This window comes from Hemiscyllium ocellatum, chromosome 26, assembly GCF_020745735.1.
Source record: "Hemiscyllium ocellatum isolate sHemOce1 chromosome 26, sHemOce1.pat.X.cur, whole genome shotgun sequence".
NCBI lineage: Eukaryota > Metazoa > Chordata > Chondrichthyes > Orectolobiformes > Hemiscylliidae > Hemiscyllium > Hemiscyllium ocellatum.
The window spans coordinates 19,601,432-19,673,520 of NC_083426.1; the positions used below are offsets into that span (position 1 = coordinate 19,601,432).

Sequence of the window (72,089 nt, forward strand, 5' to 3'; positions counted from 1 at the left end):
CTACAGGACTGCAAAAACAAAAGCTTTGCTAAGACCTTGTGAGTCTAGTAAAGGCAGAGCCCTGAGAATTTACAATTGGGAATAGTGAAATATGGAGAGACTAACTGATTACTTTGCATGGACTCTTACAGAGGTCTGAGCAATGTGGACTATGGACAGATTTGTAACAGAACTGTACAAGAAATCCAGCGCGTCTATCTCCATGTCAAGTGTATCTCGTGCCACCTTTTATACTTGTCAAAAACAATGTGCTAAGTTCCTCACTAGTCAGAAACCAGTTGCCAATTAAAGGGAAAGTATAACCTATTAAACACCCATTTTGATGACCCAATTTGCCTCATTAGTCCAGCTTTCTATCTTAACAAACTCACCAACAAGCTGGACATCCAGCAAATGTGAGATCGAAAGCAGAGTAGGTATTTGGCATCTTCAACTTGCCACTTGCTCTGAATAACTTCCAAATTGTGTTTAATCAAACTGAAATTCAGTGCACAATCCATGGGAATCAGCTACATGTACCTCTTGTACATAGACATTAACATCTAGTAGCTGTCAATCCATCACAACCATCATGTCACTTCTCTGATACAGTTGCAAACCTCTTAAGAAGCAAAGATTCAAATTACAGGGTGCATTGAAAGGCTGCAACAAAGGCACTTTGTGTCCACGGACAAGAACCTAACTCAAGTGTTGGACTGGGCTGTATGCCAGGGCTGAACCATCTCTCTTAGCATTCAATTATTTAGCACCTACCTGCATTCCCACATTATCCATGCCTTGCATTGGCTTGCCATGCCAGCCTGTTATAACATTGCATATCATTAAAGCAGAAGTTGATAGATTATCTCTTGATTGGAGAGGTCATTGCCTGGCACTTGTGAGGCATGAATGTTACTTGCCACTTTTCCGCCCAAACCTTACTTCATTTGGACAGATTGTTTCTGTATCTGAGGAGTTGCAAATGTGTTGAATTTGTGCAATCACCAGTGAACATCCTACTTCTAACCTTATGATGAATAGAAGTTCATTGCTGGAATGCCCAGTCAGAGGAACACCTTGGATTGAGCTGGTTGACCTCCAAGAACCATAATCATTTTGTGTTAAGTATGACTCAGTAGTGGAGAGTTTTCTCCAATTTCCACTGACTCCAGTTTTGCTATTTCAACAATATATTTGAACTGTCAAGTATTTCAAACCTTTACTATTGTGCATAGCTATAGGACCATAGAGTAATATTGCAATTATGTCATGGAGCTGCTCCTCAATGGGCATAAATAACAGTTTGAGCAGAGTTGTGGGATAAGCTTGAAGTCTAGCCATGTGGATGTATGAGACATGGAGAAGATCCAACTAGCTTATTTAGACAGTAGAAATCATTGAACAGTCTTTCAATAATGTAAGATTAGGCCCAACTAAATCACGGACTACCATATATTGCAGCTTTAGATTTATTTAATAGTTTACATGTACCTAAATACAGTGAAAAATGTCGTTTCGCATGTTATTTGTAAAGTTTTGCCATACACTAACACCATCTTGTATCACTGATTATATTGCATGTTGTGTAATAAAATGTTATAGTCAAAGACTGTCTTCAGGATTAGGCTTTTTTAAATAAGAAATAGGAACAGAAATAGGCCGTTCAGCACATCAAGCCCGCTCCAACATTGCTGATCAGACACTATTCATACCCAATTTGGATATCCTTGGATTCAAGATCGTGCCAACACAGGGAGCTCTCTACAACAGATCATATTCTCACATTTCTTTCAATTGTTTTATACTTTCTACTGTATCTTCGTATTTCTTACTCTGTTCTATCACCCTATGATCTGCCTGTATTGAGACTAAAACAAAGCTTTTCACTGGACCTAGGTACACGTGACAATAATAAACCAAATCCTTCAATTTCCTGTTTTCCCCATAAACCTTGTGCTCCCCCCCCCCCGATCAATTAGTGAACCCAAACTCATGGATGCGAGCTTAAATACACACAAAAATCTTAGAACAGAAAGTAATTTAAAACGAATTCTGCAAAGACACACAAGTACAGACACCACAAAACTTATTGACACATGCGCATGCGCGGGGCGATGTGGCTTGCGACAAATGACACGGATTTAGAAGCGCATGCGTGAAAACTGACGCACGCGCATTGAGGGGTATGGCTTCCGTGGCGGCGCGGGTTGGGCATTGGGAATATTTCCGTGCTCTCGGTAAAGTGGAACATTTAAAACATCCGGAGCGTTTCGCGTTTATTCTTTTATAAACTCGGAGAGACTGGGTAGGTGGAGTTTGTGGAAGGGTGGTTGGAGAGGTGATTGGGGTCCGGGGTGTGGGAGGGGAAGGGCAGGGGCCGGGCGTGACCGGTGATGATGGGGTCTGTCCCATAAACCCTTCCCCCGGAGCAACATGTCCAGACACAACAGTTCCGGTTTTCAACCCACTGGCTCTGAATTGTTGAGTGTGGTACAGGCCTGACTGGTGGGAGAGCAATGGCTGCCTTTGAATCATGGCGGCGTGGGAATTTAGCGAGGATAGGATTGGACCCTGCAGTTATGGATCTTGCTGCCACTCTGTTCTTAAAGGATCGGAGAACTTCAGTCGCATTAAATTGTTGTCTTCAAACAGGAAGCTTGAGGGATAGGTTTGTGACTTGGAATGCAGGAAAGAAAACCGACATGGGAAAGCAAAATTGAACTTACTTGCTCTCACCTGACCTAATTTTCAGAGAAGGATTTTGAAATGGCTTACCCCTTTCCCCGAACTAAAGATCATTGAATTGCTACAGTGTGAAAACAGACCCTTCAGTCCAACAATTCCACACCAACCCTCTGAAGAGTATCCTACCTAGACCCATTTTCCTACCTTATTGTTCTACAATACCCTGTCTAGTGCACCCAACCTACACATGCCTTGTCACTTTGGGTAATTTAGCATGGCCAGTTCCCCTAGCCTGCACACCTTTGGACTCTGGGGGAATCTAGAGCAACCAGAGAAAACCCATGCAGACACCGAAAGCATGTGAAAAATCCACAAAGACAGTTTCCCTAGGCTGAAAATGAAACTGGGACCCAGGTACTGTGAGGTGGCAGTGCTAATCACTGAGCCAGATTATGAAGGTGAGGAGATGTGCAGGTTAGGTGAATTGGCCATGCTAAATTCCCAAAGTGTTCAGGGATGTGCAGGTTAGGTACTTAGTCAGGGATAAATATAGGATAATAGGGTAGGGGAATGGGTCTGGGTGGGGTACTTTTTGGTTGGTGTGGACATGTTCAACTGAAGGCCCTGTTTCCACACTGAAGAGATTCTGTGAGATGATATTAGTGGTCTTTGTTGGCTCTCTATTCTCTCTTCAAAAAAGAAAGCGGACAGTACTAGAGTGTAAATGTACAGGATCTGGGTAATATTCAGACATTATTGGTATTATAAATGAAATTACTTGTCAGTCACAGCATGAAAGAGTGTTATTCTGGCAAAATATCAAATTTTTGCTTGTATGTTTTTCAGTTCCTGAAATTAGTTTTTTCACGATCTTCTTATCTGCAAATAGATTTTGTCTGATTTCTACCATAATGGAGACTATACTGAAAGAACAACTGATCTTTGCTGCACAGAAAACCTTAAGGATAAGACAAAAGAAGAATTTTTCTGCATCACGTTGCTTGGATCTCTTTGCTGAGATCCTAGCTGTAGATTCAGAATTGAAGCCTGCTTTCCTGTTTGATTACAGTCTAGCAAAATCTGAACAGGTCCAGAACTACGTCCAGGAGATACAGAAGATTGGGCTTTTTTCTCAGGATTTACATATCCTCAGCATGGAAGAAAACGTACTGATAATAAACTTAAACAAAACCATAAGACATTTGGAAAGAACATTGCAAGAAAATAGGGTTCCAATCATCGATGTTTCTGCACATAGGTCCAGCCCAAGCCTAGCTGAGACATGTGTTAGTAAACAAGTGAAGGCCCAGTTGGATCTACTTTTGAAGCATCTGAAATCCCAAGTAGTTCAAAAGGGAAGATGTGAATTAGGTGTTGTTAGTGCAAGTAAAATTTTCTCTTCAGAGTGGAATCTATGTACAATGTTTGGATTTCTCCTTGGGTTCCCAGCTGCATACTGGTTTGATTTTAGCACATCTTTTGAGAATTGTTTGAGCATGACTGAGCTTCGGGTTTTCTCTGTCTCTGCTTTCTGTCACAGAATCACTAAAAAGCTCAAGCATCAAATGTATTCGTTCAGTATTCCAGAAATCCTTTACTTGGAGTTACAGAGCATTATAGCATGTTGGAACAGAGATCTTCAGTCAGACTTTATCAAGCAGTCCAATTTCTCTGAGCTCAATATTTCCACAGAGATCACCTGCCAGCCTGCAATTACACTTTAAATATTGTGCAAATGGAATATTGTCATTTGCTAATTAATTCTAAGAAGCCAAATACTGAGAATGCTGGAAATAATGAAATAAGAACAGAAAATGCTCAAGACATTCAGCAAGATAGACAGTATCTATGAAATTGTGACAAAACAGCATAAGACCTCTCTGGGAATGCTGCCTGACTGTTTAGTATTTACGTGTAAAAAATGAGGTCTGCAGATGCTGGAGATCACAGCTGCAAATGTGTTGCTGGTCAAAGCACAGCAGGCCAGGCAGCATCTCAGGAATAGAGAATTCGACGTTTCGAGCATAAGCCCTTCATCAGGAATAAGAGAGAGAGAGCCAAGCAGGCTAAGATAAAAGGTAGGGAGGAGGGACTAGGGGGAGGGGCGATGGAGGTGGGATAGGTGGAAGGAGGTCAAGGTGAGGGTGATAGGCCGGAGTGGGGTGGGGGCGGAGGTCAGGAAGAGGATTGCAGGTTAGGAGGGCGGTGCTGAGTTGAGGGAACCGACTGAGACAAGGTGGGGGGAGGGGAAATGAGGAAGCTGGAGAAATCTGAATTCATACCTTGTGGCTGGAGGGTTCCCAGGCGGAAGATGAGGCGCTCCTCCTCCAGCCGTCGTGTAGTTGTGTTCTGCCGGTGGAGGAGTCCAAGGACCTGCATGTCCTCGGTGGAGTGGGAGGGAGAGTTAAAGTGTTGAGCCATGGGGTGATTGGGTTGGTTGGTTCGGGCGTCCCTGAGGTGTTCTCTGAAGCGTTCCGCAAGTAAGCGGCCTGTCTCACCAATATAGAGGAGGCCACGTCGGGTGCAGCGGATGCAATAGATGATGTGTGTGGAGGTACAGGTGAACTTGTGGCGGATATGGAAGGATCCCTTGGGGCCTTGGAGGGAAGTGAGTGTGGAGGTGTGGGCGCAAGTTTTACATTTCCTGCGGTTGCAGGGGAAGGTGCCGGGGGTGGAGGTTGGGTTGGTGGGGGGTGTGGATCTGACGAGGGAGTCACGAAGGGAGTGGTCTTTGCGGAACGCTGATAGGGGAGGGGAGGGAAATATATCCTTGGTGGTGGGGTCCGTTTGGAGGTGGCGGAAATGGCGGCGGATGATACGTTGTATGCGGAGGTTGGTGGGGTGGTAGGTGAGAACCAGTGGGGTTCTGTCTTGGTGGCGGTTGGAGGAGCGGGGCTCAAGGGCGGAGGAGCGGGAAGTGGAGGAGATGCGGTGGAGGGCATCGTCGATCACGTCTGGGGGGAATCTGCGGTCCTTGAAGAAGGAGGCCATCTGGGCTGTGCGGTGTTGGAATTGGTCCTCCTGGGAGCAGATGCGGCGGAGACGAAGGAATTGAGAATATGGGATGGCGTTTTTACAGGGGGCAGGGTGGGAGGAGGTGTAGTCCAGGTAGCTGTGGGAGTCAGTCGGTTTATAATAAATGTCTGTGTTGAGTCGGTCGCCCGAGATAGAAATGGAAAGGTCTAGGAAGGGGAGGGAGGAGTCTGAGACAGTCCAGGTGAATTTCAGGTCGGGATGGAAGGTGTTAGTAAAGTTGATGAACTGTTCAACCTCCTCGTGGGAGCACGAGGCAGCGCCGATACAGTCATCGATGTAGCGGAGGAAAAGGTGGGGGGTGGTGCCAGTGTAGTTGCGGAAGATGGACTGTTCCACATATCCTACGAAGAGGCAGGCATAGCTGGGGCCCATGCGGGTGCCCATGGCAACTCCTTTAGTTTGGAGGAAGTGGGAGGATTGAAAAGAGAAGTTATTCAGGGTGAGGACCAGTTCAGTCAGTCGAAGGAGGGTGTCAGTGGAAGGGTACTGGTTGGTGCGGCGGGAAAGGAAGAAGCGGAGGGCTTTGAGTCCTTTGTGATGGGGGATGGAGGTGTATAGGGACTGGATGTCCATAGTGAAAATAAGGCGTTGGGGACCGGGGAAGCGAAAATCCTGGAGGAGGTGGAGGGCGTGGGTGGTGTCCCGAACGTAGGCGGGGAGTTCTTGGACTAAAGGGGACAGGACCGTGTCGAGGTATTGGGAGATGAGTTCGGTGGGGCAGGAGCAGGCTGAGACAATGGGTCGGCCGGGGCAGGCAGGTCCATCGCCCCTCCCCCTAGTCCCTCCTCCCTACCTTTTATCTTAGCCTGCTTGGCTCTCTCTCTCTTATTCCTGATGAAGGGCTTATGCTCGAAACGTTGAATTCTCTATTCCTGAGATGCTGCCTGGCCTGCTGTGCTTTGACCAGCAACACATTTGCAGCTGTTTAGTATTTACCTCCACTTAATGGCAAATTAAGTGCAACATTGCTTTGTGCTGGTCACAAAGCCTGCATAAATGCAATGATAGCTCATGAAATCAAAGTCTATGAAACTTATCAATGTCCAAAGTCAATTAATATAATTACAAAATTCAGCAATAAATATTGCACCTTTTGATTTGCTTTTTCATTTCTACTCAACCTGTGCAACTAATAAAGCACATAGTCTACTTGATAACTAGTAAATGCAGCAAATATTCGTGTTTTCATATTTGGCAAGCACTAATACTGTTCAAATTATATTTATTGTTACTACATTCTTGATATGTTGATAGAAAATACATATGAAGCAAGGCATTTGTATTACATTTCTTAGATTGTCCATCCAGATGAGAAATGAACAGGTACCTTTCTTATGTCATGTTTTTGAGTCTTCATGATTCTAATATTTTTTGCCTCTGCTGAAGTGATTGAAGTGCATGCTAAATGCTGATCGTTTTGTGGATGAAACAATTCTTAACATAGTCCTCAAACAGCCTTGTTCCATTTTCAATCAATGTCCCATTATTCTGAGGTGGTTGTCTAGAGTTTGAGTTCCAGTTCCATCTATTGGCTCTTCCAAGGTGTCTTGAGAAGTTGGTGTACTTTCTTGAGCTCCTAAATCTTTGAAGAGGTTCTCTGGATTTATCTTTTTTTTTAACATCAGTATTAACCCATGTACTTCTATAGATATATTTCAGCTACTTTCTTTTAATATTTCTAGCAGTTCATGCATTGAAAAGTCAAGAAGAGGCCAGTTCAGAAATTCGTGGACTGTGCCATGTTACCAGATGTTTTCTTTACATGTTGTAACACAACAATTGCAATAGCATCCACTGTTGCTTCCAATTCCACTTACATTGTTATTGCAACTTGCCCATTGAAAAGCTATTGATGAATTGGTATTTCTCTGGTTCGCTGCCTGAAAACAGGTCCTTTTCAACTATTTCTTGAACTGTAGCAAAATGCTGTATTTTGTTTTATTGTATGGGTGAATGATAGGTCCAGAGTATACCTTAACCACAGCAAGATTCAAAATCCCATCAGTTGGTGTTAAGTTGCTCCACACATGAACTGAGCTATAGGAAACCAGTGATATACCAGTCAGTATCCCAATACAACTTGAATTATTCTGTGTCATGCCACCTCCAAAATCAGCTTTTGACTCAGTTACCAATGATGGCTTTTGTACTGTATCTTATACTGCAGTGGACAGGTAAATCAAAATAAAACACACGGATTTATATTTCTGGTTGTCTTTATACTTGACAAGTTAGATATCAAAATGGAAAAAGTGTGTGTGTGTGTGCATATATATGTGTGTGTGTGTATATATATATGTCTGTGTGTGTATATGTATATACACACACACACACACACACACACACACACAACACACACATATATAATATATATATATAATATATTAAACCTCACTGGTTGGTTGTATTTGTTTTGCTGTTGAGATATGGAATTATTCTGTTTCCAATCTGATGTAGAAGTAGGATTTCACAATCAATCACACCAGAGGTGAGCAGAGCCTTATTTAATACATGTTCAACTAATACTGGAAGTATTTTAGAACATAGCTCTGAGTTTGCTGCAAAATTTTTGAAATTTACTCCAAACATACAGTTATAAATAAGAACTGGAAAGAGACCATAAGACATAGGAGTGGAAGTGAGGCCATTTGGCCCATCGAGTTCACACTGCCATTCGATCATGGCTGGTGGGCATTTCAACTCCACTTACTCGCACTTTGCCTGTAGCCCTTGATCTTGCAAGGAATTATCAATTTCTGTGTTGAAGACATTGAACATCCCTATCTCTACTGTACTCCGTGGCAATGAATTCCACAGGCCCACCACTCTCTGGCTGAAGAAATGTCTCCTCATGTCCATTCTAACTTGACATCCTCTAATTCTAAGGTTGGGTCCTGGTCTTCCCGCTTAACGGAAATAAATTCCCAGTATCCACCCTTTCTAAGCTATGCATTATTTTAAAGTTTCTATTAGATCTCCCCTCAACCTTCTAAATCTAATGAGTACAATCCCAGGATCCTCAGCTGTTTATTGTATGTTGGGCTTACCATTCCAGGGATCATCCGTGAGAATCTCTGCTGGACACATTCCAGTGCCAGTATGTCCTTCCTGAATTGGACACAGTATTCCAAATGGTGCCTAACTAGAGCTTTATAAAGTTTCAGTGGCACATTGCTGCTTTTGCATTCTAACATTACATTTGCTTTCTTAACTATGGACTCAACCTGCAAGTCAACCTTTAGAGAATCCTGGACTAGCACTCCCAGATCCCTTTGTACTTTGGCTTTATGAATTTTCTCATCGTTTAGAAAATAATCCATGCCTGTATTCTTTTTTCCAAAGTGCAAGACCTCGCATTTGCTCACGTTGAATTTCATCAGCAATTTCCTGGACCTCGCTCCTAAATTGTCTAAATCTTTCTGCAGACTCTCCACCTCCTCAGAACTACCTCCCTGTCTGCCTAACTTTGTATCATTGGTGAACTTTGCCAGAATGCCCCAGTCCCTTAATCCAGATCATTTATATATAAAGTGGACAGCTGTGGTTCCAACACTGAACCCTGCGTTACACCACATGTCACCAGCTGCCATTCTGAAAAAGAACCTGTTATCCCAACTCTCTACCTTCTGTCAGACGGCCAATCCTCAATCCGTGCCAGTAGTTCACTACGAACATCATGTACCCTCACCTTACTCAGCAGCCTCTTGTGAGGCACCTTATCAAAGGCCTTTTGGAAGTCTAGGTAGATAACATCCACTGGGTTTCCCTGGTCGAATCAACTTGTTACATCTTCAAAGAACTCTAGCAGATTTGTCAGGCATGACTTCCTCTTACTAAACCCACGCTGACTTGTTCTAATCTGACCCTGCACTTCCAAAAATTTAGAAATCCCATCCTTAATGATGGATTCTGGAATTTTACCTACAAAAGCGGTTAGGCTAATTGGCCTATAATTTTCCATATTTTGTCTTGACCGTTTCTTGATTAAGGGGGTTGCAGCAGTGATTTTTCAATCATCTGGGACTTTCCCTGACTCCAGTGATTTTTGAAAGATCACAACCAATGCCTCTGCTATTTCTTCAGCCACCCCCCTCAGAACTCTAGGATGTAAACCATCAGGGCCAGGAGATTTATCAATTTTTAGACTTCTTAGCTTTTCTAGCACTTCGTCATTTGTAATGGCTACCATACTCAACTCTGCCCCCGACTCTCCTTAATTGTTGAGATATTACTCGTGTCTTCCACTGCGAAGATTGATGCAAAGTACTTACTGAGTTCTTCAGCTATTTCCTTATCTTCCAACACTAGCGTTCTTGCATCAATTTGTAACGGTGCAATTTCTACTTTTGCCTCTCATTTGTTTCTTATGTGGGTGGCACGGTGGCACAGTGGTTAGCACTGCTGCCTCACAGCACCAGAGACCTGGGTTCAATCGCGCCTCAGGGGACTCTCTTTGTGGAGTTTGCACATTCTCCCCGTGTCTGCGTGGGTTTCCTCCGGTGCTCCGGTTTCCTCCCATAGTCCAAAAATGTGCAGGTTAGGTGAATTGGCCAAGTTAAATTGCCTGTATTGTTAGGTGAAGGGGTAAGTATAGGGGAATGAGTCTGGGTGGGTTGCGCTTCAGCGGGTCGGTGTGGACTTGTTGGGCCAAAAGGCCTGTTTCCACACTAAGTAATCTAATCATATGTATTGAAAGCAACTTTTCCTATCATTTTTAATATTACTGGCTAGCTTACCTTCATATTTGATCTGCTCTTTCTTATTTCTCTCTTTTGTTATCCTCTGTTTGTTTTTGTAGCCTTCCTAATCTTCTGATTTCCCAGTGCTCGGCTATTTTATAGGCTCTCTCTTTTTGTTTAATACATTTCCTGACTACCTTTGTCAGCCATGGCTGTGTAGTTTCCACCCCCTCCCCACAAATAATCTTTCTTTTCTTTGGGATGAACATGTATCCTCAATTACACCCAGAAACTCCTGCCATTGTTGCTCTATTGTCTTCCCCATGAGGCTCTGCTTCAAGTCGATTTTCGTTAGTTCCTCTCTCATGCCCCTGTATTTAACTGTAACACTATTGCATCTGATTTTGCCTTCTTTCTCTCAAACTGCAGATTGAACTCTACCATATTATGATCGCTGCCTCTTAAGTGTTCCCTTACTTTAAGATCTGGCTCATTACATAGCACTAAGTCCAGATTAGCCTGCTCCTTTGTGGGCTCCATCACAAGCCGTTTCAAAAGGCCATCCTGTAAGCTTTCCTACTTTTTAAAGAGGTACGGTATGTGATTGGTAGGACAGATGAATTCTTCCGATGCTTTTCTGCTGTACATTTGAACAAGGATGGGTACCTTCTGTAGACATCTCAGATCCAACTACAGATGACGATCTTTTTTAAAGTCAGAATTGCTTCATTTTTTTTTCACAATAATGACTCCTCACTTGGTATTTCAGTTGATTTCTATCAACTTCCACCAGAGGGAGCTAAATTCCAAAACACAATAAAAACCAAAACAACTGCAAACGCAGAGGTTCTGAGGAAGGATTATTGGACCTGAAATGTAATGCTGCCAGACTTACTGACCTGGTCCAGCAATTTCTGTTTCTATTCCAGAATGACAATTTGGGTTTGCAGAGTTCATCTAGCTCTCCCAGCCCAAAGGAAGTAAGCCATTCAAGGTTATTCTTCCTGATTTGGAGATGCCGGTGTTGGACTGGGGTGTACAAAGTTAAAAGTCACACAACACCATGTTATAGTCCAACAGGTTTAATTGGAAGCACACTAGCTTTCGGAGCGGCGCTCCTTCATCAGGTGACAATCACCTGATGAAGGAGCGTTGCTCTGAAAGCTAGTGTGCTTGCAATTAAACCTGTTGGACTATAACATGGTGTTGTGTGATTTTTAACATTCTTCCTGACGGTTTGAAATATATTTTTTAACTAGGTTGTAATTCTCCAATATTGTAAAGTTCTAGGTGAAATTCCTCATAAAATATTCCCCCCCCACCAAAGAGAATGGGAAGAGGGTTCACTGAGTGCTTAATACTGAAGATTAGATGAGACAATTTAAATGTTAAGCAAACTGAAATGCTATGGTACAAAAAGGCATGCAGTTTTAGTGGTTTTTCAAAGCTAATAATATCCTCAATAGTTAATTGATTCTTTTTGCTGTAAGCAAATGCAAATTTTGACCTCTACTTAATGTAAGCACATGACTTAAAAGGAAAGGAATCACAATTATCTTGGTTCCTGTGAATGAGATCCATTAGGTTCATACTGATTGACATGGAGTTGACTCATACCAATGTGTCTCCCCTACTGAATCTAATCATTAGCTTTGAAATATTTATATATTTTTGGTGGCACATCATTAAAAGATGGTGTAAAAAAAGATGATGTAAAAAAAGATGAAAAGGATCATTCTGAAATGTTTTCCCATATTTGGTGATAGGGCTTTCCTATTGTGTTTAAGCTGCCCAGATGGTGATACGTGTACGGAATGAGCTGCCAGGGGAAGTGGTGGAAGCTAGTACAATTGCAACATTTAAAAGGCATCTGGATGCATATATGAATAGGAAGGGTTTGGACAGATATGGGCCAGGTGCTGGTGGGTGAGACTAGATTGCGTTGGATATCTGGTCAGCATGGATGTGTTGGACTGAAAAGTCTGTTTCTGTGCTGTATATCTCTTTGACTCTATTGACTCTAAATGTTTCTTTATCCTTGGAAAAACTAGGTTGGGCAAACAGTCATGTTGGTTCATCTGTTTGGACGTGATACTGCATCCAGTAAGATAATGAGACTTGGTCCCAGCATTCCTTTATCAGGTTGTAGTCCAACTAATTAGCATTACATGGTTATCATCAGAAGGATCCCGAGGATAGTGGCTTTTAAACTGTGTTTCATCCTTATGAGTAATTGTGCATTGTTGTGAAGGGAGTTGACAATTACATGCCTGGTTATTTTTGTCCTTAGCAGAATACAGCTTGCTTGAGGGATTTACTAAAAAGTACCTTACAATGTTGTGGTTCTGTTCGCCGAGCTGGAAGTTTTTGTTGCAAAAGTTTCGTCCCCTTTCTAGGTGACATCTTCAGTGCTTGGGAGCCTCCTGTGAAGTGCTTCTGTGCTGATTCCTCCGGCATTTATACTGGTTTGAATCTGCCGCTTCTGGTTGTCAGTTGCTGTCTGCTGCAGTGGCCGGTATATAGGGTCTATGTCGATGTGTCTGTTGATAGAATTTGTGGATGAGTGCCATGCCTCTAGGAATTCCCTGGCTGTTCTCTGTTTGGCCTGCCCTATAATAGTGGTGTTGTCCCAATCAAATTCGTTTTGTTTGTCATCTGAGTGTATGGCTACTAGGGATAGCTGGTCGTGTCGTTTCGTGGCTAGTTGGTGTTCATGGATGCGGGTTGTTAGCTGTCTTCCTGTTTGTCCTATGTAGTGTTTTGTGCAGTCCTTGCATGGAATTTTGTACACTATGTTGGTTTTGCTCATGCTGGGTATCGGGTCCTTTGTCCTGGTGAGTTGTTGTCTGAGGGTGGCTGTTGGTTTGTGTGCTGTTATGAGTCCTAGTGGTCGCAGCAGTCTGGCTGTCAGTTCAGAAATGCTCCTGATGTATGGGAGTGTGGCCAGTCCTTTGGGTTGTGGCATGTCCTCATTTTGTTGTCTTTCCCTAAGACATCTGTTGATGAAATAGCACGGGTATCCGTTCTTGGTGAATACCTTGTATAGGTGCTCTTCTTCCTCTTTTTGTAGTTCAGGTGTGCTGCAGTGTGTTGTGGTCCTTTTGAATAATGTCCTGATGCAACTTCGTTTGTGTGTGTTGGGGTGGTTGCTTTCATAGTTCAGGATCCTTAGTTCAGGAGCCACACACTCAGATGACAAACAACACGAATTCGATTGGGACAACACCACTATTATAGGGCAGGCCAAACAGAGAACAGCCAGGGAATTCCTAGAGGCATAGCACTCATCCACAAATTCTATCAACAGACACATCGACATAGACCCTATATACCGGCCACTGCAGCGGACAGCAACTGACAACCGGAAGCGGCAGATTCAAACCAGTATAAATGCCGGAGGAATCAGCACAGAAGCACTTCACAGGAGGCTCCCAAGCACTGAGGATGTCACCTAGAAAGGGGACGAAACGTTTGCAACAAAAACTCCCAGCTCGGCGAATAGAACCACAACAACGAGCACCCGAGCTACAAATCTTCTCACAAACTTTGAGTACCTTACAATTTCATCTATCGCATATATTTTAACCCTGATTATTTCACAACATTGTCTTCCCATCATTTTCTTCATTGCTGTTCACAATTAATTTTGAGCACCGATCAATAGTAATACACCAAGAATACTGTGTTTGATTTTGCAACCCATGCTCAGCAGTTTTGAAACTCCACTCTGGGATTATTGTCATTTTTCTTCCTTTGCAAAAATCCATAGAAAAGTCATAATTGTTCTATGCTGCTCTGAGGAATTTATTTTTAACAGCTGTACAATGACGTACAACAGCATTGACTCGAATATTGTATGTATACCTTCAACTAAAATACAAATATTTTAAAGATGAATAGTTAAACTATAGGACATGAGATAGCTTTAGTAAATAGGGTTAAGAAGAATCGAAAGGCCTTTTACAAATACAGTAAGGACAAAAGGGTAACTAGGGAGAGAATAGGACCTGCCAAAGATCAGCAAGGCGGCCTTTGTGTGGAGCTGAGGATTAGATTATTATATTAGATTAGATTAGATTAGACTTACAGTGTGGAAACGGGCCCTTCGGCCCAACAAGTCCACACCGACCCGCCGAAGCGCAACCCACCCATACCCCTACATTTACCCCTTACCTAACACTATGGGCAATTTAGCTTGACCAATTCACCTGACCCGCACATCTTTGTGACTGTGGGAGGAAACCGGAGCACCCGGAGGAAACCCACGCAGACACGGGGAGAACGTGCAAACTCCACACAGTCAGTCGCCTGAGTCGGGAATTGAACCCGGGTCTACAGGTGCTGTGAGGCAGCAGTGCTAACCACTGTGCCACCGTGCCGCCCACAACCACTGTGCCACCGTGCTGCCCACAACCACTGTGCCACCGTGCCGCCCACGATGGGGGAAATACTAAACAAGTCTTTTGCATCAGTGTTTACTGTGAAAAAGGACATGAAAGATATAGAATGTAGGGAAATAGACATCTTGAAAAATGTCCATATTATAGAGGAGGAAGTGCTGGATTGCTTGAAATGGTTAAAGGTGGATAAATCCCCAGGACCTGATCAGATGTACCCTAGAACTCTTTGGGAAGCTAGGAAAGTGATTGCTGAGCCTCTTGCTGAGATATTTGTATCATCGATAGTCATGGGTGAGGTGCTGGAAGACTGGAGGTTGGCAAACGTGGTGCCACTGTTTAAGAAAGGTGGTAAGGACAAGCCAGGGAAGTATAGACCGGTGAGCCTAATGTTGGTGGTGGGCAAGTTGTTGGAGGGAATCCTGAGGGACAGGATGTATATGTATTTGGAAAGATAAGGACTGATTAGGGATAGTCAGCATGGCTTTGTGCGTGGGAAATAATATCTCACAAACTTGATTGAGTTATTTGAAGAAATAAAAAGGATTGGTGAGGGCGGAGTGTTAAGACATGATCTACATGGACTTCAGTAAGGCGTTCGACAAGGTTCCCTATGGAAGACTGGTTAGTAAGGTTAGATCTCACAGAATACAGGGAGAACTAGCCATTTGGATACAGAACTGGTTGAAGACAGAGGGTGGTGGTGGAGGGTTGTTTTACAGACTGGAGGCCTGTGACCAGTGGAGTGCCACAAGGATAGGTGCAGTGTCCACTGCTTTTCATCATTTATATAAATGATTTGGATGTGAGCATAAGAGGTACAGTTAGTAAGTTTGCAGATGACACCAAAATTGGAGGTGTAGTGGACAGCGAAGAGGGTTACCTCAGATTACAACAGGATCTGGGCCAATGGGCTGAGAAGTGGCAAATGGAGTTTAATTCAGATAAATGTGAGGTGCTGCATTTTGCAAAAGCAAATCTCAGCAGGACTTATACACTTAATGGTAAGGTCCTAGGGTGTTGCTGAACAAAGAGACCTTGGAGTGCAGGCTCCTAGCTCCTTGAAAGTGGAGTTGCAGGTAGATAGGATAGTGAAGAAGGCATTTGGTATGCTTTCCTTTATTGGTCAGAGTATTGAGTACAGGAATTGGGAGGTCATGTTGCGGCTGTACAGGACATTGATTATGCCACTGTTGGAATATTGCATGCGTTTCTGGTTTCCTTCCTATCAGAGGGATGTTGTGAAACCTGAAAGGGTTCAGAAAACATTTATAAGGATGTTGCCAGGGTTGGAGGATTTGAACTATAGGGAGAGGTTGAATAGGCTGGGGCTGTTTTCTCTGGACCATCGGAGGCTGAGGGGTGACTTTATAGAGGTTTATAAAATCATGAAGGGCATGGATAGGATAAAAAGACAAGGTCTTTTCCCTGGTGAGGGGGAGTCCAGAACTAGAGCGCATAGGTTTAGGATGAGAGGGGAAAATGTAAAAGAGACTTAAGGGGTAACCTTTTCATGCAGAGGGTGATACATGTGTGGAATGGACTGCTAGAACAAGTATTGGAGGCTGGTACAATTGCAACATTTAAAAGGCATGTGAGTAGGAAAGGTTTGCAGGGTTATGGACCGGTGCTGGCAGGTGGGACTAAATTGGGGTGGGATATCTGGTCGGCATGGAGGAGTTGGACCAAAGGGTTTGTTTCCGTGCTGTACATCTCTGTGACACTATGACTAAAAGTCAGGATAACATTTATAATAATTGTATTCTTTACCAAGGTCATTTGATGTGTAAAATAACACAGTCATTATATGTATTAAATTATGAGGTTGTATTTGTGATCTTGGGATCAAAACTGATTCACACTATAATATTAAGTTTAGTTCAATGCACAGATATTTTAACATAGTTATTTACACCACATAAGGAAAGTTCTTGGAAATCCTAATTGGATTATTGCATTATTTTACTATATTTATCTGCATGAATTAGCAATTCTAACTAGCTATCATGTACATACACCCAAATAGGACCTTCATCATTATCAGCAAAAGCAGATGTGATGGAGAAGTGCAGCAAGTCTGATAGTCTCTGTAGAGAGGAAAAATAGAGTTAATATTTCGGGTCCAGTGACCATTTGTTATGCAAGCAAGCTTCGCTAATGTGCCATTTCTGTAATTGTTGATGTGAATTGTTTTGCTCTCTGCTCTTTATTTTGAAATACGTAATGTTTTATTTCCACTTCCCAGTTTTCTTTCATTACCCTTCCTGGGTCACCTACTACTGAAGGATAATCAGATTCTAGACCACTTTCAAGGTCTTCCTTGTTTTTGCAAAAATATACTTTTCTAATTAAAAACTGAATGCTGATTACAGACCAATTCAAATGAGGTATTTCAGAAAGCACAAAATTCCACATTTCTCAGTTGCTCACTTTGCATTCTTAGGTACCTCAATCCAACTGCGAAATTGGAACATGCACTAAATACGGTAAGAACCATAATTGTTTTATTTCATGCATACGGCTTGAGGCATTCTGCAGATTACCAGCCACTTGGTACATCATGACAAAAAATGCCTTCATGGCCTCCCTGCAGAACCTTTGCAGTAGCTGCCCTAGGTGTTAGTGTATCCCTCAGCATATACTGTGGTCCTGGACTTTGGAATATCCCAGACTCCAATGTTTGGTTGAAGATAGTTCTTTGTTTTGGAGGACCCAAGGTTTCAGGTTGAACAAACAGCATCTTTCACTGAATTGATGGTCCTCTAGGCACAGTATGTGCCTGAGAGCAGCCTGTACAGCACAGAATCAAACAGCGTGGAGTTGCTTGGGATGAACCTCAATAAAACTATTGCATCTCTTTTTCAGCCATATTTGCAAAAGCACATAACAGAAGGAAATACTTTATGATCTTCACCATTACAGCTGTCTCGAAGGTAGGGTGTGGTAGCACAGATTGTCTGGAAATGCATGAAGGCGAGTGTCATTCTAACCACCAGCAAGCTATTTCCTGGTGTTTAACACATCTTGCCAAATGACTAACAGTCTGCTCATGGAAGCATCTGACTGAATCAACCGCAAGAGGCATAGCCTCAAAGATATTATGAGCCGACCATTGCCTGATGGACCTCTGATCAAAGGTATTTTTCCTGTTCAGAGTTTTCCACAGGAAACAGGTGATAGGATGCAACAGGTGTTGCTGGTTAAAGCGCAGCAGGTCAGGCAGCATCCAAGGAACAGGAAATTCGATGTTTCGGGCATAAGCCCTTCATCAGGAATGAGGAAAGTGTGTCCAGCAGGCTAAGATAAAAGGTAGGGTGCAGTTGAACTACTTAACATCCTTTACAATACTGGGAACTACTGGAACTTCAGCATGTAATGACAGCAAGGATCTAGGCATAGCTCAAAGGAATATAATGTTTGCCAGCAACTAAGATGTGCATATAATTAAGGTCCAAAGAAACCCCAGTTTGAGTTTACTCTATTACATCTATTCCTGCAACAAGATTGCCATTATTGGATGTCCAGCAGACTATTGAAACGAGATGGATTTTTGACATGCAGCTTGTGAACTTCATGTGACATCAGAACACTTCAGATTAACAGTCTGTATGAATTGCTGACAAATGGATTTCTTAGACCTGCCTGTTACATGAACAATATGTTTGTCTTTGGAACAACATTGCTATACCTTCGCCAGGTCAACTTTCTGGAGCCTATGTACACCCTGTAAGTGCTTATACATCAAAGAGATTGCAGGAGTTCAAGAAAGCTGCTTATCACAACCTTCAAGGACAATTGGGGATGGGTAACAAATGCTGGGTTTGCCTACAATGCCCCATGTGCCGCAAAGGTAGACTTCAAAAAATGCCTTAATAGGCATTTCATTCTGATGTTGTAAATGACCAAATTCACTAGGTGGACATCAAATTTGTGATAAAATAATGAAGCTGAGGCAATGAGTTATAATTTGATTATGGTGGCATTATTACTTTCCAAATGTTTTCACATGAACATCAAAGTAAAGTGTTAAGACACTTTTTTTTTGTGTTGTACTTGTTAAATAAGACGATATAGCACAGTTTGAATAAACATGTTGAATTGGTATTTTAAATGTAAATATTTGTTTCATACCGGAGGGAGAACTAGAAATTGTGAGCAGTAGATTTGTACAGAAATAAATGAAGTTCTTTTCAGTTAATTTGCACATTCATTTTATTAATCACCAGCATTATCTTATAAAAATAAAATCTCTGGGAAATCAATAATAACACAGCTGACTTATTATTTGATAAACTTCGAAATTGTGATTCTTGTGTTTTTTAAATAACCTGCTGTATGAAATCCATCATTAACTCCCAATACTGATTTACTGTTCAACTTAGTTGAACAATTATTTGGTCAAGAAACAAAACATATATCTACCTGCTGTCCTCAACCCATTTGTCAAGTTCTCATTTTGAAACTCTAAGCAGAGGATAAACTGTGGTTCTTCTCAATGACGAAGATTTGGAGGTTAGGTGTGCATTGATCATGATAGACGATTCTCTCCACTTTCAAGTATGATACTGTAAATCTTTTATTTTTTTTAAATGAAATATTGGCCTCACAGACAAATCTATAACTGTGGGTGAACTGAATGATTTGCTAGACCATTTCGGAAGGCAGTTAAAAATTAGCCACATTGCTGTGAGTCTACTGACATATCTAGACCTGACCTCCTTCATTAAAGGGCATTATTGAACCAGATAAGATTTTCAGGCAATTAGTGATCATTCCATCATCACAATTACTGAGATGACCTTTCAATTCCAAATGTATTTATTCATTTAATTTAAACTTCACCAGATTCCGAGGTGGTATTTTCACCCATGTCCCCAAAACATTAGCCATAACCTCTGGATTACTAGATGAGTGACATGACTATTGTACTGTCATCTCTCTAAAATGGTTATCCCCTTTTCTCTCAATCTAGGAGTGTCTTATCATTGGCATTAAAGGGATTGGTGGCAAATGTCAATTAGAAAGCCTGCTGCAAATATTGCTGTAAGTCCAGTAGTAGATGAACAAATTAAAAAAAAATCTCTCATTCATTTTGCTTTCTCTAACCAAAACGGTAATTCACCGAAGCATGTCACATAGGCAAGCAGTCAGAATTCCACATGTGAGAAGTTCTGATCTCAGTCAGTTTGGCAAGGACAAGCGGCAAGCCTGTGGTCTGTGAGCTTATGCATTGGTCCAATTTTATAATGTCCATCGTATTCAGTAAATAATATTTGCAAATGATGAAAGTACTACCTTGAAGACATTTGGTATTCAAAAGGCTTAAGCAAGTTTCTGCTGGTAAGAACATGTGCTTCATTGCAACTTCTTAGAAAGGAATATTGTCCAAATTTGCCCAGAGTACTGCCAACCCTGCTGTTGTTGCTGCCATTAGGAGGAAGGCCACACATCGACAGCACCTCCTCTAGAAGAGACAAAAACATTCAGGCAATAAATTACTGGATACAGTGACACAAAAATATACTTGGATATCTCTGCCTATGCTAACTTTGGACCCTGATTCCATCTTAGAAATGTTCACTAACAACATCGTTGAAGCTTTAGGTGTCATCAATTCTAAGCAATTATTCATATTTCTCATTAAGACAAATAACTAGCTTTTGTTTGCTATATCCTAAACTGTACATATGATGAAAATTCATGCATGTTCTCCCATCCTAATGACTTAGCTACATTCTGGATATTCTTCATGTGCATGGTAAAAGTATAAGTTACATTGGACAGTGAAGAAGGGTTTCTAAGATTACAAAGAGATCTTGATCAATCGGGTCAATCGGTGAGGAGTGGTAAATGGAGTTAATTTGGATAAACATGAGGTATTTTGCTTTGAAAGTACAAACGAGGACAGGACTTACACAATTAATTGTAGGGCCCTGTAGTGTTGTAGAGCAGAGAGACCTAGGGGTTCAGGTACATCATTCTTTGGAATTTGCATCACAGGTAGATGGGCTGGTTAAGAAGGCATTTAGCATGCTTGCTTTCATTGCTCAGATGTTTGAGTAAAGGAGGTGGGATGTCATGTTAAGGTTGTACAGGACATTGGTGAGGCCTCTTCTGGAGTACTGTATGCAGGTCTAGTCACTTTGTTGTAGGAAAGAAAATACTAAGCTTGAGAGGGGTCAGAAAAGCTTTACCAGAATGTTGCCAGGAATGGAGGGTTTGAGATATTAGGTAATCGAAAGCTTGGATGCTTTTTATGGGAGAGTAGGAGGTGAGGGGTAGCCTTTTTGAGGTTTATAAAATCACGAGGGGCGTAGATAAGGTGAATGGTAAGGATATTTTCCCTCGGGTTTGGGAATTCAAAACTAGGGGTCATATTTTTAAGGTGAGAAAGATTTTGAAAAGGACATAGGCAACTTTTTTTTTAGAATTGCTTGAGGAAGTAATGGATGCAGGTACAGTTACAACCTTTAAAAGTCATTTGGATAAGTTCACGAATAGGAACGGTTTGAATGGATATGGGCCAAGCTCAGGCAGGTGGGACTAACTTAGTTTGGGAACATGGTCAATGTGCATTAGTTGGATCGAAAGGTCTGTTTCTATGCTGTATGACTCTATGATTCTATGACTCTATGACTGTATAACAAATTGACAGCTTAGTTGTGACATCTGCATGTTGTTTGGGTCTATATGATCCCTAGCTGTATTCTATATTTTGAATACTAGGTAAATGGTAGAATCACTATTCAAATGAAGGACACTTTCCACAATGCGATGTTCTCTATTGAGATTAATCAATCACAAAGCAGAACAAAATCATCAAACTAAGGTGTTTTCATGCAACTTATTATACTATTCTATATCTGTGCTTTAATATTACGAATTAATGAAGAATTCTAAAAATGTTTATTGTAGTAATATTTAATGCATTGACCTTTCACAGTTGAAACTAATAAGATTCAATCTTGCCCCACTCAAAACCCAGGATTAAAATTGGGCCGTCATTTCTGTCAAATCTACAGCTTCCTACGATGGTTCTTCAGCTCTTGTCAATTCATAAGGTCATGTTATAATGTAAGTTAATATTATGAAATTATACTATTTGATGGCAGCACCCCTGCTTGTGGTTAGCTATTATATTATGTTAGTTTTCCAGTCTCCATTTTCTTCTGCATTTTCTCAGATTCTCTTTCACCAATCTGCTGCACAGTATATGTTCTAGGGGTTTTTCCCCTCATATTTTGTAGATCATAAATACTGTTTCTTATTTTTCTCTTTCTTAACATCATTATAATTTTTGTTCATGAATATGGTTCTTTCTTTTCCATATGATAAAGAGCTGTTTTCCTCTGAGTGAGCTGAACATGCCAAAGTTAAACTCACCCGTCTTCCTTTCCCATTCCCTAAATTAAAAGTGTCTTTCGCTAAACAAACAATGAAAGGTTTGTTAACATACTGAATCTGTGTGATTTCATCTCACCTTATTCCTCGGCTATTGAAGTACTAGTTGATAACTGTAAAATTCATAGGAAGTTCTATGTTAAATGATACTTTATTTATTCTTATAGTTTTTGCAATGAAATATTGAAAAGTCTATTATTTGTAATATACTTTCACCCAATCAAGTCAAATATAAACAAATATTTCACCATTAAAATACAAATATTATTTATTTTGTTAATTAACTTACATTATTAAAATGCCTGGTAGCAAACAATGGACTAGCAAAAAGGAGAACCAAAGTGGATTGTTGGAATTGTAAAATGAGCTGCTGACTTGCTATCATCAATTTTGTTCGATTATTTACTCTATCTACCTTGTGAATTGGGTCCAATAACCCGTTCACACTTACATTATTTAACCCAACACTGCATGACAACTTCTTATCTTATTGTGTAATTTATGCAAAAATATAGCAGCAAGTATGGCACTCTAAATACCAGAGATGATAATCCCATCTGTAATAATTTATGCTTTATTGTTTATTTCAAGAAGCATTCAAACAGGTTTCTGAAATAATGTAAATATGGAATCAGTTTAATTCTATTGAATTTATTTCAATGATGACATGCAATAATTTTTGACTTTGGGTGACTAAATTCTGTTTGGAGACAGGAAAGAAATTAACATTACAATCATGTCTTCAACATCATGATCATTGGTACATTTCTTAGTTTAATTTATAATGTAAAAATATTTTAGCTTTGTTCTTGCCTTGTTGATGCATATTGCATTAAATAGGCTATGATTAAGAATGGTTTCACACTGATACTAGCCATTGATTGTATTTGCACAAACATTTATGTCATCTGCTTGTTTCCTCTAATTTGCTACAAAATTTGTCAAAGAGACAGCAAATGTTTGGTTTATTAAAAAGTAGCTTGTTTGCTCTTTTTTGTCATTACTAGCTTTCTGTTCATATATCTAACAACAGTTCCTTTTTTAAAGGAAAAAAGAGACATTTCAGGGTCTGAAAAGATAGGTGTCAGCACAATTAGTTTTAGATCACTCTAGCAAAGAGCTGCTGTTGACCCAATACATCTAAGGGCTTCTTTTGTGGTGTAAATATAAGAGGTATATAAGCCAAAAGGGAACAGAATGGAAAGCTGAAATACATGCGATGCGGTAGATGAAATGGGAGGAGGCTTCTGTAGAGCAAAGACACCAGCAAACTAGTTGGGCTGAATGGCCCGTTTCCACTTAATGTCTTTGGTTCTTTGTCTTTAAGATATGTTGTCAAATTAATACAAAAGAGAACTACCAAACATCTACAACATTTTGATGGGTTAACATCAGATTAAAAGGTTATTGATGATAATTACAAAAAAGTCAAAATACATTATTTGAAACCAAATGTTGTTTTGTGAATTCATGTAAAGGAAGCATCTGTATTTGATTTCAGGTTTTAAAACAAAACCTGGTGATTTATTGCCTGCTAACTATTGAACTCTGGTATTAGTGGCCATTTCTCACCTTGCATTTTGACTGCAGATGATTTCAGAACCTCACCTGGGTAGGTTTCTTCTGAAAACCTTTTGAATTGGTCTGAGGCTGCTGCATGTTTTTTAAAAAAGCACGATGCTCATTTTGCTTAATTGTGAGTTTAGAATGGAGTTCAATGCACTACAGGATTGATGAGAAAGAATAGATTATACAAACGAGGAAAATAAAATGGCTCAGAAACAGAATCAAGAGACAACAAACCTTTATCAATGTTCCTCCATGCGAAATAAATCTCCATAAGTCAAATAGAGAGTTCCACTTCCCATAATGAGTATTATTAAGACTTGGTGCTATTTTAACCTACATACAGGGATTGTATGCATTGTTTATCCATTGTGCATCTTCTGTGATGTGGCCGTAATGACTATGGAATCATCAGAGCATTACTACCAGTCAGGATGGACCCTCCTCAGCTGAAAACTGAAAATGCCTTTTTCCTCACTTAGCTTTCAGTAAAATGCAAACCTAGAATAGGCAAAACTATGCCTGTGTACAAATATGATTTATTTATTTATTCTGGAATTGTCTTAGTTTTTCCAATGACAACTAATGAAATTGAACTGAAATCTTTATAAATGACTGACCATATTATTTCATGCTATCATAGAGGAACATTAAACCAGTAACCATGGAATGTGCACTTCAGTTTCTGACAGTATATTTACTCTGAGGACGAAATCATGGAGGCAGTCCGGATTCAGCAGGTGGCAGCATTCTGGGGCAGCAGCAGGCAATTACAAGTTGCTATCCATCAAGGACGCAACATACAGCCCCCAGAACTGCAGACCCAATCTGAGGGGTAGCAGCTCAGCAGTCTTGCAGTGTTACTGCTAACAGTGACTGATGCTAACATCTTCAGGACGACAGCAACCTGGAAGTGCTGGTAGATTTTGAGGAGGAAGCCAGACAGGCAGAAGGGCTTGGCAATTGGAGCTGGGCAGAAGTAGTGGCTGTACTATTGCTGCCAAGGTAATCATTGTCACCAGGAGCCCTTTGTGAGCCATGTAGTGTCCATTATAGAGGCCTTGTCCTAGAAACCGTTGGGAAGCTGCCCAGGTTTTCCTTGTGTCCTAACACACGGTGGCAAAATGACTGCAAGGGTTAAATTTGATAAGTTATTCATTCAGGGATATGGACTTCACTGGTTGGGTCAGCATTGATTACCCATTTCTAGTTGATCTTGAGAAGATGGTGGTGAGCCGCCTTCATGAGCTGTTGCATTCCATTTGGTGTAAGAGTACACACACAGTACTGTTAGGGAAGAAGTTCCAGGCCACTGTTTAGACTGTTGAGTGACTCAATTGGCTGGGTAATGAGTGGACTCAGGTTCCTACTACTGACAATATGCCTCTGCGGTGGTTAGACATCAGGCTTCCCTCCTGACTCCTTCCCTATCATACTTCCAACACTCCCACCTCCAAGCCTAAATCGAAAGGGGTGTAAAAGTTTAACCCAGTTATTTCATAATCAGTCAACCCAACTTTCTGAACTCTATGGTGTGAAATATGACTTTTATTTCAGTATTAGATAGGTATTTAATATTCATGAATATTAATCTAAAACCATAACCCCGAATGTAATCTAACTGTGCTATAGGTATTTCAGAAAAGGTAACTTGTTCCCAGCTGTAAGTATGAATAAACTAAAATATTTCAGTCAAGTATTTCAATATTAACCTTTGAAAAAAGGGAACCTCAACATTAAAAACAAACTCTTGTCAAAGAATTGTTATAAATCAACATTAAACTTTATATTGGTTTTGGTTTCTATTCTTGCACAAATGAGGCTGTAGATAATATGTTGGATAAAATTTTCAAAGTGGGGTTGCTTGAGCAGATAACCAGTTTCTCACCTCTTCCTCTTTGGCATGAAGTAGGGCTGACTGCTTTTCCAATTGGTTGCTCAGTTGGTTGACCTTCAGTTGAAGTGCCTGATGCTGGTGTTCGCTCCTGGCACTAAGCAAGTCTAGAATAAATCAAAACCAAGCTTGACTTTGATCATTAAATGCTGAATTAATCTGGAGTGACTGTGATCTCTTTACTAACCATTCTGTTGCATCACTTTCTCATGTTCTGTAGCCTGGATGGTTTTCTTCTGCAACAACTCTGCAATTTGAAAAGTATTGAATAGAATTACTTTCAGGTGCACAGTTATTGCCTCACATCAGTTGAATTTCATGTCTATTCAAAACCAGATGTAGGGGATGTTATGGAGCTGGATGATATGACAAAGCTTGGGCTGAAATGCACACTGTTAGAGACTGCAGATGCTGGGATCCAAAGTAGACAGGCAGGAGGATGGAAGAACACAGCAAGCCAGACAGCATCAGGAGGTGGAGAAGTCAACATTTCAGGTATAATCCTTCTTCAGGATTGAGGGTGGGTGTCAGGGGAGCTGCAGATAGAGGGTGGTGGGGTCAGGGTGGTGAGGTGAGGATAGATAAAGACAGGTAGAGGACATAATCTGGTTGGTCAATAGGAGAAATGAGTCCGGTTGGCGGCAAGGAGGAGTGGAAGGGAGGGGAGGGGCTCGGAAGGGAGTCAGGGGGTGGGAAGACCGAGGTTTACCTGCTCTCTTCCAACCTAGTTTACTACATCAGGTGCTCCCAACGTGGTCTTCTCTACATTGGGTAGACCAAACATAAACTTAGGGAATGGTTCGCCGAGCATCTCAGCCTGGCCCACAGGAGCCAACCGGACCTCCCATTCACCGCCCATTTTAATTGTCCTTCTCAATCCCTTTCCAACATGACCATCCTTGGCCTCTTCTATTGCCACAATGAACCAAACTGCAAATTGGAGGTGCACACTGTGGCAGAAAATTTAAAATGCTGTTCCCCAAGACTCCAGAAGGCATTACTCAGTGGCAGAAAATCCAGTTCTAGGAAACCTTTGTTAATTCCCAGTGGTTTGGAATCTCTCCTGCAACCACCCTCCCTCCCCCTCCTACCAGTTTAGCAATAACCTTGATCATTCTTTTAGGCCCATGGCAATATCCTCCTGCTGCCAAACTTTCACATTTCTAGCATGTTCTACTGAGTTAAGGTAAGAATCTGACAAAACCCTTGAAGTTAAAACCTGTGAGTTTAAATCTATTGGACCTTACATCATGGAAGTCGAGAAAAAGCTCCTATGTTCCTCAGTCATCATCTGGATAATGAAAGGCAGGATATAAATCCTGAGCTTATAGCTGTTGAATTTTGGTAATTCTTGATTGACCCATCTGACTTTGCAGTTGGAATTTTCTTCTGAGGTGAGTGTGACATTGAAAAAATTCTCTGATTCATAATTTACTCTCTTTAATTTACACATGGAAAAAGATGTTGTGATAATTATTACTTTTCATAGAACACTATCTCAGCTGATAAAAAATTTATTCAATAACATTCAACCGAGGAATTGTTCTCAAAGAGTTGAACTATATTGGCCATTTGGTTAATTGTTCAGTAATATAATGAAATAATTTAGCTGGGATGCAAGTCATGCAAAGCACAGCAGAAAAGGCTGCGTCTCATTCACACCCAATCAATTCATTGAATAAATCATGTCACACAACTCAACCAAAACAGGAAACTATATTGTCTTTGCAGATGAATACTACTGCATAAAATGGGCTATGGTTTCCAATTCACGTGATGTAGGTACGAATTTTCTTTGGAATATAAATCTATAATGACATCGACAGGCAATAATTCACTATGATGTCAAACTTGAAACCTCTACCAAACAGAAGGACAAGTTCAGCAAATGCAGGAGAACACTATCACCACCTAAATATCCTCTCCAATTCACCAACTTACTTGACCTGGACCTATATTATCAATTCTTCACTGTGGCTGTGTCAAATCCTGGAACTCACTTCCAAGTAGCATTGCGCGTACACTGAAACCAGACTGACTACAGTGAATATTTGAACAAGGATGAAGGATAGACCATTCAGCCCTTCAAGCCTGCTCTGCCATAGTTCCAGCTGATCAGAGGAAATTAAGAATACAAAATTAAAGCTGCTCTTGCAGCAGCATTCGCTTCCCATGAAAAATGAATTTAAAATGTCAAATGCTTACCCTGTAGGCTGGTGATTGTAGATGCCATATTCTGTTTCTGCTCTTCTGCATTTTGTAAATTTGCTGGAAAAGGAAGCAAACTACATTTAGCCCCCTTTTACACAATAGCTGCACGTGGCAGAGGTTTCAAACCTTTCCAAAATCACTGTACTAACACAGGAAGCCCAACCAGAAAGGAACATCACTTATCATTGAAATAGAGCCTCTACTCATGGCGTACATAGGCTATGGCCCAGGACAGACATTGCAAAGTCGTTGCTAAGTCTGCTTTATAAAGGTCTCAGATAATGAATTCCACTTGAGCAGGTCACTGCCTGTTACTAAGGAAATGCATATTTAATAGGTTCCACTGAGAGATTAAGTATTGATTTCCTCTGAGGCTTGAAAAAGTTATATTATCCCTCCCCCTCCAAGTCTGTGGGCTCCTACTCACTCCTGTGATGTTTTGCTTATGGCCCTATTCCTGTTGCTTTCCAGATTTGGTCAAGGTGCATATAAAAAGTCAGCAAATATCTCTTCCATGAAAACCATTGAACAGTCACTGCTCATCCTTGGTGATGAGTCTGTCAAAACAATTACCTCTGTAAAGAGTTCCCACATGACATGGTTGATATATTTTATTTGATATCTTCTCCCCAGTTTTAACTATATACAATACTGGTCCCTTTTTTTAAGGATAACCCTCGTGATCTTTGGAAGGTTGTCACTGCAGTTCCTTACGTGGACTCACCCCCTAATAAGTTTTGCGATTCACAACAAACTTAAACTGTTCAGAAAAGATTTACAAGGATGCTGCCAGTGATAGAAGGTTTGAGCTGTAGGGAGAGGCTGAATAGGCCAAAAATATGCAGGTTAGGTGAGTTGGCCATGTTAAATTACCCTTGGTGTTCAAGGATGTGTAGGTTAGGTGCATTGGTCAGGGGTAAAGACAGGATAATAGGGTAGGGGCAATGGGTTACTCTTAGGAGGGTCAGTGTGGACTTGTTGAGCCTGTTTCCAAACTGTAGGGATTCTATGGAATAAGTCAAGATTAGAGTAGTGCTGGAAAGGCACAGCAGGACAGGCAGCATCCGAAGAGCAGGAAAATTGACGTTTCAGGCAAAAGCCCTTCATCACAAGGGCTTTTGCCCAAAACATCAATTTTCCTGCTCCTTGGAGCATCTGCAGTATCCACTTTCATCCATTCTATGGAATAAGGCTGGGGCTGTTTTCTCTGGATCATCGGAGACTAAGGGGGTGATCTTATAGACGTTTATAAAATCACGAGGGGCATGAATATGGTAAATAGACAAGGTCTTTTTCCTGGGATGGGGGAGTCCAGAACCATCAGGTATAGGTTTAGGACGAGAGGGGAAAGATTTAAAGGGATCTAAGGGGCAATTTCTTCATGCAGAGGGTCATGTGTGCATGAAATGAGCTGCCAGAGGAAGTTGTGGAGGCTAGTACAAATTGCAACATTAAAAAGGCATCTGGTTGGGTATTTATTTTTAATAATAGCATTTTCAAAAATTTCTCTTAAGTTAAAGATTGGAGCTACATTAGCCTTTAACATGAGACTGAAGTGTGCCTCTATCTTCTATTCAATCAGTAATGCCTACTTTAGTGGTTAGAATCTGTTGGCTTGCTATGTAGATCTTTGGGTATAATTTTCCAGACCCAGAGGTGGTCTGTCTGGAAGCAGGAAGTGAACCTAATTAGTTGGATTTTTGGTGGACCCACCACTTTCTCCCCCTTGCCTGAATTGAGTTTTGCCTTCCTGTCTCACCACCAATTGTGGCTTTAGGCGGTCAATTAATCTTGCTACCAAGATTCAAATTCTTTCTTTCTGCATGTTCTTTGACTGAGACAATCCTTAGATGTTCAAGAATTCCGAAACTAAATAATTCGGTCTAAATTCAAGGAACTTAAATTACGTTAACTTAAAACGTTAATATATCACAATGAATCAGGCTAAGTAGATTATCATTACTTTCCCACAAATATTTCCAGTGCTATAAAACAAATGTACCTATTAAAGTCAGCGATTTCAATTTGATTATAGGTGACTTTATCAGTTAAAAACATCCAGTTGTATTAATGCTGACTTTTTGATTGTAAACTACATAAAATGTTAAACTGTTAAATGGACACCAACTCCCCTCCCTCCTTGCCCAGGTAGGAACAATACCTTTGCTTCTTAGAAGCTGTTCTTGCTGGACTTCATTTTCTTCTCTTAGTGCATCAATTTTATCCAAGAGTTTCTGTGTCTCGCTTTGTACGTTGTGCAACTTTGTTTGTAAATTCCTGAGCAACACATCATCACTTTCCGCTCTCTGAAAAGAGAAAAAGAGAAAAAGCACAAGAGTGACTGAAGTAGTGCGAACAAACAAGCCACACACGAGGAAAGGTGGGGCAATATTTTTCTTCATATGAAATAATTTGTCAAGATAAACGGTTGGGTATGTCCTTCAGTGACTTCAATTTGCAGTTACTTCTGTTTTGCCAAGGCAGCTTTTTGCATTCTTACACAAGAAAACAAGCCAATCTGTTCTCGAAACTTTCAATAAACCAATGCGCTTGCAACATTCTCTACAACTGGCCAGTACTTGGGACACATCATCAATATCCTGGTTGTGACCATTGATCAGAAATCGAATAGTACCAATTAAATACATAACATGGTTGCAAGAGCAGGTCAGAGGCTAGAAATCCTGCAATATGTAACTCACCTCCTAACGCCCCAAGCCTAAACATTATCTACAAGTCTGGAGTGTGATGGAAACTCCTACTTGCCTGGATGAATGCAGTTCCAACAACAATCAAGAAGCTTGACATCGTGCAGCCTGCTTAATTGCCACCACATCCGCAAGCAGTCACTCTCTCCACCGCTGATGAGCAGCAGTGGCAGTGTGTACCATCTGTAGGTTACACTAGAGAAATTCACTAAAGCTCTTTAGAAAGCACCTTTCAGACTCAGTATACTCCCCCTTGATCAACTGAAAAATGCTGACTTTAAAGCCAAATAATAGATGAGATTCCTATTCTGTAGCTTCTAAATCATGAAATACCACCTCAAAACTAATGATGAATAGATCACTAATTCTGTATTTATAAATTATTCCTTAAGCAGCTAACATTTAGGATACTTTTTCTGCAATATGCAAATTTTTATGTTACTCCTTCTGTAACCAGCCAGTAGGTATGAACAGTTTCTTCAGGGACAACATTGACTTGTTCCATTCTCTGTTCCTTTAGTTGAGAATAGGAACTGATAATGAAAAGAGACTGATTTTCCACTCCATTGTTAACTGAACAGCCTAGTGTGCTTGGTAATATGATACTGAACTGTTCAGTGAAGAAAAAGGCAGTCAAATTGTTGCACATTCATCAAGAAAAGCAGTGAAAATATTTCCAAATGTGGGAGGATGTATCTGAAACATAGTGATAATGAATTTATTTCTCTTATTTAACGGGTCACCAACTATCATTAGTCAATCTGCAGTAGGAGAGTTCACGTACATCCTAAGGAGTTTTATTTAATGACAGGAACTGAATGTCTACCTAATCATATAAGTCCCAGACTCCTCAGTACCTAAACCTGAAAGGGTTCAGAAAAGATTTACAAGGATGTTTATTGAGATTCTCATTGAAATTAATGAGACAAATGCATTTTGACTCTAAATTACCTGTAGTTTTGTCTGCATTATGTGCAATTGATCTGTGGTTTCTGAGTGTCTGGTTGTCAGTTCAGCACAATCTGCCCGTGCTCTATTATAGGACTCCTTCCAATGAGAACACTCCTTCTCTGCTACACTCAGTGATCTCTGAAAACACATAAAGCAATATTTAATATCTTCACAAAACAATTATTTTGAAAACGATATGATTTGCTAAATATTGATAAGTTCTGCCTCTCTTGTCTACAGGTTGAACTTGTTTCTCTCTCCTCTGGTACTTTGCTGAATTGAAGATGTAGGTAGTGTAATCAAACATATTAATTTGTATAAATGCAAATCTTCAGGTGTTTAATGAGAATGTTATTTTAATTAAAACAATTGAAATTAAAAAAACAAAAAAGTAATTGAACTAAGCATGCACATGAACTAACTTATTCAACATTCATGAACAGGACATCCTTTGAAAAATAAACTGCTTCAGACCACAAATCCAATCTTAAACTGTGTTACGACCTGTTGGGACTGGTTTAGAAATATAAATTTTTGTTGCTTCGCACTCTTAAAAATCAATCTCTCTCTTTGGATTGTTATTTGCTTCACAATGTTTATTCTTAATTCTTATGTCAATCATTTCCACAGCCATGGCAGCTGGAACTGAGTTCTCAGTCACTCCAGACTTTAACCTTGTGTCTCTTACCTGTACGTTGACCAGTGTTTGTTCAGCAGCTGTTTTCTCTTTGATTGCTTTCTGGAGTGATTCCTTAGCAACGAGCTCATACTTGAGTTTTTGCTGCTGCATTTCAGCCATGCTTTCCTCCAAACTGTCTCGCGAATGGTTCTACAGTAAACAATAAATACTACTATTTCTCAGCTGTTCACATAATGGAATCTGGTCAATATTAATGACCAGGTAACTTCAGTAGTTTATTGCTAGAAATGTAAATCTACTCAATTATTTTTTGTTCTCAGCACTTAAGAATTCAGTTCCCTTTGATCACAAAGAAAGATGAGATATCTGTATGGATTAGAGAGCTACTCATTTATTTCCCTGCACCTTTGGAACTTAAATGTTTAATAACATTACACATCAAATTTTTTTTTGGATAATTATTAAAACTTACGTCTGATTAAAACACGTATAAGTTGTTACAAGCTGCAATGGATTAAATACCCTTGAGTAAAATTTCATTAAGATATCTGGCACTAAATGACAAGATATAATAAAGAATAAATTAAAAAAAATTAAAATCACAGGGGTGAAATTTAAACTGAATCAAATTTCAGATGAACAATGACTGAGGCAAATTTAAAATTAATTGAATAGTGGAAATTTCAGTCCAGGACCATTTAACTTCCTGGACACATTTAAATGCAATTTGAAATGGGTGAGAAGAGGATGCAAAGTAATAATAACTGAGAAAAACCCAGCTCTTCTGAAGGAGGCAGGGTGAGGGTTGGATCTCACGTGAAAGGAAGGTGGGAAAAGACCACAAGTGCTGCAACGTTTGTTATAGGGCCTGGAAATGTACCTTTGCCCATTCCTCATCTTTTGAAGCCTTGGCTTTCATTTACCTGGGGTAGGGTCATGCCATAAATCTCACTAGACGAATTCTTGTTTCAACCCAAAGGGTAGCATCAATGCTTTCTCCACTCAAACCCAAGTTAAAATGCCATTTAGCCCCTATTGATACCATGTAAGCCTGACTGCCCATTCATCCACAAGAATCTGAGTGAGTTCAGTGGAGGTTGCATCAACCTGAATTAAAATGAGCAACATTTGAATTGGAACAAATCGAGTGGGAAAGGGAACACTATTTTAACTGCTTGCTGCCATGATATATAATTTGTGATTTTTAAAAGAACATATGAATATCATTTATTTTAAAGTTTAGATTGTGAACTAGTAGCATGTGGGTTTTGGTGTGTGTATATGAAGGAATTCAAGAATTACGTCATCAGGCTTTCTAGAGTCCTTACTTAAAAGAAAACAGTATGAAAAATAGTTCCTGGAGTGTTATTGAGAATTTGTTGGTATTTGGAGAGTTTTTACTGGCAAACAGAGTAAACATTGAAAAACATTAGATTATTTTCAGCTGGAAGGATCCATTTTTCCTTGCTTAGGAGAAACACCTATAGATTAGAACGTCTTTTGGTGTCAATTCACAGAAATTATATGTAAACAATAGTTTCTCCTGAAGAAACAGTTTGGAATTATTAGAAATAGGTTACCTCAATATAAGAAGTTTAATCGAAAGGATCGAGATCAGGAATGTTTGTTTAGAACCCTAAAGCGATTATCAAAAGCTGAGAAAGTCCAATCTCGTTTGTGTGAACACTTAAGGAAGAGGCCAATACATTCACAAGACTTGGAATTAAAAGAAATAGTTAAGCTAAACCCTTTAGTCACAATAGAAAAATGAATTCTCTCTAGTGATTAAGTACCATTGGGTGCAGTTGGGATAGACAGAATATTATATTTTGCTGTATGTTTTGAAATCTTTCAAATTTGTAACTAATTTTTAAAAATCATTTTTTGTATAATAAACTATTGTATTAATAAAACCAAATCTTTGAGTTTGGCAAAAGGTATTAATAAAACCATGCATGTTTGTGTTTCAGTGTAAAATAAACAAAAAAAGAAATTTGATCTATCAAGGCAGATTTCAGTCTGTTTCTGACTCATCCAGTATTAATGTTGGCTGGGAAAATAACATTGGCTCTGTTCCCACCAAGCAGGGAGCAAGAAAGTTCGCACTATGGTGTTGAAGTAAACCTATTTGTATGGTTCTTTGAGCATTTCAGTTCTGAAACATTTTTGTTCTTAACTTTGCTGAGCTCGACTAATGAGCATGCAAACAAATAAAAGTAAAGAAAATAAAGTGCTAGCGGATCCCTCAGGCTGCTTCAATATGGAGCCATTGCTGCAGAGCAAGGCTCCTATTTGCTTTCTTCACTATATCTTGTCCCCCACATTACCACTCACCAGATACAAAAAAGACCATGAAAAGAGTAAAAGCATAGACTAATTTAGGCAGGAATTGCACTTCTTAACATTTAGCTTAAGGCCACATTCCTTTGTACATTCCATTTTCTGACAGTCCTCTCATTTAACCTCCCCTTCATTCTTCTAGTTTATCATTTAATCCCAAGTTCATACTCTGATTCTTAACCACGGCAAATAATATTTCATAATTTAGGCGCTCAAGCCATTTCATGATTTTGAAAACCTTCACTACGTCTCTCCAATCTTAATAATTTCAGTGCAAATATAGTCATGGTGTTTTAAACCTTTACTGGCTGTTTCCTTCTGTCAATGCAGTGAATTTGGCCTAATTCATCTCTTATACATGTCCAACATTATCCAACATTTTTCCTTCTGAATATATATAAAATACATTTCTTAATTCAAAGATTTGCAGGAATTAGCTCAATTTATTTCTTTAAATATACTTTTTTTTCTGTTACCTGCGTCCAGGTGTGCAACTGATTTTCAAGTGACTGCAATTTGCAACGCATTGAGTCATCGTCCAGTTGCACCTAAAAAGGCAGAAATAAAATTGAATCCATAGTCAACAACAAAAAAGAGTCTAAATGATGCTGGGCTACAACAAGTTAATCCTTAGGAAATTCACCTGATCTTTAGGCAGGTCATGTTTCCTTATATCATTAACATTTCAATATCATTTTAACTCCTGCATTTATGAAGCTGACATGAAGCCAACTCAAATATGGTAAAAGCTTCAAAGAGGTCAAGATAAATTTGAGTGAACAACTTTCTATCCTTCTATTCCTCCTGTTGCTCACTACTCTCCCATCTCTACACCTAACCCACCCTCAGGATGCCTTGGAACATTTTAAGTTATCAGAACTTGTATTTATTTCACCTTTCTTAAATCATCATATAGCTGCCTGGTTTCTCAGTTATGAAACAATGTGTGAGAGAATGTAAAATAAAAGTATGGGAATACAGGAAGATAGAATCTAAATTAGAAAGCACCAACTAGTCTGTGATTTTATATCTCCTTTATCATGACATGTCAACACATCATATTCCAAGACTGAATTGTAGCACAGAAAGAGTATTCACCATTATTGCAACAATATCAAACATTGCCCCAGAAAATAACATTGAAAGGATATTGAAGTTAAATAGATTTTTTATTCAACACAGGGTGAAATGGATGTAGGTTTGCTCGCTGAGCTGGAAGGTTTATTTTCAGACATTTCATCACCAGACTCAGCAACATCTTGAGTGAACCTCCGGATGAAGCACTGGTGGTATAGCCTGCTTTCTATTTATATGCTTGAGTTTCCTTGGCTTGGTGGTATCATTTCCTGCGGTGTCATTTCCTACATTGGACAAACAGGTAGAAAACTAGGCACCAGGATAGATGAATATCAACTAGCCACAAAAAGACATGACCCCCTCTCACTAGTATCTTTACATATGGATAAGGAAGGAAACCACTTCGACAGGGATAATACATCCATCTTAGGACAAGCCAAACAGAGACACGCACGAGGATGCCTAGAAGCATGGAAATCCAACCAGAACTCTATCAACAAACACACTGACTTGAATCCCATTTACCATCCCCGAGAAAAAAAAACAGGAAATCACATCACCAAAGGAAATAACATCACCACAGGAAATGACATCACCAATCCAAGGAAACCTGAACATTTAAACAGGAAGCCGGCTACACCACCAGTGCTTCATCTGGAACCTCACTGAAGATATTACCTAGTATGGTGACAAAACATCTGAAAATGAACCTTCCAGCTCAGCGAGCAAACCTACATCCAGAACCTCAACCTGAGCTACACACCTTCTCAAAACTCACTAACAGGGTAAAATTCCAGAGTGGAGCCCTGCTTGTAATGGGTAGCCTCCTTGGCTCTGAGGCCAAATCATAGAATCCCTACAGAGTAGATAGAGGCCAGTCAGCCCATTAAGTCTACACTGACTCTCTGACAATCATATAACCCAGAGTCAAGTTATTTTCTGATAAGAATCTGTTCGGGATTAAAATTCCATCCCAGCACTGGATGGTCGAAGAAGGTGTTGATTGTCAAACTGTAAATCCTTTCCACATTTCTATGAGAGACAATAAGAGTGAGAGAGGTCTCTTGGTCAGGTATCCTTGACACAAAGTGGAATCCTTCATGATATAGCTTAGGCACCATGCTAACAATCTACGCCTGTTGTTTGTCTGCCTTGCACAAACTCCACAAGAACACAAAGAGTGAGAGCAGGAGTAGACCACACAGCCTATCAAGGCTGCTTTTCAGCATAATCATACTGAATTTGAGTTTCAACATCATTTTCCCTTCTGCTCCACATATTTCGCACTTCCATGAGAGATAGAACATAGAACATAGAAAAATACAGTGCAGTACAGGCCCTTCAGCCCTCGCTGTTGCGCCGATCCAAGCCCACGTAACCTACACAGCCCACTTTCCTCCATATGCCTATCCAATGCCCATAAAGAGGGAAAGTCCACCACTGTTACTGGCAGGGTATTCCATGAACTCACGACTCACGAGTAAAGAATCTACCCCTAACATCTGTCCTATACCTACCACCCCTTAATTTAAAACTATGTCCCCTTGTAATATCTGACTCCATACATGGAAAAAGGTTCTCATGGTCAACCCTATCTAAACCCCTAATCATCTTGTACACCTCTATCAAGTCACCCCTAAACCTTCTTTTCTCCAATGAAAACAGCCCCAAGTGCCTCAGCCTTTCCTCATACGATCTTCCTACCATACCAGGCAACATCCTGGTAAACCTCCTCTGCACCCGTTCCAGTGCCTCCACATCCTTCCTATAGTATGGCGACCAAAACTGCACACAATACTCCAGATGCGGCTGCACCAGAGTCTTATACAACTGAAACATGACCTCAGGACTCCGGAACTCAATTCCTCTACCAATAAAAGCCAGGACGCCATATGCCTTTTTCACAGCACTATTTACCTGGGTGGCAACTTTCAGAGATCTGTGTACATGGACAACAAGATCCCTCTGCTCATCCACACTACCAAGTATCCGACCATTAGCCCAGTACTCCATCTTCTTGTTACTCTTACATCAAAATTCTGCTTATCCCAGTCTTGTGTATTTATTGATGAAATCCACAACTCTCTGGGATAGACGCATCCAAAACCCTTTGAGTGAAATAAGTTCTCCTCATCTCAATGCTAAATGGTTGACCAGATTGCTCTGCCCATGTTTTAAATTCCCTAACTAAAAGAGACAATTGCTCAGCCTTGACCCTGTCAAGCCACTTTTAGAATCTTTTATATTACAACAAGACAGTCTCTAATTCCTCTAAACTGCAGAGAATAGTGGCAACATCTCAACAAAGGATAAATGAAACATACTTTTGTTGTGACATAATTGTATTGCAACTTGTTCGGTTCGTGTGATTGACATAAATAAATAAACAAAAATACACTGGCCTTATGAATAAAAGTAGAGAATATTTCGCATTAAAATACATACAGCTCAAATGGAAATACTAAAATAATTAAAGAAATACTACTTTGTACTAGGACCTGCATTAAAGTCAACATAGCATTTTCCTGTCAAATTGAATCCAGCCTTCTGTCTGGTGAACCTCCATTCCAGGAAATTTGCTAAGCCACAAGTATATTATCTTAAAATGAAGTCTGTTCAAACAAAAATAAAATGCATATTGACATAACTTGCACAACATAGTCTGTTCGAGATATAATTGATGATGATCAGTTTGCATTCTACTTATAATTAGGCGAGCACACGCACACACCATACTAAGCTGGACATATATCACCAGTCTTTCATTGTCGCTGTATCAAAATTCTGTGAATGCCTACCATCTACGAGCACCATAATAACAAGGCCTCCAGCAGTAAACAAGGCCAATTATCACTTCTCAGTGAAACCAGGAATGGACAACAAATACCAGTTTTATAGACACTTGCACGGTCTCTTGTGTAAACATCCAACAAAGTAGATTTTGATTTAAATAACCCATAGGAATCAACAATAGATCATCCACTCTCTCCTTACCTTCCATGATTTCTCTGCTGCCTGCAAAACTGTTGCAAGAAGCTGTTGAAGAATAGTGAGCTTCTGTTTTAGCATTAGTTCACGATGCAGAGCTTCCTATAAAAGAAATATAGATTCAGTATTCATCAAACTTTAACAGCTTGATTAACTCACATTTTTGTTTGTGCATTTAAACTCTAGTAACTCACTCAATCTACAATGCTGGACTATGTAATACAAAACCAAATGTACCCACCTACTTTTTTTTAACTCTTTCACAGGATGTGAGTATAGCTGGCTAGGCTGGCATTAATTGCCCAGACGGCAGTTAAGAATCAACCACATTGTTATGGGTCTGGAGTCATATGTAGGCCAGACCAGGTAAGGATAACAGTTTCCTTCCCTAAAGGACATTGGTGACCCAGATGGATTTTTCTGACAATTGACAATGGATTCAGGATCATCATTAGACTCCTTTTTTTTAATTGAATGCATGGCAGGGTTTGAACCCGGGTCCCCAGAACATTACCTGGGTCTCTGGATTAATAGTCTATCAATAATGTCAAGAGGCCATTGCCTCCCCTTCTAGAATGCATAAGCTCACATTCTGTGACCAGGCATCGGACCAAGTCCATGATGATGAAAGCACCAAGTCTTAACCACTATATTAGAACTGTACACTTTTATGAGGTACTTTCTGTCTTCAGAAAATGTCTTGTGAGATATTACCTTTAGGTATTCAGAGAGTTGATGGATCTCCTGCAAGATTCAAATTACAGATAAAATCAATTTAATGAACAAAATTTAGTGCAAATGAACAAGTGGTATTCAGTACATTAACCTCTTCCGTGTATGTTAATCTTAATCCCTCCCTTTAAATGCCTCATAAATGACCAGAGATTTTGGCTCCACTATGCTATTCTAACATACGCTATCCAAAACATTAAATATTATATACCATTTGTGAGGTAGAAACAAAATACTCTGGATGTTGGAAATCTGAAATAAAAACATATGGTGCTGGAAATACTTGGTGGATCTGACAACATCTGGGAAAAACAGAAGATTTAACCGGAACGTTTTCAGTTCTGATGAAGAGTTTTAGACAACTCACACCATTATCATTTGCGACATATATGTTGACATCAGTTTAAAACTAGTTTTGTATCAGCATATCACAATGACCTATAATGATGTTCAACAGTGCTTTCAACATTCCTACACCACTAAGAATCTTCAATGTCTAACTCATTCATCTCCTATCAAGACTGAGAGTTCAAGTCTTTGTAATTTTTCTTTATAATTAATTCTTTAGACACAAGGAATTAACCTTACCTTCTCTTTGTACCTTGTTTAGGCCTTGAATGTTTTCACTGTACACTGGTGAGTAGAGCCCAAGTTGGCCACATGGTTATTGACTACCAGACACACCACATGGTGACAGGACAAATCACTCAGGTTAATCATTAATTAGCTACTTACAGGCTTAAATTGGCAGTGGGTGGGACGGTCATCCATAGGCTTTCCTACAGACTTAATTCTTGTGGAGGTGATTGGGCAAGAGGATTCACGTGAACCGCCATCCTACCTAATTGCCTGCATTTGCAATCTCCAGGTTTGCCACCAGAGAGAGCAGACAATTCTGTTAAATGTTTCAGATTCATGGTCTTCCGCCAATCATGATGGGTCATCAATATTTTCTGAAATATTTTCTGTTCCTCCATTTACAAATGCTGCCAGACCAGCTGAGTGTTTTCCAGCATCTTCAGTTCACTCGGTAATCTGCTTGCTTTGTTAATTATTATTCTATCATGATTGAACATTTTCAACATACAATCTACTTTGATTTTAGATCTTTCATAGCCTTTCCCCCAACTAGTTCTATATTGTGATCACTAAGTATGCTTCCCTTTTTCTTTTTTTTTAATCACCCTGTTCAGAGATGGCTATTACAGACCTCCGGATCAAGTGGGACTTGTGTCTCCTGGCTCAGAGATAGGAACACTATTAATGAACCAGAAGAGCCCTAAATGCTTCCCATTTTCTCCTCCAGTGTGTAATTGAGGTCAAGGTTATGAATATCGATACCAGGTAGTTGTTGCTTGACTTGTTATAAAATTATCATTTAGATGCATGGTAATGAGACATTCTTAATCGCTAATGTTGCTGCTAATTGTTTGTCATTCGTGATGGCCAAGTAAGTGTTATTGAATTGTGAAAGATCTGAAACACTGCACCCCAGCAAGAGCACTGACATATTTTTCTGATAAATTACTGATAAAGCACTGATAAATTACCTTATCGAGAACAGCCACACCGCATCTGTAAATGAAATACATAAAAAAGATATTAAAGGCACTCTCCAGCAATGGACTCCAACCGAAATGGCCTCTGCAATTGTTATATTGGCACATATGATATTTAAAAGGTTAAATGTGGGCTCTATATGTCAATGACAACTTTCCCTTGGCATGGACTCCATACAATGTTTTATTGTACATTAGGATAGTTTCAGTTGGAGGGGACAAACGGCTTAGCAAAAAATAACACCTTTGTCCACATCACTCTTTCCTTCCTGTACAGTTCATTTTGATGACTTTGCAGGAAGCAGAAAAAGATTGCAAAAAGGAATTGGGAAATTAATAACTACTAGGCAGAAGTCATTGACACCAGGTTATAATCCAATTGGTTTACTTGAAATCACAAGCTTTTGAGCACCCCTTCTTCATCAAGTGAAATCACCTGACGAGTGACTTCACCTGATGAAGCAGCAGTGCTCTGAAAGCTTATAATTTCAAACAAACCTGTTGGACTTTAACTTGGTGTGGTGTGACTTCTGACCTTGTCCACCCCAGACCAACACTGACACCTCCACACAATAAATATTAAACAATGTATAAGAGAGTTGAATACTGGTTAGAATCAAGTTTCAAGGGAACTGTGTAAATGATGTTGCACATACTCTGTTTGTTGGCTTGCTTCTTTCCTGATGAGTTCACCGATTTCACCAGGAATACCTGAAGGCACCTGTGTGGCTGAACAAACAGAAATGAGAAATTAGTTGCTTAAGTACAGTGATGAGTAAAACTCACCATAAAAATGCTCAGAGCGACCAGTGTTAGTAACATTGACTTGTTTTTGTTACAAAGTGAGACATTTGTCTCTTTTACAATAGTACATTAATAGGTAGACATTAGGTGAAATCTTCTGTTTGGTGGTGCCAGGCTTTGAGATGGGAAAGGTATTTATTTAGGTAGGACAGTGGCCTTCCCTCACTTTCTCTACTTAGTGCACCCAGATTTAAGTAGGACAGTTCAAGAGGGTAGCGCTAAGTTGGAAGATTGGATCTGGAATAAGGTCCTCTCTGACCTAGCACCTTCACCCCCAACCTTCTTCTACCTATCACATTCCCAGTCCTGTTTATCTCTTAGCCCCGTTGGGCCACCCGCTCATTCGTGGTGAAGAGCTTGTGCTCAAAACGTTGACTCTCCCGCTCCTCAGATGCTGCCTTTTCTAGCACCACATTCTTCGACTCAGTTAAGACCCAGTGCAGTATAAGGCTCTCAAGCTACTTCCTACTTAATGGACACAATTGCCCTGAGCAGACAGGCCACCCTGATGACCACCACCAATGGTAAAACTGTTGGGTTTCATGCTGCTGCCTTCAAACCAGCCTGCAGGAGAGCATTAAATCCAACCTCTAGGGGGCTATCCGTCCACAATTAAATGCACAAATAAAAAAAAATTGTTAAAGATAACTGTTCCCAGGGTGCATTGTTACAGTCCATGTTGATTGATGCTGCATTGGAATGATTGTAAAGGTGTGCACATGTAGTTACTTGCCCATTATCCAATTTAAAAACCCTCCAGGAAATCTTCCAAAAGTGACACTTAGCTGAATTATGGTAAGGATCAGCCCATAGACATTTAGATAGCTTAATTATTCAAAACCATGTTAAAATGAAGCATAGGATTCATAATTACCATAAATTGACATATGGTATCAAATTAACCATAACAGCCACCTTTGTTTGTAAACAATGCAAAAAGGCAATGTGGCACCATGCACGTTCCCAGAATATGGTTGTCAATTCACTCCAGACAGCTCCAAAGGATCCCAAATTAACTTTAATAAATAATAAAGGCCTGATATATGTCCTATCAATGCATACAAAATATCTTTAAGTTTAATAAAAACAGAAGATGCTGCAAAAAACAAGGCAGCATTTTTGTAGAGAGACAGAAAAACACAATTAATGTTTCAGGGTTGGGGCTTTTCAGTAGCAATGGGAAAAAAGTTAGGTATGAAGTAGATGCAGAGCAGGTTGTGATAAGGACAGACAGGTGGTAAGTTCATGCAAGGGATTAAATGACAGACATATTAGTCTTCCAAGGTCCAAGAGAATGGGTGATGAGGCAAGAAAAGAAATTATAAAACAAACTCTATGCCTAGAGCAGGTGTATTGCTAAAAGATGAAGCAAGGAAAGGAAAGTAAACAAAATGTGGGATAGATTGGAATCCAATATCAATTGACTCAAGAAGACAACTCCCCCGTAAGTCATCAGGAAGGTAAATGGAATGTTCGCCCTTATTTCAAGAGGTTTTGATTTGACTTGATTTAATATTGCCTTATGTACAATAAAAGTAAGTTTAATGTCGTGACCAGACAAATCATTACTCACATAAATACATCAGGGTAATAGAAAAGCATGCAGAATATAGTGTTAAAGTTACAGAGAAGGTGCAGAGAAAGATCAACTTTAATATATGTGAGATCCATTCTTAAATCTAATAACAGCAGGGAAGAAACTGTTCTTTTAGAAGAATCTATTAGCACATGTGTTCAAACGTTTGTACCTCCGCCTGTTGGAAGAGGGAGAAAGAGGGAGGGGTCTTTGATTATGCTAGTTGTTTTCCCAAGGCAGCGAGAAGTGCAGACCAAGCCAATGGAAGGAAGTCTAGTTTTCGTGATGGACTGGCTGCGCTCACAATTCTCTGTGGTCTCGTCTTACAAGCAACCCTCCACCACCACCCTCTGTCTTCTACCTTCAAGCCAGTTCTGTATTCAAATGGCTAGTTTTCCCTGTATTCCATGAGGTCTATGGTTCCTTGCAAATCAGTCTCCCATGGGGAACCTTGTTGAACGCCTTACTGAAGTCCATATAGATCACGTCCATCATTCTGCCCTCATCAAACCTCTTTGTTACCTCTTCAAAAAACTCAATCAAGTTAGTGCGACATGATTTCCTGCACACAAAGCCATGTTGAGTATCCCTAATCAGTCTTTGCCTTTCCAAATACATGCAAATCCTCTTTAGCTTTTGACTTATTACTTTGCTTAGGTGTAAACTCCCACCTTTGTCCCTTTTTGAAATTCTCTTGATGGTTGAGTCATGGTGTTGCGGTGGTACACTGGCACAGAAATGGAAATTTGAATCCTTTGCTCCCCAGTGAGTGGGTTCTTTACTTAATGGGGTATCATTGCTGCACGATACGAACTGTGGAGATGTCTGTAAACAGGAAAGGAGAACTCATTTAAAAATTCCAATCAACCTCAACTCTCAGGAGCAAATCATCACAGGATGGGGACGCTTCCTTCACATACACCAAAATTAAAAATCCTACTTCTCTGTAACCATAAGCATTTACACATTATGCACAACAACAAGGGCTTTTACTGAAACCATACCAATGATTGAAGAGATTTTTAAATTCAGCTGAGTAGAAAATTAGTCTTATTTTTTCACTAAGGAAGTGACATTCTGATTTCTAATTTCTGGTTTCTTGATACAAATCTGCATGTTTCTGTTTAATTGGCCCATGGGCAGCCTAACTAATCTTCCAATTGGTAAAAGAATTCCAGTTTAATTTGTCAGATAGTAAGGAATGGCAAATGTCATTGATGTTGAATATCATAAGATACTCAATGTTAACATTTTAGCAACTGACTTTCACCTGCCGTGTATGGGATTTTCAAGTTGAGACTTTTAAAAGTTTCCTGTTTGCAAATATGTATTGGAAATGAAAATGGTAGGACGATGTGTCTTTTCTAAAAAGACACATTGTCAGATTAAGAAACAACAATGTCAGAACTCCCACAGGGCAGTGGAATTTTGTAAAATGTCTTCTTTTTCTGCTTTGTAAAAATAGATTTACAGATACAAATCAAATGTCAAATGAGTAAACGTGAAATTGGCTGCTCACCCTAACTGAGAGTCCTCTTGACTCACCGCTCAGTGCCTACTCTATTGCATTGAGAGCTGAGTGGATACAATAGCTTTACCAATACTGGCTGCAGTGGAGGCTATCTTATAAAATTTTGTTTCAAGTTGTACTGAAATTTATTCATTCATAGACTGGAAGTGTCTGTTATGATAAAGCACAGACAGTCACCTCCAGTTTATTGTGAACTTTGCTGTAAATACTTTTGAGGCAATTGCCTGGAATGTCCTTAATTCAATCCACACTAAAATTTATGCTAATGCCTATGGCAATCTTGCTGATGGAACTTTCACCCAAATTCCCTGTTTAATTTTGTTTAAAGTTCCAAAGTAGACAAATATACTAAACAAATGAGATTCCAGGACCATTAAAGGTAGTAGTGAGTGGCTGCTTTTTTCTATCGATGTTGCCTCACCCTCAGATGCTCATGGTTCTTTTCCTCATTCTTTGCTGTTATTATGGACAAGGTATCTTCAGCTGCATAGTCCTTCTGAGCACTTGTTGAGTGGGTTATCGATCTGAAAAACTCACCTCCTGACTCGTCAAGCCCTGCTCATCATTTACAAACCGCAAATCAGAGCATGATGGAAATCTCCCCAATTGCCTGAGTAGCTGCAGCTCCAACAACATTCAAGAAGCTTGACATTAAACACGACAAAGCAGCCTACCCAAATGGCACCACATCCACCCATTCCCTCCACCACCAATGCTCAGCAACAGCAGTGTGTACTGTCTACAAGGTGCACTACCGAGATTCACTAAAGATCCTTAGACAGTACTTTCCAAGCCCATGATAACCTCCAACCAGGAGGACAAGGGCAGCAGATGCATAGGAACACAGCCACCTGCAAGTTCCCCTCCAAGCCACTCAGTCTCCTGACTTAGAAATATATCGCCATTCCTTCATTGTCATGGATCAAAATCCTGGAATTCCTTCCTTAACAGCATAACTGATCAACTCACAACAAGATGGATTGCAGCAGTTCAAGAAGTCAGCTCAACACTATCTTTTCAAAGGCATCTAGGGAGAAGCAATAAAAATACTGACCAACCAGCAATGCCCACTTCCCACAAATGAATAATACAAAATTGTGGACAGAGGTTGAATGCATGGAACAGTTAATCAGTAAAGGTTTGCAATGATACATTAAGGAAATCTTTTTATCAAGCTTCAGAAATTTATGTTTTTCTCATATCAGACACCTTTTGAATTTGCGATGGCAACATTTTGATTATTATTCTGCTTTGGTGCAGTATTGACAAACATGAAGAAAACTGGTACCAACTGTTCTTTTGCACTAACGTTACATGAATGAGTAGCAGAGAATTCTACAGACCTAACACAGAAGTAACATTAAGCTTTGGGTAAAGTTGTGTAAATCAAAATTTTGCTCTAAACCTGGCAGAAACCACTTAAATAAGAACCAGCTAAAATAAACCAACTTAAACTGTAGTTATGGTGAGAATTTCCAGGAAATTTCAGGATGATTTATAATGCAATCTTGTGTTATCACAAACATTTTTTTCTGTGCTGTTAGCATATCCTGACATCCAACTTGATATTTTTGGTTTAAAAATGATATTGTATGGCAAACCCAGTCATGTGATGCAACATTATCAAAGATTTTCTGAAAAGTGTCATGATAGATTCATCTGCCTTTTGATTGTCCTCAGAGAGGGGGCGTGTGGTGTCCAGTAGTGCCCTGGAGGTTACCTGTGATCAAAGAGTGCTGCAGAAGATGGGAGAACATTATTAGTCTTGGGAATACCAATCTCACTGAATTTGATAAACTTCTGAAGTTTTTCCTTCCGTTACCATTTCCTTTAGCAGCCTATCTATGAATTAATTTGGTTACTAATATTTTCAGTTCTGCTTATAAGAGTGCAAACATGTGCATGGGGGTTTGCAATGGAAAAATATATGTTCAATATAACAAAAATGTGGTTACAGGAACTAAGGTTTTGTAGACAGACTGCATATAGAGGTAGAACTTTTAATATATTATGTATGAATAATTTACTTAATCTTCCTCCATCTCAATAATTGACTATTTTCTTCTTGGCTTTATAACTTTCTATTTCTATGCAGTATGCATTTACTTTTCTGTATGCTATTACTATCTTGTGGTTTTATTTTCCAATTTCCCGCATTCTTTTACCCATTTCGCATGATTAATCAAACCTGTTGAAACTGTTGAATTAATCCAGAAACTGGCTGTGTATCATTGATGGTGATCTTCATGTAGGATTTCTCATAGGGAGGCCTAATGAGAATTCTCATGCTATTTTCCAGAACTCATCTCATTACTATGCATCACACCCATTGGCAGCCCATTCATCATATCTCCCCTTTCACCCCTTTCAACATTGCTTGGACCTCTAGATGTTACTGGCACAGGTGCCATTTTTAAAGACCAGGTGCTACCAGCCATGAGTTGCCATTCATTATGCACATAGTGGGAAGACAACCACAAACAAACACTTCTTAGGGCACATAGGTGGTGCAGCTGACATTTCATTGCAAATATAGGTACACATTCAAAAACCTATTGCTATTTATGAATCAAGCTACACAGTCTACCAATACATAAATATTCCCCCATCTTAGGGAATGTTTAAGGGAGTGTGCTCTTTCCTAATGCTAAGTGTAGCCCAACATTCTGTCATTGTTCACGTGGAACCATCACACATTGGCTAACCTTCAAACAGTTGAGAATATTACTTTGATTTAGCAAAAGTCAAATTGAACAATATACAAACACACAGAAGTTGCATTTGCCTTGGGAAGAAGACAGGGACTGTTTGCCTTTTGACCAACAATAAACTTAGTCAATCAGTGATTCGCATGCCCAGCTCCCAAACACTGAAACTGGATGCCAATTAAGTCCTGTCTGGCTAGTTGTGCCTGACATTACAGCACTCTATTATGCAGAAGATGATGTTCCTCTTGCTCAATGTACTCATTCATCCTCATCAGAAGATTGCTGCCACTTGCCCAGCTCATCAGAGTTCATTGTCTGCACCTGACGTACAGGGCATGGCATGTGAGGATTATGTAGCCCTCTCTACCTGGAGTGTACTCAAAGGCTATCCAGACTGAGTCAAACATCAGAATTTCATCTTCAGCACGCCTATCATTTGTTCCACAATGGCAGCCAGGCCTTGATGATTAAACACACTCCTCCAAACAGTGGGACATGAAGGACTCCAGTAGGATGGCCATGGACCTTTCACATAGGAATTCTATTTCAATGAATGCAACACAAGCCATAATACCCAAATACAGTCAGAAGTAATAAGTGCTGTGTGATTATTAATACCTTGTCTCCCCATCCCCCGGGTCATTCAAGAAAGGCAGTATTGCATGTTGATGAATACTTACAAAGTGACAGGAAATCATTTCCATGCCCTTGTGCAGCCTATGAGATTTTGGATTGTCTTTGTAAATTGTGGTCCAACAGTTTCATGTTTAACGAGGTATGTAATAGTGTCTGCTTCACAGAGAGAACTATAATCAATCTGCAATGACCAATGAAATGGTCAAGATTGCTTGTGACCAGGATTTGATTTGCACACAGTGGGGCACTGTATGCATTTCACATGCAGGATATTATGATTACAGATTACTTCAACCTGTACTGTAGAACAGCCTGATTGGTATAATTGTCCCTTGAAGAGCTTCACATTGTTCACAGGTAAAGCCTGCTTGCTCAGACAGAAAGAAATACCTTACACCACCCACTGCAGTGTGTTTGCAGCCTTTTTTCCATTTCTAGTATGCATTTATGAGTCACATGAGTATGGAGAGCAATGCAGGCTACATTTATGACAGAGTCTCAGGCTCAGCTTGTAATTGATGGGATCCTGGAAACTTTCTTCTGGGCACTCCCTGTCAAGCCTAGCAGCTTTGATCTTCCAAACATTTCTACGCACTATTGTGAATCATGTCTTCATCTCTCAATATTATCCCCTGACTTATAAGATGATAAGACATAGGAGCAGAAATTAGGCCATTCAACCCATGGAGTCTGCTCCATCATTCAAACATGGCTGATACATTTCTCAATCCCATTCTCCTGCCTTCTCCCTGTAACATCTAGCCCTTCAGCTCAGTAAATAATGTGAATTTAATATCAAAGTTTTGGCTCATATATGAAAACTAACTACTTGTCAAGCTGCTCTCAGCGAGGTGACCATCATCTCAAGTCATTTTCAGTGGAGTGGAGAGGGAGTTTATAGTGGCTGACATAAACATGAATTGTTGAGGAAAGACTCAGTTGCATCAATAATTGTCTGTTCACTTTCAGATATTTAATAAAACTATCTAGACAATGAGATTTTGTTTTGCAAAAACAATACTGAGGTAATATTGTAAAGTGCATCCTCAGAACAAACCTCAATAGGTTAGAAATTCAGCAATGCAATGATGCAATCCCCTTTCCCTTTTGCTGTTCACCACAACATTAGGAGCTGAGCAAAATAAAGCCTACAATCATTGTGTTAGCTGCTGCACTGAGAAAGACTGTCATGAGATCCCTGTTGATTTTCCTCTAGTAAACATGAAAGTTAATGGACTGATAATAATCCATCTTGTGATTATTCCTACAGTGAAACAGTCAAGCAATTATGTACTGTGGTATGATTGTTAATTAAATATGGGTCATGTAATTTATGGTATACTTAAAGCTGTATTAATTTCCAATCAGAATGATTACACCAATTAAAGTTCTCCCAACCTATAACCTTTTAAGCCACCAAATCATTATAATCTCAGACATCTTACAGCAAGTGGTAGTGTCCCTGTCTCTGATCCAGAAGATATGTCATATTGAATTTGAACAGGTTGGTTAAAATAACAAATATCTATAAAGAAAATAAAGACTTTTTAAAAAATCATAATGGTCTATTCTTCACTCGGAAGTTAGGCAATTATCCAAAGTAATCAAACATTCTTTGTGCTGAGCTGGTTCTAATGGAGTCCATGACCTTATCAAATGCCCAAAATCATTCATTATTTTCAGCATTCTTCACAGAGATATTCCTGTTCATTACCTATGGATGAGGGGTAAGGTAGGTAGCATTAAAAAAAATCAAAGTTATCCCTGATAGTTTGCCTGTCATAATAACATTAATGGAAGACTAAAACAACAGGATAAAAATTCCTTCCATCATCTTCCAAGATTTGTCTCAATGTTCGTTACGACATTTGTGAGCATGGTCAGAATTTCTAGTCAGGATAATTGATACCAATAAGAGAATTGGGAGGTACTGAGATGAAAAAGCTGGTTATTCAACTCTGAATCATGGAATTGATTGAAGGAATTATCATTTTGTCAGCATTAATAAGTGAGCTGAACTTTGAGAGTCGTGGTCTGAGTTGATACGAGCACAAAAGAACTGCCAACCACTGGGAATAATATGACCATCTGAGAGTCCTTAAAGATAGCCAGTTTGGAAGCTGAAGTGCCACAAGGTTGGATTAGAGAGATTGCCGAAACAGGTGTGAATCACTTCACCCTTCCTGTATTTGGCCATGCTTATGACAATGATTGGAACAGTTTAATTCATCTTCGGCATCTCTCAGTCAGAATATCATCAATGTAATATTTACAAAATGTCACAGTTATTGCTGTGATACTCATTCATTAAGAGAATGTTATGATTATCTTTGAGGCCCAATGTTTCATACATTAAAAATGATTGTACTTTGAAGATATTTGTGATCACGTTTTGAAAGTAGTAGCACAGTCAAGACCTCAATTTTAAAATGCAAACAGTGAAAACACATAGTATCCCTACACTGTAGAAGCAGTCCATTCAGTCTTTGATCCTCCAAAGGGCATCCCACCCAGGCCCTACTCTCTACTGTACCCCATAACCCTGCATTTCTGATGGCTAATCCACCAAACCTACACATCCCTGGGCACTATGGGCAATTTAACACGGCCAATCCCCCATCATGCATGTCTTTGGACAGTGGCAGGAAACTGAAGCACCTAGAGGAAACCCATGCCAATACAGGGAAAATGTGCAAATTCCACACAGTCACCTGAGGGTGAAATTGAACCCAGGTCCCTAGCACTGTGGGGCAGCAGTGCTAACTACTGAGCCGATATGCAACCCCATTACACCCAATAAAGCATTGATTGGTGAGAAAGGGCCAAAAGGTTATTGGAGAAAATAATTTATTCCAGTTGATCTAATTAGTCATTATTTTTTGGCATGTATGTCTTTTTAAAAGAATGCAGTAAACTATACTTTGGTTTCAGAATCAATCGCTGAACAGTTATGCTGCATTTATACAATACCATCCATCCCTAATTTTTAAGCAGTTGATAGCTATTGTTTTGTTTCTGTTGCCATATCTATAGATGTAAGTATTCTTACCTGACTGACTGCAGTTAAATTCTGTGGTGGTAACTTCAAACCCACTTCCAGGACTGAAGCAGCAAATGCAGTAGAAGTGGCAGCTGCTGTTGTCCTTTCCGCTCTGTGGTGGCTTGCTTTGGCAGGCTTTTTTTTAATCTCTTCTTCATCGATTGTTAAATTCCTTCGTTTCAGAAACTGCACTTGTCTGGAGTTCTGCTCCACGTTCCTCTCCCTTGGTGAACTGCGGCAGGTTGTGATGTTATTTCGACCGAAGCGATTCAGATGGTTTTCATGTCTCCGCTCAAGTTTCTCATCGTAGCTTTCAGCAAACAGCCTCCTCTTCTTGGATGAGCCAGATCCCCCTGGGCTTAGACCTCGCTTTGGACTGCTCCCCATTATTCTGAGGCTGGTGGTATCACTAGTCATTTCTTCCAATGCTTCAAAATACGTGTAGGATCAAAGTGATTAATTTGCCTACACCCTGGACAAATGATAATGGCGCCAAAAATACTATACAGCTTTCGCAATTTCTTTTTCTGAGGTCCTTACAGTTTAACTTTGCTCTGATGTTTGCAAAATGCAACAAAGATGGAAAACCTACCCAAGGAAACTTCAGCCGACTTGAGTTTAAATATTAGCTCCAGTGACAGACTATATGTAATCAGGATAAATATTCTGATTGTGTATTGTTTTATAATAGGCAAATATGCATGAAAAATAACTTCTTCTGAACAATGCGAACACTTTTTTGGAACTGTTTCTTTCTCCACTTCAATGGATTACTGTAATCTTCTTAATGAATGAAGCATGATTCATTTATCCACTATTTATGATGCCAATCTTTCTCTGTCTTTCCTGTCAGACCGATAGATTGTTGCTCTCTGATTACACTTGCCACTTCCAACGTCCAGGTATTCACTCACTCAGCAAGTAAGAAGTTAACCAGGACTCACTGTTCACAGTCTCACTTTGTTTGTCGTCCGTATACAAAACAGATTTAAACTTACTAAGCCAGAGACGGAAAGAGGTACAAAAGCAGTGTGAACAGCTAGAGAAAATGTTAGGTCCTTGGGCCGCGCTCACAACCTAGGAGTCTGCAGGTGCTTCAGCATTTCGTTTTGATTCACATTAATTCTTTTCCCAGCCAAATTCTTCAGATGATCAAATCTCACTTCATCTCAGCAGCAAAGTTAGTCTGACGGTGATATCTGTGTCTGGTTGGAGCTGGGGATCAAATTGGGTTCCAGTAAACTAGTCATTTGCTTCCACTGCACACACGGTTCTTTGCAATTTAAAACAGGAAATATATCTTTTTTAAATAAACCACCACGCTTCTAACCTTCTTCCTGTCGCTGTCTCTCACACCCAACTAGAACGTGCGGTTTCCTCACCGTTTTGTCAGTTGGATCTCTCTCTTCAGCGTTTTACACAAGTTTGTTTGTTTACTGTTATATCTGACAAGTACCTTTGCATCATACTGCATGTATTGTGGTCTAAGAGCCTGGGTCTGCCTGTGCACACTCTTTAAGGCCTAACTTTGTTCCTGTAACATGCCCTGCTCCTTCTTTCTTGATCTCTCTTCAACTCTGCCCGCCTGCTGTCAGGCTGTATCTCAACCACACACTGACAGAGAAAACTCAATCGCACAGGATATGGTGCCTTTTAGTTCTGAGCTCTGACAGATGTTTATCAGTTTTTGGAGTGGCGGGGGGAATAGAGTTTATGAGAGAAATTAAAAAATATTTTGAACGCACCCAGAAACCTAAACAAAAACAGATATTGTCCTTCCTCCTGAAACACCACCAAATGTTAGCCGATGCACTGCACCATACAGCATAAAACTGCAAACTGTTCCTGCCACACACTGGTCTGTTTTATTTTTAATTTAAGCCTGAAGGGCTGATCTAGTTTCACATCTTAAAATTTGTGACGACATCTTGTGAAACTGGTTAAAAAAAACTCTTTAGAAAAGGATGCCAATTATGTGTGATATCATCCCTTATTAAAGGGGAACTTATATTTGTAAGTCAGCTCCACTAAGTTCTCTTTGCAGCTCATTGTTCAGCTGCCATTCAGATTTTACCACATGGAGTACACTTAATAAAAATTGAACAACTTACTGAATATTCTGCCCCGTGTTCTGGTTGTTTAATTGAGTAGGTCAGATTGTCTGACTGAATATTCAAAGCAAGCTAACGATATCCCCCTACCAACACCTTACAGATGTTGGAAGGAGGAAGGAAAGACTTTGTGGGAAAGAAAATATTTCAAACATGCTCTGAAATAATTTAAAAAGAACCACTGTTATCCTTTTCTTCTGCAATACCACTAAATGTTTGCTGTGATATACTACAACTTTAAACTGTGATATACAACAACTGTATTGTTCCTGCCACATACATTCTATTTAAAACTGGTACCTTACAATGTTAAAATGCCATCTTAAAATATGCATTTATTTTGCCAAAGAATTGTAATCAACCACAAAATATTACTTCACATCTATTTTTCTCTATTTTACGGAAAGATGCCTATACCTACTTTTGATGAAGCCAAATAAATCCCATGTATAAAACCACCATTATGAAGAAATTCTACTCTTCATTAAGAAGGTGTAATTGCAAGTAAGCCTACCAGGAATATCAACTTGGAGAAAGTGAGGACTGCAGATGCTGGAGATCAGAGTTGAGAGTGCGGTGCTGGAACAGCTGGTCAGGCAGCATCCAAAAAACAGGAGAATCGACATTTCAGGCATAAGCCCTGTATCAGGAATATCACCCTGATATTGGATAAAATGCCAAAATCAGATGAATTTTAAACCATTGGTTGACACAAATAACAAATAGTACTCTGATCGCAGAGTAGCCAACAGCTTTTCAGGGAAAAGGCACATTGTCTTACCTGTGAGGTTTGGACAGACCTTTCAACCAATTGACACTGAAGTATTTCAGGGATTAAAACATTGCTGAGTCCATTATTTTAGGGTGGATATCCATTGTCAAACATTTGGTTAAATATTTTTCTTTCAAATAGTGATGAGGAGAGCTGGATTGGCATTAAGTTAAAAATATCTGAGGCCTTTATTGTTTACTTCCCCCACACTCCCCCCGCATCTTGTTGCTGCTGTCCTAAATATTTTCACATCAACCCGATATTATTGAACACCTCTAGATGAGGAGGGAATTATACCTAGGCCTTCTGGCTCAGAAATAGGGACACTACCAGTGTGCCATGGGAGCCCTATAGGTGTTGCTGTCTCATGCAACTCCAATGGCCCTGAGAGTAATGAAACATCTAAAGCTTTTTTAAAAAGATTTTGACCAATTATACTCTTAATTTGGCTTTCATAGAATTACCAATGAGAATTTCAAGGATTGTTTGAGAATTTTTCCTTTTCTACTTCAAAAAAATCTCATATAAAAATCTGGTCAGAAAGAGATTAAATGAACTCCAAAAAGAAACAGTTACTTAAGTAGAAATCCGGAGACCCAGTCTAATAGACTATAGACAACCATGTTCCAAAATGACAGTGGAGGAATTTAAATTCAGTTTAAAAAATACCTAGAGTCATAAAGATAACTTCTGTAATGGTGACTGCAGAACTATTATCAATTGTTAGAAAAGCCAATTGGATTCACTAATGTCTTTTGGGGAAGGAAATCTACTATCCTTACTTGGTGTGGCCTGCCTGTGATTCCAGATCTACAATATGATTGACTCTTAACTGCCCTCTGAAGTAGCCTAGCAAGCCAAGCACTTGAAGGGATGGGCATATAGACATATCGAATAGGTGCAAAAGCAGATCATTCGGTCACTTGAGTGCTCAATTCAATGGTTGATCTGTCTTTGTTTTGAATTCCACATTCCCCAAATACACCAAAAATCTTTGATTCCCACATCTAACAAGGGAATCTGTAGCTTAAAAAATATTTAATGACCCCACCTCGATTGTGTTTTGAGGTAGAGAATTTCAAAGTTGAATAACCGTTTGAAAGATCAAAATTCTTCACAGCTGTGCTTCAAAAGGATGACTCCTAATTTTAAAACACTTCATCATAATTCTGAACTAACCAACAAGATTAGATTAGATTGCTTACAGTGTGGAAACAGGCCCTTCGGGCCAACAAGTCCACACTGACCCGCCGAAGCGCAGCACACCCATACCCCTACCCCTTTACCTTACACTACAGGCAATTTATCATGGCCAATTCACCTGACCTGCACATCTTTGGACTGTAGGAGGAAACCGGAACACCCGGAGGAAACCCACGCAGACACGAGGAGAATGTGCAAACTCCACACAGTCAGTCACCTGAGTCGGGAATTGAACACTGGTGCTATGAAGCAGCAGTGCTAACCACTGTGCCACCGCGCCGCCCACAAGAGGAAACATCTTTTCCATGTCCATCTTGACAAGACTGTTCAGGATCTTATGCACTTCAATCAAGTCACCCCCTTTCTTCTAAAGTTCAGTGGAAACAAGCCCAACCTAACTCCATAAGAAAACCCAATCATTCCAGGTGTCAATCTCACACACCTCCTCTGATCTGCCTCTAATGTATGTATATCCTTCCTTAAGTAAGGAGACCAAAACTGTGCATAATGTTTGTGATGTGCTCTCACCAATGTGCTAGATAACTCAAACATAAGTAATAGAGGATAGCATCCTTATCAACCTTCTTGTTTACATGTAGTATCTGCAAAATAACCTTTGGTGACTCATGCAGGAAAGAGCAATAAACGGAAATGTTTCAGAAAGATTGAGGAGGAACGCTGAATGTAAATCATTACTGAATAAGATGCTGCAACATTTATTCTTAAAACAGCCAAAAAAAAACCCTGGTTTTCATATTATGGTTGCAGGAATAATTTCAATTGTTTATTGACATTTGTATAGTTAGAAAACATATGTTGAAAATTAAAGGATAAATGCTTGTCTTTAGGGCAGCAAAATAATTTGGGTGTATGCTGTTCCATGCATATTCACCCATTAAGATGCTTGTTAACAAAATTAATGCCCATGAGATTACAGGGACAGTGGCCACAATGAATGTGATGATAAGACAAGGAGACAGATAGCAGAGAGCAGTAGTTAACCATTGAATTTTCAGACTGGAGAGAGGTATACGGTGCTGATGGAAACACAGAGGTTCGCATTCAGACCATTACTCTCTTCAATATATTACAATGGGCCAGAATATTCAGAAACATTTGCAAGATTGCACAAAATGCAAATGTAGTAAACAACAAAACGGCATGGTATCAGATTTCAGACTAACCAGTGAAATAAACTGCCACATGACAGCTGATGAAATTTAACACACAGGAGTGTGAAAGGAACATTCGCTATGAGGAATAAAGAGAGGCAATATGAAAACATACAAAAGCAAGTGCAGAACTACAAACGTGGAGGTGTACACATGTAAAACTTTGAAATAATCAGGACATGTTGAGATATCTGTTTAAAAGAAAAGCAGATCGGAAACTTGGTGGGAAAAGCATATGATTCCTGATGAAGGGCATATGCCCGAAACATCGATTCTCCTGCTCCTCGGATGCTGCTGGACCTGCTGTGCACTACATGCTCGACTCTTATCTCCAGCATCTGCAGTCCTCACTTTTTCCATATGGGAAACTTGGTTTTATTATCAGAGGAACAGAGGACAAAGGCAAGGAAAATATGCTAACCCTCTGATGGTGAATTAAAAGGATGAGGAAGAGAATTCCTGGAATGATAGCAGGGATGAGGTTCATGTGAAGAAGCTGGAGAAGCTGTGTTAGTTCTGAGAGAAGGTTAAAATGGTGATCTCAGAGATGCATGGAATTATATGTAAAGAGAAATTGTTCCCAACTGGCAACAGACACAGATTAAAGGGGATTAAAAAAAGAACCAGAGATAACAAGTGGAAACAATTTCTTTTACACAAGTCTGGAATGTCTGAAAGGGAAGCAGTTTCAATAATAATTTTCAACAATGAATAGGATAAAGTCTTGAGTGAGTGAACTTACAGAACTATGTTACACTTAGAGGCATGAAGAGAATTTTAATTTGTCTTTCGTTAAAGCTACATTCTTCTGTTTAAGTAAAATAAATAGACGCCCCTGCTGAACTGACAACATGACTGCCACCAATTCCATGATGTCAGTTAATCATAAATTATTGTAAGTTTTTATCAGCAGCACCCAGGAGATTATAAGGGAGACAATGGTCTAGTGGTAATATCACTACACTATTAATCCAGGAAACTTAGCTAATGAGCTTGGGACCCCGTTTTGAAATCCACCATGCAGATAGTGGAATTTGAATTCAATAATAATCTGGAATAAAGAATCAACAAATGACCATGAAACCATTGTTAATTGTTAGAACAACCATCTAATTCACTAATGTCCTTCAGGGAGAGAAATCTGCTAACCTCATTTGGTCTGGCCTACATGTGACTCCAGCAACATTGTTGACTCTCAACTGCCCTCTGAAATGCACTAGCAAGCCATTCAGTTCAAAGGCAACGAGGGATGGGCAATAAATGTTGGCCAGCCATTGATACCAATATCCCATGAGTGAATTTTAAAAAAAGTTTACCTCTTCCTCTTTCTGGCATGCCACTTTCCTTACATTGTATTTATATTACAGTCAAACCAGCACATAAGATTCACAGAAGGGATGCCTTTGTCAACAATATCTGAAAAAGAAGAAAGCTTTAGAAACTCCTAATGTCTGAGATGGCATTAATGGCCCAATTGCTATCTGCTACAATACAATGATTTTTGACCAGACACACCAAGGTTGTCTCGTTAACTGAAGTGACTTAACTAGGAGCCCAAGTCATGAGACTGAAATTGTTGGTTTTTGATCCACTTAAATTATGCTGCTTTATCCTATTTTCTTCGATTGCTTTTTACATCAGTACAGTCAGCAATAAAGCAGCTCCTGGCTTAGCTATAGTCTGACTCTTGTCTCGACCATTCTCAAAACCTGATTTGTGGGAAGAATCCCATATCTCACCTAAAAGGTGGACTAATTTCGCAGCCTGTAACAATGATATTGCTGTGCATTTAACTGTAATCCACTGCGTCCAAGCATCAACAAAAGGAAATTGATTCTACTTCACATAAATTAATACTTACAGCTTAATTTTTGAATTTGCAATTGTGACTTATTTGCTTTCCTACTTTTCTTTCTTTGTTCCCTGTGTGATTTTGTATTGTGAACTATTCCCCTGGATTTTGAATGCATTAATAAACATGTCTTTTATTTTAGCCCTGAAGAAGTTGTGGTAGGTCATTTTGAAATCGAACTTGACAAACATTGTTTGGGGAAATAAGCGATTATTTTTTAAGAAGGGAAAAGAAAAATTTAAAAAAATAAATTAATTCACCTCTGTTATGGACAGAAGAGGAGGAGAACAGTAAAATGAATTCAGTTTACCTCTCCACCTTTCCATGACACTATCAATGAGCCAGTATGGGTGTGATGGACTGAGTAGCTGCTTCCTTTGCAGTATAAATCTACAATTCTATGGTTCTAAAATAACAGAACAGAACGTCATGAGTTGTATATGTAAAGGCTTGACTTGCAATCTCACCTACAAATTTCTGTACCAAGAGAAACATTTAGCTCCTGGTTGTAATGCAAATAAAGGGATTTCATAAAGCCCATTGCCTACAGCACTGACAGGAACAAAAGTCAATTACTTTCCTTGAGTAACAGGTTTGTCACATTCCTGTGTGGTTGCAGAAAATGTGTCAATTACAACCTCTAACATCAGCAGTTAATTTGTTAGCACTGTGTATTGTCTGAACTCTGAGGAGAATTAGCTGCGCACATCGTGTGATCTTGACACTCTCCCCATCCCACTAGCCTCAGTCATTTCTCAGTCTTGCTGACATTTTTTACTTCTCTCCAGCCCCATTTCCATCCATCTCAAGCCCCATCTATTTTAGATTCTGGGCCTTGCTCCCGTGCTGACTGCTCGGGAAAAGTGCTTCTTTTGTGCCTCACTAATTCATTGTTGCCGTTGGGCCCAGCTCTACTTTTCTTCAGTTCATGCCAGCAGTAGCCTGACTCCAGGGTCTACCGACAGCTCTTTCTGCCAAACTAGATAAGCTCCAGCTGAAAATGTGTTGCTGGTTAAAGCACAGCAGGTCAGGCAGCATCCAAGGAATAGGAAATTCGACGTTTCGGGCATAAGCCCTTCATATGCCCGAAACGTCGAATTTCCTATTCCTTGGATGCTGCCTGACCTGCTGTGCTTTAACCAGCAACACATTTTCAGCTGTGATTTCCAGCATCTGCAGACCTCATTTTTTACCCGTAGATAAGCTCCAGACCTGCTTTTCTGGACCTCCTCAAAATATATGTCTATCTCTTTAAATATAAACTTCTAACTATCCTCAAATAAGGTGTATTTAATGTGATATGTATGACAAGGTATTTAGTGTACAAAGAAAAGGACATTCAGTGCCCAGGTTTGTGCTTTTATTTGCAGATAGGTTTATGCAAATGTTGTTGCTCTATGTGAGTCTGCTGATATCAAAGTTTTGAACCTGGCTCTAGTTTGAAATTAAAAATAAAATTTGCAGTATAGATAATTACTTCAGGTGTTAGGTGATCACGCTCCTTTTAAATTTTTACTTTTGTTGTCCCTGACACTAACTTGACATCTGCCTCCATGCGCAGGTGTAGGGGAGGGGAATTCAACTGTGGAAACTGGAAGTTTCTTAATTCTAACACACAAGTTTGAACTTGATGTTTTGCACATCCAAATAGCACAGCGATCTTAATCCACACCCACATACACCATGACCTCAGCTGCATGTAAAGACAAAATGTAATAATGGAAACTAGAGGTGCTGATGATCTGTGCTCAAGGATGCAATATAAAAGGCAGTTTAATGGCCAAATCTGGGTAGAAAAATTGTGAACATTTTGTTGAATTAAACTTCACCTTTCAGTTTAGAAACATAGAAATGTAGAAAATAGGAGCATGACTCGGCTTTTGGTCCTGGGATCCAGCTACATCATATGATATGATCATGTCGGTTCATCCAACTCAGCACCATGTCCCTGCTTTCTCTCCATATCCTTTGATCCCCTTAGCCTAAGAACTACATCTATTTCCTTCTGGAAGACGTTCAATGTTTTGGCCTCAATCACTTTTTGTGGCAGAGAATTCCACAGGTTCACCTCTTCACCTCAGGCCTACCCTGTTTATCTAGACTGTGAGCCTAGTTCTGGGCTTCCCACCCATTGGGAATATTCTTCCTGAATTCACCCTGTCTAGTCCTGTTAGACGTTTGGAGGGTTCTATGAGGACCCCTCACATTTTTTTATAAAATCCAATGAATATGTTCCTAACCAATCTAGTATCTCTTCATATATCAGTCCTGCCATCCCAGGAATTAGTCTGGTAAATTTTTGTTGCACTCCCTCCACAGCAAACACATCCTGCCTCAGATAAGGAGACTAAAACTGTACAGTTCTCCAGTTGTGATCTCACCAAGGCCCTGCGCGATTGTAGCAAGACATCCGTGCTCCTGTACTCAAATTCTCTTGTCTTGAGACCAACACACTCTTTGCCTTCTTTATCATTTGTTATACCTGTTTGCTTACTTTCAGCGACTGGTGTACAGGGACAGGCAGCTCTCATTGCACCTCTCCCTTGCTCAATCTAGTGCCATTTCGATAATAATTCATCTTCCTGGTTTTGCTGCAAAGGTGATAACCTCACATTTATCCACATTATCTTAATCTGCCATGCATTTGCCCACTTGCTCAACTTGTCTACATCCTTCTCACAGCTCACCCTCCCACCCAGCTTTGCATCATCTACAAACGTGTAGATATTACATTTTGTTCCCTCATTTAAATGATTATTATATAATGAATAGCTGAGGTCCCTGCTCTGAGCCAGAAGGTCTAGGTTCTAGTCCCGCCTGCAAAAGATGTGCATAATATCCAGTTGTTGTGGTCCACATTGTGACAAACGAAGCAGGCAAGGCTAGGATGGAGGACCTCTTTGGGGATTATCTAGCACTAGGAACAAAATTAAGGAACAGGTCCTTGAGTGTTATAATGTCCACGTGCAAATTTGCTTCGGGCTAAGAAAATTAGGGAAGTAAAAACGTGGCTAAGGGAGTGGTGTGGGAAAGAGGGGTTCCATTTCATGGGCATTGGCATCAGTTTTGGAACCAGAAAGATCTGTACTGATGGGACGGTCTCTAGCTGAACTGATCTGAAACCAATGTTCTAGTACAAAGGATCAATAGGGTGGTCACTAGGACTTCAAACTAGTGAGTCGGGGGAAGGGAAAGGGAAAAAGACAGCAAGTATAATTGTAAATAAAAAGATAAGCAGCAGATTAGCATGTGTTTAGGAGGGTTTAAGTTCAAGGCAGACTATGAAAGAAGAAAAAGGAAGGATAATTCAGGAGATATTGTTCGAGATGTTGGAAATCATGAGGGTAAGAAAGATAGCATAAAGTCACTTTACCTGAATGCTCATAGCATTCGTAACAAGGTTGATGTGTTCGCGACACAAATCATTGTGAATGAAAATGATTTAATAGCCATTACAGAGACATGGTAACAGAATGGTCATGTGTTGCTGGAAAAGCGCAGCAGGTTAGGCAGCATCCAAGGAACAGGAGATTCAACGTTTCGGGCATAAGCCCTTCTTCAGGAATTCCTGAAGAAGGGCTTATGCCCGAAACATCGAATCTCCTGTTCCTTGGATGCTGCCTGACCTGCTGTGCTTTTCCAGCAACACATTTTCAGCTCTGATCTCCAGCATCTGCAGACCTCACTTTCTCCTACAGAATGGTCATGACAGGGAATTAAATATCCAGGCGTATCAGACTATTCGGAAGGACAGACAGGAAGGTAAGGGAGGTGGTGTAGCTCTGATATTCAAGGACGACATCAGGGCGGTGCTGAGAGATGATATTGGTTCAATAGAGAATAAGGTTGAATCCATTTGGGTGGAAATTAGAAATTCTAAGAAGAAAAATACACTGATAGGCATAGTCTTTAGGCCACCAAATAATAACTTCACATTGGGGCGGGCAATAACAAAGAAATAACTAACGCCTGTAAAAATGGAACAGCAATTATCATGGAGGATCCTAATCTACATGTCGAATGGTTGAACCAGATCAGTCAGGGTAGCCTTGAGGAGGAGTTTATTGAATGTATCCGTGATAGTTTTCTTGAACAATATATAATGGAACTGACAAGGGAGAAAACTATCCTAGATCTGGTCCTGTGTAATGAGACAGGAGTTAGGAATCCTCTTGGCAGGGGCAATCACAGTATGGTTAAATTTCGAATATTGTTGGAGAGTGTGAAGATAAAATCCAATACCAGGATCCTGGTAAATAGGGAGGCTACAATAGAATGAGGGAGGACTTGGCTAAAGTAGATGGGAAACAAAGATTTTATGGTGGGACATTGACAAGCAGTGGAGGATTTTCAAAGTAATTTTTTGAAGTGCTCAGCAAAAGTATATTCTAGTGAAAAGGAAGGACTGTATAAAAAGGGGTAATCTGCCATGGGTGTCTAAGAAAGTAAGGGAGGCAATTAAATTGAAAGAGAAGGGATACAAAGTGGCCAAAAACAGCATGAAACTAGAAGATGGGAAAATTTTAAATGTCAACAGAAAGCCACAATAAGAGCTATGAAGAAGAATAAGATAGAACATGAGAAATAACTAGCACAGAATAGAACATAGAACATAGAAAAATACAGCGCAGTACAGGCCCTTCGGCCCTCGATGTTGCGCCGACCAAAGCCGACCTAAGCTACACTAGCCCAATAACCTCCATGTGCTTATCCAATGCCCGCTTAAATGACCATAAAGAGGGAGAGTCCACCACTGCTACTGGCAGGGCATTCCATGAACTCACAACCCGCTGAGTAAAGAATCTACCCCTAACATCTGTCCTATACCTACCACCCCTTAATTTAAAGCTGTGTCCCCTAGTAACAGCTGACTCCATTAGTGGAAAAAGGTTCTCACTGTCAACTCTATCTAAACCCCTAATCATCTTGTACACCTCTATCAAATCTCCCCTAAACCTTCTTTTCTCCAATGAGAACAGCCCCAAGTGCCTCAGCCTTTCCTCATATGATCTTCCTACCATGCCAGGCAACATCCTGATAAACCTCCTCTGCACTCGTTCCAATGCCTCCACGTCCTTCCTATAGTATGGCGACCAAAACTGCACACAATACTCCAGATGAGGCCGCACCAGAGTCTTATGCAACTGTAACATGACCTCAGGACTCCGGAACTCAATTCCTCTACCAATAAAGCCCAGTACGCCTTATGCCTTCTTCACAGCACTATTTACCTGGGTGGCAACTTTCAGAGATCTGTGTACATGGACACCAAGATCCCTCTGCTCATCCACACTACCAAGTAGCCTACCATTAGCCCAGTAATCCATCTTCTTGTTACTCCTACCAAAGTGAATGACTTCACACTTAGCTACATTGAACTCCATTTGCCACCTTTCTGTCCAGCTCTGCAACTTATCTATATCCCACTGTAATCTGCCACATCCTTCTTCACTGTCCACAACTCCACCGACTTTCGTGTCATCCGCAAACTTGCTCACCCAGCTTTCAAGCCCCTCCTCTAGGTCATTTATAAAAATGACAAACAGCAATGGTTCCAAAACAGATCCTTGTGGAACACCGCTAGTAACTGCACTCCAAGATATACCATCAACTACTACCCTCTGTCTCCTTCCAGCCAGCCAATTCCTAATCCAAACCTCTAATGCACCCTCAATGCCATACCTCCGTAGTTTTTGCATTAGCCTACCATGGGGTACCTTATCGAACGCTTTGCTAAAATCCATATACACCACATCTACTGCTTTACCCTCGTCCACTTCCTTGGTCACCTTCTCAAAGAACTCAATAAGGTTTGTGAGGCACGACCTGCCCTTCACAAAACCATGCTGACTATCCTTGATCACATTATTCCTATCCAGATGTTCATAAATCCTATCCCTTACAATTCTCTCTAAGACTTTGCCCACAACAAGTGAAACTCACTGGCCTATAGTTACTCAGGCTATCCCTACTATATAAAGACAGATAGCAAAAATTTCTATAAATACATGAAACGATAAAGAGTGGCTAAAGTAAACATTGGTCCTCTAAAGGATGAGAAGGGGCATGTTATGGAATATGATGAAATGGCTGAGGCATTGAACAGGTACTTTGTATTGGTCTTCACAGCGAGGGATACTAATAACATGCTAGTAAGTGACAAAGAGACGAAGGTAGGTGAGGACCTAGAAACAATCATTAATACGGAAAAGATAGTGTTGGGCAAGCTCATGCAGCTAAGGATAAACAAGTCTCCTGGCCCTGATGGAATGCATCCCTGGGTACTAAAAGAAATGGCAGGAGAAATAGAAAGTGCCCTGGTGGTAATTTTCCAAAATTTGCTGGACTCTGGGGCAGTTTTAGCAGATTGGAAAACAGCAAATGTGACAAAAGATGGGAATTATAGACCAGTTAGCTGAACCTCTGCCATGGCGAAGATGCTTGAGTCTACTATCAAGGGAGAAACAGCAAGGCACCTCAATAGAAATTGTCCTGTTGGACAGATGCAGCATGGGTTCATGAAGGGCAGGTCTTCCTTAACAAATCTTTTGGAATTCTATGAAGACATTATGAGTAAGGTGGACAACAGGGTCCCAGTCATTGTGGTATACCTAGATTTCCAAAAGGCCTTTGACAAGGTGCTGCACAATAGGCTGCTACATAAGATACATGGCAGTATGGTTAAGGTATTAGCATGGAAAGAGGATTGTTGACTAAGAGGAAGCAAGGAGCGGGGATGGGTGAGTGCTCTTCTGCCTGGCAATCAGTGACAAGTGGTGTGCCTCAGGGATCGGTGTTGGAACCGCAATTATTCTCAATTGATATAGGTGATTTGGAGTTGGGGACTATGTACAGTGTGCCAAAGTTAGTAGATGACACTAAGATTAGTGGCAGAGCAAAGTGCACAGTGAAACTTTGCAAAGGAACATAGATACATTGAGTGAGTCTTGCAGATGGAATACAATGTTAATAAAAGTGAAGTCATCCATTTTGATCTGAGTTACAGTAAAAAGGATTATTACTTGAATGATAAAGATTTGCAGCATTCTGCTATGCAGAGGGACCTGGGTGTCCTTGTGTGAATCACAGAGGGTTGGTCTACAGGTATAACAAGTAATTAGGAAGGCAAATGGAATTTTGTCCTTCATTGCCAAAGGGATTGAGTTTAAAAGCAGACAGGTTATGTTGCAGCTGTACAAGGTGAGGCCACACCTGGAGTACTGTGTGAAGTTTTGGTCTCCTTACTTGACAAAGGATGTACTGGCACTAGAGGCAGTGCAGAGGAGGTTCACTAGGTTATTCCATAGTTGGGGGGGATGGGTTGGCTTATGAGGAAAGACTGGGATTATATTCATTGGAATTCAGAAGAATGAAGGGGGATGTAATAGAAACATAAAATTATGAAGGAAATAAATCAGATAGAAGTAGAGAGGATGTTTCCACTGGCAGGTGAAGCTAGGACAGGTGGGCACAGCCTCAAGATTACAGGGAGCAGCTTTAGGACTGAATTGAGAAGGAATTTCTTCACCCAGAGGATTGTAAATCTATGGAATTCCTTGCCCAGTGAAGTAGTTGATGCTACTTCAGTAAACATTTTTAAAGCTAAGATAGACTTTTTTTGAACAATAAAGGAATTAAGGGTACTGTGAGAGTACAGATAAGTGGAGCTGAGTCCATGAAAGATCAGCCATGATCTTATTAAATGGCGGAGCAGGCTTGAAGGGCTGAAAGGCCCACTCCAGCTCCTAGTTCTTAAGTTCTCATGTAACATGTGCCTGGACAGGCAGATTCAATGTATGTGCAATTAATCAGAAAAATATGAGTAACATTCTAACAGTGATCGTTCAGGTTAATGTTTCTTGAGTAACAGCAAAATACTGCAGATGCTGGAAATCTGAAATAAGAACAGAAAGTGCTGGAGATACTCAGCATCTGTGGAAATAAAAGCAACATTAACACTTCGAGTCCAGTATGACTTCCAAAGAAGAGTCACACTGGACTCAAAACATTAACTCTATTTCTCTCTTCACAGATGTTGCCAAATCTGCTGAATTTCTCCAGAATTTTTTATTTTATTAATATATCTCCAGTTAACTTGCTTTTCTCTTTTTAAATAGTGAAGCCTGCATTTCTGATCATGTTATATCAGAATCCCCTCAATATGATTTTGTTTTACACAAAGTTTTCCTAAACCACAAAGTACCACTGTGCTGCAGAGAGTCATAGAGACCTACAGCACAGAAAAAGGTCCTTTGGCTCATCACATCTGTGCAAGTCAAAAACAAACACCTAAGTATTCTAATACCATTTTCCAGCATTTGACCAATAGCATTTCATGTCTTAGCCTCATAGACTTTGCAGTAGAAACAAAGGAAATAATTATTTGTTTCCTGGCATAAAACTTCAAATTGATGCCTTTTAATATCCAAACATATCTCCTTCGAGGATAGATTTTGCATCCTTTTTATCACAATTGCATTTGATGGGCAAAAATGTAGGACATCTTTAGCCGCCACTTACTGCTACTTTTACAGTAATCACAGTATAATGCTGACTTCATTTTCCGAACTCACCGTCTGACTAACCCACATCCTGCTTCCCTTCATGACAACTAAATTTTGAGGTGATTATTTCGAACAAAAACCTTCAGCTGCTGTCAGATTAAGCTAGCTGGAGATCCTTCAGGCATGTTTTTCTTGCGGTAATTTGTGAGCTTTTAGATTAAAGGTTTTGAAAATACTTAATAGTTGCTACTGTAGGTACTTAACAATGGCTTTTTGTTCTCAGTTGTCTCTGGATGTGTGAGGTTGTGTGGAATTAGTGTTTGGAATTTGAAAGGATGGAGGTACTTTCTTTGAAACACATAAGGTTCTGAAGGGACTTTATAGCTGGGCGCTGAGGCTGGAATCTTCTGCTGTCACTGCTGGCGATTTTAAAGGAGGGAAGGAAATTTAATTGGGTGATGTGGTATCACATCAGAACCCTGTTGCCTTGCTGACTCCAAGAAAATTAAATTCTGAGCAAGTAGGCCCATGCTTGACCTTTCTGCCTGACTGTCAACTGAGGCCTTTAAGTGACCAATTAAAGATGATTTAAAGGCTCTCGGTAGGATTAGCCCAGTTACAGGTAGGCCAGGAAACCGAGACTATGGTGATATGGTCTCAGAGATAAAGGGTTGTTATAAAGGGTGGAGGTCAGTTGCAATTGTTTCATTTAGTAAGAAATTAAATTAGTAAGAAGTGATATAGAATCAGAAAGTGTAGAATCTGTGTGGATTGAGTTGAGGAACCACAAAGGAATAAAATATCCTTATGGGAACTGTTTACAGCCTGTTACCCAAAGGATGTGGGGCAGAAAATAAATCAGGAGATAGAAAAGGCATGTATGAAAGGCATGATTATAATAATTATGAAGGACTTTCAATATGCATGTGGACTGGGAAAATCAGGTTGGTAGCAGATCACAACAAAAGAAATTTGTGGAATGTTTACATGGATAGGATAAATAAACAAAGTCTTTTCCCTGGGGTCAGGGAGTCCAGAACTAGAGGGCATAGGTTTAGGCTGAGAGGGGAAAGATATAAAAGAGACCTAAGGGGCAACTTTTTCACGCAGCAGGTGGTACGTATATGGAATAAGCTGCCAGAGGATGTGGTGGAGGCTGGTACAATTGCAACATTTAAGAGGCATTTGGATGGGTATATGAATAGGAAGGGTTTGGAGGGATATGGGCCGGGTGCTGGCAGGTGGGACTAGATTGGGTTGGGATATCTGGTCAGCATGGACGGGTTGAATCGAAGGGTCTATTTCCATGCTGTACATCTCTATGACTCTATGACTCTACGGTGGTTTCTTCAAGCAGCTTGTGGTAGAGCCCATTAGGGAACTGGGAATTCTGGGTTTGCTGATGTATAATGAGGCAGACTTGATTAGGGAACTTAAGGTGAAGGGACCCCTCAGGGACTGTGACTGTAATACGATAGAATTCACCCTGCAGTTTGAGAAGGAGAAGCTGGAATCAGGTATAACGGTATTACAATTGAGTAAAGGTAATGACAAAGACAGACAGGGGTCACTGGCCAGAACTGATTGGAAGGGAAGAGAGTCAAGCACAGCAGGTCAGGAATGATGAAGGGCTTTTGCCCAAAATGTCGATTTTTCCAGCTCCTCAGCTGCTGCCTGACCTGTTGTGCTTTTCCAGCACCACTCTAATCTTGACTCTGATCTCCAACACCTGCAGTACCCACTTCCGCCTGTTTGGAAGGGAAGCCTAGCAAGAAAGGCACTGGAGCAGCAATGGCAGGAGTTTTGGAGAGTAATTCAGGAGGCACATCAGAACTTTATCCCAAAAAAAAAAGAAACATATTGGGTGAAAGATGAGGCAACCATGACTGACAAAAGAAATCAGGGATGGCATAAAAGCAAAAGAAAAAAGCGTACAATGTGATGAAGGTTAGTGGGAAGCCAGAAGATTGAGAAGTTTTTAAAAAGAACAACTATACACACAATACCAGGAGAGAAGATGAAATAAGGGGGTAAGCTAGCTAATAATATAAAGGAAGATTGCAAAAGTTTTTTTTTTAGATATCTAAATGGTAATAGAGAAGCAAGACTTTGAACAGAAGGAAAATGAGGCTGGAGAAGTAGTAATGGGGGAAAAAGAAATAGTGGAGGAATCAAATAGGTGTGCTGCATCAGTTGCAACAGTGGAAGACATCTGTAGCATACCAGGCTTCAAGAGAATCCGGGGACAGAGGTGAAAGTACTGGCCATCATGAAGGAGACGGTGCTGGGGAAGCAGAACAGTCTGAAAATGAATAAATCACCCAATCAGGATGGATTATACCCAAAGGTTCTGAAGGAGATAGCTGTGGAAATTATGGAGACATTAATGGTGATCCTTCAGAAATTACTGGAGTGAGGAAGGGTCCTAGGAGAAATGGAAAATGGCTAATGTAACACCCCTGTTTAAGAAGGGAGTAAGGTAGAAGACAGGAAACTATAAGTGGTTAGCCTGACTGTGCGGAGGTAATGAGTAAGTTAGACAAAAGACGGCCAGTGGATGTAATCCATTTGAATTTCCAGAAGGCTCTTGATAAAGTGCCACACAGGAGGCTGCTAAATAACAGAAGAGTCCATGGTGTTAGGGGCAAGGTACTGGTATGCATGGAGGATTGGCAGATAGGTAGAAGGCAGAGAGTGGGGATAAATGTATCGTTTTCAGGATGGCAGCTGTTGACTAGTGGAGTTTCACAGGAGTCCGCGCTAGGACCACAACTACTCAGGTTAAAGTGTGGGCTGAGCTGGGCCAACATCTCTGGCAGCCAGAGGTTATTCTGTGTCTTTATCAGCGTGAGCAGGTTGTGAGCCCGCTTCACAACTCCAAGCATGGTGTAAACACTCAAGCTGATCTGAGATCTGCTGATGCCTGCTGGGTCGTCTCTAATGGGATCGTCTGGAGTGACATCTGCACCAATGCACGAACAAAACATGGCTGGCTCTGAAAGCACTCTTTGCATCTCCTCAGACAACTAAATGTTAGTAACAGGAGCCATGAGTTCCTCTTGGAAGGCTTTTTGTTGCTCATAATCCTTGAACTGATTGCTCAGGGGAACCGGGAATTCCATTAAAGCACACTTCTCCAACTATGTAAGCTGCTGTTCATCTTGCTGCAAACGCCTGACATGGACGCACAACATTTCAAACACCAGCATGATCAGTTCTGGGTGATCTCTGCACATCTTGTGAATTGACAAAGAAGCATGCCTACAAACACTTTTCACTGCTCCTGTTCTGGGCTGCTGTGGACTATGCCGATCAGGTGTCCTCACTAAGCTGGGCATTGACATGGTGTCCCCGGAGGAATCCGGGATCACCAGGTTGGGTAAAGAGGGTGAATTGGCCCAGGTTACATTGCTACCTATTTGAGAACACTTAATGCTGTGCCCGGTAGTTCTGCTGCTTTTAACTCTCTTAAAGGTATACCCACGTCTTCATTACAACTGTATTGTCATCTGTAATCTGCACTTTTTGCATTCGCAACACATCACTTGTCCTTCCATCTCTAATATGTGGTAATTAATGAGTAATTGTTAATTAATTAATTTATAATTAATACAGCCTACACCACCCAAAAGGTTTTAGCACTGCCAACAAACTTTACAATACTGATGAAACAGTACAACAGTAAATAATTCTGACAAAACCTCTACTTTCTAACAGTAATACTGGTTTACCTGCTCTTTCTGCCTTTTAAAAAAAAGTGGAAACTCAATTCTGGAGGCTTAAATATAGAGAAGTAGAAGAAATAAAACTTCACCGCACCCTTCACTGAACTCCCCACCTGAAATACTTTGTTGCAGCAAACCTTACTTAAGCTTAGCTTTCAGCTGAGTTGACAACAGCCAATCATTTAATCTACTGTTAAACAATGACTTTTGTGGATCACATGGAAATATAGCATGTAATACAGGAAATGACCATAAGGTGGTGCTAACATACCAAACTTGCTAATCCTTTACAAAGTTAAAAAAAATCACACAACACCAGGTTATAGTCCAACAGGTTTAATTGGAAGCACACTAGCTTTCGGAGCGATGCTCCTTCATCACTATCACCTGATGAAGGAGTGGCGCTCCGAAAGCTAGTGTGCTTCCAATTAAACTTGTTGGACTATAACCTGGTGTTGTGTGATTTTTAACTTTATACACCCCAGTCCAACACTGGCATCTCCAAATCACAATCTTTTACATGCTTTCCTAATTTGGCACAATATAAACCCCCTTCATCAGGCAATCACCTGATGAAGGAGCAGCACTCTGAAAGCTAGTGTGCTTCCAAATAAACCCGTTGGACTATAACCTGGTGTTGTGTGATTTTTAACTTTGTACACACCAGTCCAACACCAGCATCTCCAAATCATGACCTCCTTCCTGATATTCTAACTTTACATTAGAAACATTTGGAGACACAAACTACTCCCAGTCAGTCAATGTATAATTTTACAAACATAATTCTTAGTTGAGCATTCTTAAAAACAGCAAAGTTATAAATAAAACACAAGTAAACTTATCAAATTAAATCATAATGTTATTTTCTATGTATACAGTACTTCATATTGTTTCTCCATTGCTGAAAGCTACAGATATATATATATTCCTTCCGCAGCCCATCCTTGGATGGATTCAAGGCAGTGGAGTGATCATCTTCAGGGCTGTGTCCAGCCTGGACATAAGGCTGTAAGACATAGGAGTAGAAGTAGGCCATTCAGCCCATCAAGTCTGCTCCACCATTCAATGAGTTCATGGGTGACCTGACAATCCTCAACTTCACTTTCCTGCCTTTTCCCCATAACCCTTAATTCATTTACTAGTTAAACGTTTGCTTATTTTTGCCTTGAAAATACTTAATGACCCAGCCTCAAATGCTCCCTGAGATAAAGAATTCCACAGATTCATTACCCTCCAAGAGAAGAAATTCCTCCTCATCTTTATATTAAATCAGCAACACATTATTCTATGATTATGGTTCTGGCCCTGGACTCTCCCAAAAAGGGGAACATCTCCATATTGTGAAGAATGCTGGCTCAGTGGTTAGCACTGCTACCTCACAATGCCAGTGCCAAATTCAGCGTTGTGGTGACCGTTTATGTGGATTTTACACATTTACCCTATATCTGCGTGGTTTTCCTCCCACAGACCAAATATGTCAGGTTAGGTGGATTGGTCATGTCCAATGTCCAGAGATGTGCAGGCTAGGAGGATTAGCCATGGGAAAAGCAGGGTTACATGGATCGGGTAGTGAGGGTGGGTTGGGTGGGATGCTCTTCAGAGGGTCGGTATG

At 40.1% G+C, this 72,089-nt stretch overlaps 2 protein-coding genes across 5 annotated transcripts; one reads left to right on the top strand and one right to left on the bottom strand.

Moving 5' to 3' along the window:
- Positions 1 to 2,165: 2,165 nt before the first annotated feature.
- On the top strand, positions 2,166 to 4,613 carry c26h1orf74 (chromosome 26 C1orf74 homolog). Of its 2 annotated transcripts, none has more exons than XM_060845200.1 (2): positions 2,166 to 2,216; positions 3,554 to 4,613. In XM_060845200.1, the coding sequence occupies exon 2, from the start codon at positions 3,576 to 3,578 to the stop codon at positions 4,386 to 4,388; it is 813 nt and encodes a 270-aa protein (XP_060701183.1). In that variant the 5' UTR covers positions 2,166 to 2,216; positions 3,554 to 3,575; the 3' UTR covers positions 4,389 to 4,613. The 2 variants fall into 2 exon arrangements, with proteins under 2 accessions (XP_060701183.1, XP_060701184.1); XM_060845201.1 differs by having other exon boundaries at positions 2,196 to 2,284.
- Positions 4,614 to 18,987: 14,374 nt separating this feature from the next.
- On the bottom strand, positions 18,988 to 52,741 carry LOC132828170 (TRAF3-interacting JNK-activating modulator). Of its 3 annotated transcripts, XR_009646081.1 has the most exons (16): positions 51,148 to 52,741; positions 43,895 to 44,048; positions 41,500 to 41,572; positions 40,835 to 40,859; positions 39,267 to 39,296; positions 38,559 to 38,654; positions 34,964 to 35,035; positions 32,196 to 32,336; positions 31,508 to 31,645; positions 30,010 to 30,154; positions 27,843 to 27,905; positions 25,825 to 25,884; positions 25,632 to 25,744; positions 23,750 to 23,899; positions 22,257 to 22,290; positions 20,183 to 20,240 (listed from the first exon to the last, which is right to left on the bottom strand). XR_009646081.1 is itself a non-coding variant. In XM_060845098.1 (15 exons), the coding sequence occupies exons 1-15, from the start codon at positions 51,553 to 51,555 to the stop codon at positions 20,145 to 20,147; spliced, it is 1,728 nt and encodes a 575-aa protein (XP_060701081.1). In that variant the 5' UTR covers positions 51,556 to 52,741; the 3' UTR covers positions 18,988 to 20,144. The 3 variants fall into 3 exon arrangements, 2 of the variants coding, with proteins under 2 accessions (XP_060701081.1, XP_060701082.1); XM_060845098.1 differs by lacking the exon at positions 22,257 to 22,290 and having other exon boundaries at positions 18,988 to 20,240; positions 23,786 to 23,899; XM_060845099.1 differs by lacking the exon at positions 22,257 to 22,290 and having other exon boundaries at positions 20,159 to 20,240.
- Positions 52,742 to 72,089: the final 19,348 nt, after the last annotated feature.

Coding starts and splice junctions, on each gene's coding strand:
- c26h1orf74 (XM_060845200.1), top strand. CDS start 3,576: ATGGAGACTATACTGAAAGAACAACTGATCTTTGCTGCACAGAAAACC.
- LOC132828170 (XM_060845098.1), bottom strand. CDS start 51,555: ATGACTAGTGATACCACCAGCCTCAGAATAATGGGGAGCAGTCCAAAG. Junction 27,906..30,009: donor ACAGCTTCTAAGAAGCAAAG/GTATTGTTCCTA, acceptor TTCCTTTTCCAG/CAAATTTACAAAATGCAGAA. Junction 20,241..23,785: donor TTCAGAAGAAACCTACCCAG/GTGAGGTTCTGA, acceptor TGTCTCTTCTAG/AGGAGGTGCTGTCGATGTGT.